Source organism: Amphiprion ocellaris, chromosome 15 (genome assembly GCF_022539595.1).
Source record: "Amphiprion ocellaris isolate individual 3 ecotype Okinawa chromosome 15, ASM2253959v1, whole genome shotgun sequence".
Classification (NCBI taxonomy): Eukaryota; Metazoa; Chordata; class Actinopteri; family Pomacentridae; genus Amphiprion; species Amphiprion ocellaris.
Genome location: NC_072780.1, coordinates 17,355,457 through 17,427,545, shown reverse-complemented (window position 1 = coordinate 17,427,545; position 72,089 = coordinate 17,355,457). Strand labels below are relative to the sequence as shown.

Genomic DNA, 72,089 nt, shown 5'->3' with positions numbered 1-72,089 from the left:
CTTTCTTTGTCTTTTTCGTCTACTTTTTGTCTTGTTTTCCTCGGCTCTGTCCTCCCATTGCACCAGCATAATCTTCCCCCAGAAACCATTCCAGGGCTCTTTTGTAAAAGCAGCACAGTACATGAATTTTACATGGGTTGCACACAACCTTCTGTCAATACTCCCACTGACCGCGGCAGGTTCACTCTTCCCGTACAGCCCAACACACACGCATACACATTCAACTGCATGGGTGGAACTACACACAACCCAGCGTGACCCTGCGAGTCCATGAGAGCACAAATACAGACTCTCACAATTCTCCTCGTAGACGAATATTGAAGCATGCGGCGTATTCAGAACACATGAAATGCCTCAGATCAAAGATGTTCTGATGGCTGCCTGATGTTTTATTGATCATAAACCATGTTAAGTATTTTTGAGGGGCGCATATTAGCAGCAAGTCTTATTTATTTCTGGTGGAGTTTGGAATGTTTTTTGTTGTTTTTTTTGCACTCAGCAGCAGCGGGTCTGACAGAGGAGATGATGCTCCTAATGTGACACATTAAAAGGAAAATCTATCCCCGAAGCAGAACTCCTACATGATACTCTTATGATTTTGGACAGTTCGGTCTACAGTTTCGGGGCGTAAACAAGTTTCCATCAAAGGCACGAACCAGAAAGGCAAGACGGTGAAAGACACATCTTTGAGAAACAAATCTAAGACCCCTTCCTCTCTCTGTGGAAAGCAGGCTTCTACCCCACGCAGTGACAGTATCCGGGCTGATTAAAGATACCAGCACATTTTCTGGTTCATAACTGCTAACTCTGTAACATAAAGCTGGATTAGACGTAAGGGCTTGGATAAATATTGCATGCTGCATGAAGTCGGGTTTCATTCGAGGCAATTTTCATGTGTTTGACATCACAGGCTGCAGCCTTGGGTTTCTGGTTTCTGGCTATATAAGAGAGCTGTTTAGAAGCATTGACTGAAGTGATGAATTAGTCATGTATGGCTTGTGCTTTGGCTTGATATTTGCCTTAAAGCAGCAAACAAATAAGCTTTGTCCAGAGGGATGGGATGTTTTAAACCTGCTAGATATTGCCGATGATGAACCAGCCGACCATGTAAATGATATGATATGAGGAAAGGATAGAAATAGACATAGAAATGGAGTCTGAGTTTCCATTCTGGTCCTCACCCTGCTGTTAGAATGTAATTAGCGGCTATACGTACCCCTGCGGACAGCCTGCTGATGGTTTTTTCTGAAAGTCTTGTTCTCTACACTGCCGTCTACTTCAAGTTTCCAATTACGTTACTGTAGAAAAACTGGGATAAAGAAAGTTAGAAAGTTGCTCCTCTTGCTCTTGCTGGGGAGGAAGAAGCGACAACTCAGAAATGGAGGATCTACTGGAGGTTAATGTTGCTGACCTGGAAACTGTAACAGGCTCAGATTTTCTCCAGGCCTGCTCATTTTTTCCCCCTTTTCTCTCTTTCCAGCAGACAAATTCAGTGATGTAGCTAAAAATCAAGACAAGTTGTTGGAGAATCGGGGTCTCCAGGGGGGGACACATGGAACAGCAGCATATCCGTAAAGACAGGAAGGTATTTGGGTACATTACATAGCTTAAAATTTGATTAAGGTTTAAGGGAGAGTTTCGCCATTTGACTGCTCTCCTAGAATCAATGCAGTCCACACCTCTTCATGCTTTCCACTGTAAACAGCGGATGACATTTATTTTCAGATAAACAGCTTCAAGTTTCCCAGTGCCCTGTAGTGTCTCGTGCGACACACAGCTCCTCACACGGCTTCAGTGCAATTTCACAGAAATTTTGTGACATTTCACCTCAGAGCTATTTTCAGCGTAGTCACAGTTTGCACCCCACAGTCTGTCCTGTCTGTGAAGACTGGTGACACTGGAGGAAACACTACAGGCTCAGAAACAAATGACTCTTAATGTAGTCTTGTATTCTATGAAATAAATGTAGAAATGGATAGGTTGCTTTACTGTATAACTGCTGTCCTGAGGGAGAAGATGCTGGTGGATGGTGGGTAAATAACACACAGGCGATGTGACCACATTGTCTGGTTTAAATGCTTTTGGGTGACTTTTCCTCTCTTAATAAAAGAATTGGGGGGGAAAAAAGCTTTCTTCTGAATGAAAACCCAAATGCTTTTTGACAAACTGGTATATTTAAACCTGTGACTGAGGAATTTGTTGGCAGTCAATTCTAGACACACTATCTGTGATTAGATAAGTTTAAGGAAAGCATGTGGTTTTACTCAATTATTGAATTAATTCATGTGTCCCATCTAGTGCTTTAAATCCGTGCTGGCTTTTGAAGTAGGTGGAATTTAGTAGTAATGCCACACAAGAGAAACCTCATCATACTAATCCATCAAATAAGCTCTTTTTTTTCTTGTTTTCCACAATTACAACACTTCAGAAAATTGGCTTTCCATTTTTTCCAGGTAAGAGATTTAACTACATTATTATTTAGTGAGTAACACTGAATATAATAGCACTAGATTTACTTTTAAGCTTTTATCTTGGTCATTATAAGTACTAGGTCAGAGGTGTCAAACATACGGCCCATGGGTCAAAACTGGCCCGTCATTAGGTCCAGTCCCATCCACAGGATGACTTTCCAAAGTGTAAAGATTACAGAGACAACGGTAACTGCAATTTTTCAGTAAAAGGAACTGTTATTTTAAATTTGTTCAATGTACTGCCACAACTTTTATGTATTTTTTGTGCATAAATGTCAGACATTTACAAGGAAGGAGAGGTCAAGATTACTACAGAGATGTGGAAATTAAAGTAAATTTAAATTAATTTCAAGATCTTTGGAAGTTGTTTTGATCATGAAGTAAAATACTATATTGTTCAGTTCTAGACACCTGAGACTAAATGTTTCGTGCCTTTGTAGATACACTATGATTTGTAAGTTATAACACAAGTAAATGATAGACTGAGGCATAATTTGTTGAAATTGCACTTATTTTTCTTAAGAAATTTCAGTTTGTTCATAATGTTTTGTAAAAAGATAGTTCATTAAATGTGAACATTTTCAGAATGTACTTATTGCACTAAAACAAAGGGGAAAATTTGGAGTTGTGGTTATTTACAGGTCATTACTCTGCCAAGGAGGCAGAGCGTCGGCGGAGTTATGTGACGATCTGCGTATGTTTGTCCATTTATCCGTCTGTCGTTAGCAACATTACTCAAAAACGGGCCAATGGATTTGGATAGAATTTTCAGGGGAAGTCCAAAATGACACAAGGAAAGAGTGTTTGCACACAGGTGACCTGCACTCATCTTTTGACCGCAAACTTCAGATAATTGCTATATATTTTTCAGACAACATATAGAACCTATTGTCAACTCACTGGACATTGAATAAATGATACTCTTTTTTTGGTTTTTGTTTTTTAATGTGTGGTAGTTATGATGCGATAGAGACTTTGGGAGTGGGAAAATGGGTGAATTAATAAAGATATTATTTTGCAGAGGTTTAATCTGTCTCATAGCTTAATTACTTTTATATGTACAAACACTGTATATAACAGGCATCATTACAAAACTGATTGTGCTGTTTGTGGTGATTTGATATTAATATTGCATAAATATGTTAAATTGTGTGGTAATATCTATGCGATGATTGCATTTTGTAGGATGTAACAAATCTAGATATTAACATATCTATGCAGTGAGGAGACTGTGAATAATTCAATCAAGAGCGATGCGTGTGGAGCTGTGTGCACATTGTAATCATGATTCATTTGATGTAAATTTGTAGACATTTTTCTCACCGACATTGGAAAGGTTAAGTCATTCAGTTTATATGTTATGTGCGACATCTCACTGCGATACGTGCTGCAAGAACAATTCAGCCGAGATGATGAGATGTGAGTTTGGATGTAAGGATTAAAGTGTTTTTCTCAACATGTGTGGCTCAAACGTATCTTCACAGTGCAATGCATGCAATTCTGGCAAGGAGGTACCATTCTCATTTTCTTGTTCAATAGTATCCTTAATGTGTTGCTAAAGTCCTGGTTTACAGATACATTTTATATAAATGTCTCCTTATGTGGATTTGTATATGTTAATGAACGTAAGAAGCTTTCTAATACCTCCAGCAGTAGAATAGGAGACAGAGCTTTCAGCTATCATCCTCCCCTGCTGGAATCAGCTCCTAGCTTATGTTCAGGAGGCAGACACCCTCTCCGGTTTTTAGATTTAGCTTCAAACTTTACTTTTTTGCTAAAGCTTGTACCAGTAGTTACGGCTGGACCCTGAACTGTCCTTAGACTGCCGAGGGACCTCCCATTATGAACTCAGCTACCTCTACTCTCCTCTCATTCACTCCCCATGCATTTATAAGCCACTATTGCATGCCATTACCTTTGTGTTTTCTCTCCCTCATAGCGATGTGAGCCCTGTCCTCTTTCTTCCTGTAGCTCTCTGCAGGTATCTCTGACTCCTCTGGTGTTTGTTTCTGATCTGCAGCTACTCTGCCCAGTGTTTACTGTTCCTGAAATACTCATTTTTTTCTTTCTCCGCTCTCATCTCACACAAATCAGTCAAGGTATATGGCCACCCTCTCTGAATCAGAGGTTTCTTCCTGTTCTTCCAGTCATCACATGCTGCCTAATGGGGAATTGTTGGTCGTTACAATATAAAGTGCCTTGAGATGACTTGTGTTATGACGCTATATAAATAAAATTGTCTTGAATTCATTTAAAGATGAACTACATTTTTTCCAGAAGCATTTGATGCTGAAATGAAAGTGAATTCCATTTTTATGAGACATCATCACCTATTCACAGGCAAAGACAAAAGGAAATCATTCATCTCTGCTCTCTGACCAAACTCTTGGTTTCATAACTGATAGAGCCTTCACTATATAGAAACTGCACTGCTGGAGCTACAGTCGAAGAAAGCATCTCTCATCTCACCAGGACATCGACAAAGCAACTTTTTACTTGTCAATGTTTCCACCTCAGTGTGGCTCAAACAGATTTTAAGCATTACACACCATTCATTAGTTTCAACACATTCTTGAACTGGGTTAAATGCGCACTAGATCATCAATACAGCGTGAATCACCTTGACAGCTAGACTCGAATTTGACACAGCTCGCTTTGTCTGCAGCACTCGTACCTCAATTACGTGTGTGAGTCGGAAGAAATCTGTCAATACCAAATACTTATTGGAGTCAAACCGTGGGGTTCCAACTCAGCGTGTGCATCCTTCAATTCCTCTGGCTGTGTGGGAGCCTGTGATATCAACAGAAGATAAACATGAGCAGAATGCAATGGTTTCATAAAAGCAAACAGCTTTCTCTGTTCATTGCTCATTATCTCAGCCTTATTCCTCTCCTTGTCTCTCTGTTTTCCCTCTATTATTGCTGGTTGTCTCCCCGATTCTCCTCTTCACGAAATCTCACAGTCTTCCCAGACGATACCGTTGATATTTATGAGAATAAATAGCTGTCCAATACCCTATCTGTGCCTTTCGTTGTCTGTCATTTCCTCAGATCGTCCTCCTTCATTTCTAACACTCCCCCCTGCGTCGCTGCCTCCCACCCTGTACTCTCTTCTTCTTCCTCTATATTGCACCTGTCTCTCAAATGCTTTAGTTATCTCCGGAGTCCTCTTTATCCTCCACCCACACCCCCCCACTGTCTATCGCTATCTTGCCTCAGTCCCTCTTTTTTTTTCTTTTATGCCTGTCTTCTCTTGACAGAGGTGTACCACAGCAGTGGTGGCTCTCAATCTCTGAATAGTGGCTTTATCATGTAGCAGTCTGCAGCTTGTGGCGGAGCTGGTTTTGGCGAGGCCTGGCGCGGCGTCCGATGCATACATACTGGATCTGTCCAATACATGCAGATGGCACCTCGCTGTCCTCCGTTGATGGCCGGGCCATCCTGTGTGTAGAAACCCTCCCTGTCTTATCTCACCCCTCCTTCCCCGCCTCACATCCTCCTAAAGACAGAGTGAGATTGCTGTACACACACAGCCCAGCACTACATCCCAAAGCTATTAGTTCCTGACAGCGTCCTCCATTCAGCCCCGTCTGCCCCTCCCGACGCACACACACACACATGCAACTCTCGGGGCTCGCCTCTCTGCACGCCACGCCGCACCCCTTTAATAGCTTTCCACGCTGCAATCTAGCCGCCCGCCCGTCGAGTCAATTGGGTGTATTATATTCGTAATTGGAGGCTATTGATTGACAGACTCCGAATGCGTCGCAGGACAAAAGCGTGGGAGCTTCCAACTATGTGCACAAAAAAAGCAAAGCACAAAGGATTTCTTTCTCTTTTTTTTTCTCTATTTTCCCAGGAATCACAAGCGCATGTTGGCGTTTCTCTCCGCTCACACAGACACCCACACACACATGCTGACAGCTGCCGAAATGAAGCTTAAAAAATAGCAGAGTCCTCGCTCCAAGGTCATCCCATCAAGAGAGGATCAGAAATTGACTGTGAGACGGGATGGATATATGTTGCAGCAGACGCAACTGTGCAGGAAAGGATGGCTTAGCACCTATCAGTATGCTCGGCTTGTAGCCTGTTACAGTATGTGCTGTGTAAAGGAATTTGCCGTTGAGCCAGACATACCTGCCTCTGTGTTTGTGTGTGTGTGTGTGTATTAGAAGTGTGTGTGTCTGTGTATGAGTGTGTGCATGTATGTATGTTCGCCAATTTTCAAAGCAGGCCTCATAAAAGTGTCATAACTTTACGTTAAATGAGTCTGACGTGTCGTCTTCTGCTCCCCACACTCCCCCCTTCTTCCCCACACTTAATCAAGATCCATCGTTCCCAGGAGTCTCGCTGTGTCTGTGAGTGTGTGACAGCATCTGTGTGTGTGTGTGTGTGTGTGTGTGTGTGTGTGTGTGTGTGTGTGTGTGTGTGTGTGTGTGTGTGTGTGTGTGTGTGTGTGTGTGTGTGCGTGTGCGTGTGTGCGCGCATGTGTTCATATTTGCGAGAATTTCACTTTGAATTAGTGCTTGTCACATCATTAATACGGCATCTTCAAATATATGCTCTCTTTTCATCAACACTTAATGGCACTTTTTCTGTGATTCCCTTCGCAAGGTCGGCCCTGGCTGGAGGTCATGTAGATAGATGACAGGGTCTGAGAAAGAGGAGGAAATATGGCTGGCTGATTGTGAAATTGCAAGGGAAATGGCCTTGGATTCACAGAGCAGACAAAAAAGACTTACTGTAGGTATTTTATGAATACTCAGAATGTGATGCTCTGCAGCTTTACCTTGCACCGTTGACCTGAGAGGTAGACAGCCGACATTAGTCTAACTGGAGGCAAATTTTAGAAATGGCTTGATTGCGAGACAAGTAAATGTGAACAGATTTGAATTTGCATCTAAATGGTGAAAATTGAAGGAAATGATTTGAGTCTTCCCAACGTTTTGGGATGAGTTTTACATAAACAAAGTACAATAGCACTCAGAGAGCGCAGTACTCCGCCAAGGCTGTTCATTCCCCCATATGGCATTGTCAGAAGGCAGCTTTTTTTTTTTTTTTTTTTTTTTAGAAATGCTGAATTTGTTCATTAGTTATTGATAAACAAACATCACAGCAGTATAGAACATGGCCATTTAATATAGATGTACCCACAAAAAATGACCATGCACTGAGCACAGGTGTGTGTTATGCATGTGTACGTTGTGTACGGATACCGAATCGCGTGACCTAAATAAGTAGCAGGCGGTGGGAATTGATGGGACTCAGAAACACCCCAACAATTTAATCAATTGTTACTTGTATTATTTCCGACAGATAAGTCCCGATAAGTCCGCAACAGTCGATTTGTAGTAGGATCGCAATCATCTGATCGTCAGCAGGCAGCTGACGTAGTGTTCGCTTGTAGTCATAGTTACAGTGACGCCGTTCTGCTATCTTGCAATTATACAGAAATCTTTAACAAATCCATGGATCCAGACTATAAGCCGCATCACTGCCAAAATCTAATCACTTGGTCCTTGTGTCATTTCTGACTTTCCCTGAAAATGTCATCCAAATCCGTTATTCTATTTTTGAGTAATGTTGCTAACAGACAGACAGACAGACAAACAGACAAATCCTTACTGATCGTCACATAACTGCGCCGCTTTCCTTGGCAAAGTAAAAAGGGCAAATACCTTGTTTCTCTGTAGAACAAATAGGGATTCAAGTTTGTGTACTCCTAAAGTATATTTCAGCCCTAACATTAAAACCACCTACCTATTTTATTGACTATAACATTGTTTAGGTTCCTCTTGTTCTGCAGAAACAGCAAGGCGCATCCCAGTGATGCTCCATTGAATTTGGGTCAGGAGAGTTTGGAGGCCGGATCAATGACCTGAATTCTTGGTCGTGTTCCTTGAACTAACCCTGAATAATTTTTGCACCGTCCCACCAGGTGAGGCTGCTGCCGTCAGGGAGTGCCTTTGCCATGGGGAGTATGCCTGATCTGCATTCATGTTCAGATAGGTGGTATGTGTCAAAGTAACATCTGCATGAATGCCAAGACCCGAGGTTTGTCAGCAGAACGTTGCATTCTAATGAGATGATCATTGTTATTCACTTGACCTGTGAGGGGTTTTAATGAGGTGCTTGAGTGGTGTATACAATATGTTGCTATAAATGTGACTAAATGTGAAATAAAACAGCTGTAGCATAGTTGACATTAAAAACCAGTAGATGATGCAAATTGACTGGCCACACTATTATCCAACTACACTGTGTTTATTGTTAAGGCAAATAGAAAAATATTGTACTTTTTATTCCACTCATTTAATCATTTTAGTTGGATAGTTATTGACCACATATGATCACATGACATATCTACGATCCACCATTATAAAGACTCTGCATATCCAGAAATTCTTTTGTATAATGAATATTTCTACTTTAGTGCAATCTCTACAGTTCTACAGTTATAACTAAGCATTACTTCCAAGTCCAAGAAATTTCGTACTACATTATTTTGTGGGTAGTATTTCCCTGGTGTGTGGAAGCCTGACCTAGATACCTCTATGTAAGAGTTTAGGTTCATGTTGGCAGCTCTGTCCTGCTCATTACTGGATCTGGATTGGATGTTTTTTGCTAAATATGTTAATCCTAAGTGCTGCAGTAAAAAGGAACTCAACTTCTGTTTTGGTTCTTTGAGATATTTCACCTCTCATCCAAGAGGCTTCCACAGTTCCCAGAATTTTGTGTTCAGGGCTACTTCTCAGAACTGAGGAAACCTCTTGAATGAGAGGTGAAAAGTCTGAAAGAATCAATAAAGAAGTGCAGCTTAGCTTTTAGGTTACTGGGATCTATTTAAAGTCATGAACAAATGAAGTGGAAATGAAAAGTGTGCCTTCTTGCATGTACACTACCAGTCAAAAGTTTGGACATATCTTCTCATTCACTGGTTTTTATTTAGTTATTTTATACATTGTAGATTAAAACTGAAGACATCAAAACTATAAAAGAATACATATGGAATTATGTTGTAAACAAAAAAGTATTAATCTTCAGTATTAATCTACAATGTAGAAAACAATACAAATAAATGAAAAGCACTGAATGACAAGATGTGTCCAAACTTTTGACTGGTAGTGTATGTCAATAAAGACATACAGTATGCCGACTGTAAGAATGGCACTGACTAGTAACGTACCACAGGCATGTAGTTCTGAAAATATCTTGGAAATGTTATACCATAACTTGCAGGTCATCTGCATCTGAAAATTTCAAGAATGTTTCAAATTTGGTTATATTTTGTAAAATCAGTAAAATATTTCTTGAGACAGTTCATATTTTGTTGAATAAAGATATTTACTACATTTAAATGAAAAAAATATTTTTCGCAATACTGTTTTGCGTGATCAGTTACATTTTTGGCAGAAATAACATTTAGATATTGTGAAGTCTAGTGGTATTTCTTAAGTATTTTGAAACCACGAAGCTCTCAATTTAAAAAGACAGACATGACAAAAAACTACTTAGGATCATCATGATAAATTTCAAGCTAAATGAGGAGTATAATGTTTGTGTTATAACATGTTTTCCCTTTGGTAAAATGTGATAATGTAAATCTGTGGCCATGTACACTACCATTCAAAAGTTTGGGGTCACCAAGACAATTTCATGTTTTCCATGAAAACTCACACTGTCATTCATGTGCTAACAAAATTACACAAGGGTTTTCTAATCATCAATTAGCCTTTCAACACCATTAACTAACACAATGTAGCATTAGAACACAGGAGTGATGGTTGCTGGAAATGTTCCTCTGTACCCCTATGGAGATATTCCATTAAAAATCAGCTGTTTCCAGTTAGAATAATCATTTACCACATTAACAATGTCTAGACTGTATTTCTGATTAATGTTATCTTCATTGGGGGAAAAAAATGCTTTTCTAACAAAAATAAAGACATTTCTAAGTGACCCCAAACTTTTGAACGGTAGTGTATAGCAAAGAAATATGTAACACACTGTTTGTGTTTATGCTCTGCACTTCTCCATACAGCTCAGAGCTGTTTCAAAGGAATATTGTCACTTCTAAAGAAAAGCCCTGTTCATTTCCAGCCAATCATTTCAGTTTTCTTCTTCATCTGTATTCAGAAAGCAGCTCCGAGGGCACGATCCAACTGGCAACAGACAGGACTGAAGAAACAGAAGAGAAGAAAAAGCCGTCCAGGTAGATAAGGTGAGAGAAATTGCTGCTGACTGTCAACACAGTAATAGGGTCAGGGGGAGGTCAAGGGTGAGGAGCCGGGGCTGCTGGGCGTCTTCAGTGGTGGGGCCGAATTAGCCAGAGGGGCCCTAAGACGTGGCCTGGCCCGCTCTGGCCCCAGTTGATCCCACTCCCACTTGGGCTGACACCTCACCAGAAATTGCTTGTGTTTGCAATTCAGCCTCTGGGAAATGGTTGCTAGTTAGCTGCTCCAGGTGAAAAAAAACAGCAGCAGAGACAAGCAAGTGAACCACTGCTCACATGAACATAAAAGGAAGGAAACAAATCAAGCTCAGTAGTTCCTTATTGTTATCTCGGAGAATCTCGGCGTGTTTTCAAAGAAAGCAAATGCTGTTGAATTTTTTTTTCCCCAGTATAAGCACAGTGCTTTGTCTCAGTGAAGCAATGCAAAGGCAAACCATAAATCTACAGAATGCTACAATATAGCATGGATTTATTTATCTATTTCTGCAGTGTTTTTATAGTAGCATATCTAAAACATGATGATTTCAACTAATAACAATTGCCTCCGCTCTGTTGGGAAAGCAAACATTTTCACTAACAGGCAAATGTTCTACAGGAATACAGCTGCTCCATGGGTACTGTAATATTTTAGCATATATTTTGCATCTATGCTACACAATTTAATCTAATTACTTTAGTAGCTTTAGCAAGAAAACAGATTTAAAATGATATCCTGTGCCTGTTTGGGTTAATACTTTGTGTCTGTGAAACCAGACCAGCACAGTTCTCAGAGATGGTCTCATTTCTCTGCAGCCAACTACACAAGGAAGAATTCCTCTGAGAATGCCATATTGAGACAAATAGTCTACATGTAGGAGCCTTTAGCTGAATAGTTTTTTACAGTCTGGCTATGTCTTCGCCTTAAAAACACAATTTCTCTCCATCAACTCCGCAAGAATGCATTGTGAATTCAAAACCATGAGAGAGCAAACCTTCAGAGTTCTCCTTTTATTCTTTTTCAATTTTCTTTTGTCTACTTTCTATTTTCTTTTGTTGTTAAGCTTGCAAGCATCTATTTTAAGGCTGAAGGACTTGTCAACAATGAATCTTTTGTTTCAAATGTCAAGATATTTTTTAATAGTTATCAAAAGATTTGGCTTCTAAGCCAGCAGCAACATTTGTGTGGCCAGTGAAGTAATTATGTGGTTGAAACTCTTTTGCAAACACTTTGAGACCTTGGTGACATTTCATGAACAGCAGTCAACTGGTGCTTGTTCAAAGGCAATCATGATGTCTTTCAGGCCCTGCCACTTTGAGAGGGACAATGCTCATGTTACATAAGTTGGAATATGTGCGTTATGTCATGCTGGTAATAATAATTCTGCAGTGGCAGTGCTGCAGGGGCATTATCATATGGGAACCAGAAAGTTTGTTTTTATTCCTGTTTTTTCCCTCTATTGCCACCAGCAAGTTGTAGTTTTCACTTATTGTCTTTAATAACAATATGTGACATATCTGGACAAGATTTGCTACAGATATATGTGGTGTTCAAACAGTGTAATGTATGGCCTGATAACGCCAATGATCCACTGACTTTTTTTATGCTACCAGGACGTTGACATTTGTGGCTTGGAGTGAAATATCTCAGCAACTGTTGGATGGAGCCTTAACATTACACATTCAACACATGAAGATGAGCTGTATTTTCTGATCAGCATGCTGGCATTGTCATTGTGAGAATGTTAACAAGCTGATGGTTCATTTAGCTCAAAGGAATGAGATGCCATTTTCAATGCTACCTACACCCCAATCTGCCTAACACAGCGTAGGTCCCCTTTATGTTGTCAAAAATGCTCTAAGCCATTGGACCAGGAACTATCAGGGTGTCCAATGTTGTCTGGCACCACGACATTGGCAGTGGATCTTTTGGGTACTCTGGGTTGTGCGGTGGGGACTCTGGGAATCAAACTTGCTCCACTGCATCCTGTGGATGCTTGATCAGAATGAGGTCTTGGAAGTTTGGAGGTCAAATCAACATCTTGGGTGATTCTCATGTTCCTCAAGATGTTCCCGATTGTTCGATGATTTTGCAATGTGGTGAGGTGTATTTTCCTGTGGCATTTGGAATTGCCATTTGCATGAGGGAGTGTGCTTGTGCTGGGGCAACTTTTATTTGGGTGTCTAAGTCTCATCAACATAGATGCCAAAATCCAAGGGTCTCCAGCAGAACATCAATATGATCAATATTATTCACTTCACCTGTCAGTGGTCATAATGCTGTGGCTGATCGATGTATGCTATGTTTATATTTAGGACTAGTTTTTCTAATTAAAATGACCATGAGTAAGGTAGTTTAACTGTTTTACTGCAATTTCATAACATGCAATGGGAATAACACTGATCAGCAATATTCTGCTGGGAAGTTTTGGGTTGTGACATTCATGTGAATATTATTTTCTCTGAACCACCTACCTGAACATTGCTGAAGACCAAGCATACCTTCACCACTACAACAACTGTTCAACAGCTGTTTGAGGAACATGAAGAAGGACTCAAAGTGTTTATCCCAATCTGACCAAGCATCCATTAGATATGCTGGAACTAGCCGACACACAAAGGAGACCTACACAATATTAGGCAGGTGTTTTAAATGTTGGAGCTGGTCAGTGGGAAGGTGGAATCCCGTATGTTTTGATATGTGCCATTTACTTTTATTGATCTTTTTGCTATTAAACATAACGGTGGTTATAGTGAGAGAGTTGACGACACTGCAGCCTGTACTTTTCCATCAAAGGCACAACATGGTTATTTTTGATATTCCAGTCGTCACAGGCGTGATCTGAGGAGTGTGTCTCAGGATTCCTTGATAATAAATACTACATTATTACAATTGGATGTGACTTTTAATCACCACTATTCTCTCCAGCTAATTTAAAAGAACATTTCACTCATAGAAATAAAATTATTATGGGAGGTTTCTCGTTGTCGTGCGTATGTAAAGCCAGTGATTGCTGTCATTTGTGGTGGCAGGGACGATTTTTGAATCCGTAAAATGTAGTTCACAGGCAATATTAATATAATTGTCCTCTATCCACTGAGTGACGGAAAGACAGGGGGGTAGACAGCCTGTTTCATCAACATTTCACATGAAAGCTGTGGATGTAATGAGATGGCGGCTGCTCTTTGAAACCTCCCAGCAGCCGCTCCCGCTTTGATCTGCACCGGGCCGTCTGCAGGAGTGATGTATTTCATCGGTGATTGCTCAACGCACACTTCACCCCTTCCTACGAACCCATCTAAAGAGGAAAACAACCTCAAGAGTCTCACCTTTCCCCCTCTACCTATTCACCACTCAGGGACTTAAGGACCGCATTGCTCCAACCACTCAAGTACCCTTGTGAAGACGAGTTTAGCCAACTAATGCACACTGTAAAAGTCTGTTGCCATTACCCTAAACTGGCTTTTGAATGTAAGCGATATGCCAACATACTTTTTTTGTGCGTGTGTGTGGGTGGCCCAGGAGTTGAGGAAATGCTCAGCTGTAACATTCGGTCAGTAAATGAGAACTTCTGAGGAAATTAAATCCTCCAGCTTCAATTGTGTGTCGTCCATTAAACAAGAAATACTCTAGAGTGCTTGTTGGGCTCTGTGTTGAGCCGCTGGGATGTAAAGTAGCAAAGGGGTTAAGTTAGAAAAAGGTTTTCTGGCACACAAACTTATCCTACATGATCTTTGTCTGTGTCCTTTCAGGTTCATCTGGGATATGCTACACTCACAATCTCATTGCTATTCTGGATCCAGACTTGACATTTCTCTCATTCGTTCCAAATGTGACCGTATCTGATCCAGCCGGTCTGTTGGAGCCACGACTATAAAGTCCAAGTCAGGTCTGTCGTTTCCTGAAATAAAATCTCCCTCTTTTCATTGTAGGCATGTGAAAAAGCAATTTTGCACATAAATGCATCCATTTATCGAATAAAAAGGCCACATGAATCACTTGATAACGTTTAGTCTTCATTAAATCTACATGCAGTCCAAATCAATGTACACGCAAAGGCCAAAAAAAAAAAAAATGGAGCAGTAGTTTTAAAGTTCAAGTTGCCTGTACTCTGATCTGTGGTATGGATCAGAGGAAGCTTGATACCGGTTTGCATCATGACCTTTCCGTCTCGCTGAAATGACAACTGACACAAAATCGTCCAGATTGTTGTGCATCTGTTGGCATTTTAATAATCAAACAACTATATCATAGACAAGGCGTGCACATCAAAGTGCTGGATGCCAACCTGCTGTACTGAGTACAAATTATACACATTCAAGGATAGTGGTGAACCATCATCTTCGAGGAACAAATGTGGTCGGTCATGTGGTCTGATGAGTCCAGATTTACCCTGTTCCAAAGTGATGGATGCATCAGGGTAAGAAGTAAGGCAGATGAAGTGATGCACCCATCATGCCTAGTGCCTACAAGCCTGTGGAGGTTATGATCTGGGGTTGGTCAGGTTCAGCAACATTATGTTCCGAAAGAATGAGGTCAGCTGAAGACCTGAATATAGTGAATGACCACGTCTTTCCATCAATGGAGTTTTGTTCCCTGATGGTATACTCATGTTTCAAGATGACGATGCCAGGATTCATGGGGCTCACATTGTGAATGAGTGGTTCAGGGAGCAGGAGACATCATTTTCACACACGGATTGGCCTCCACTGAGTCCAGACCTCAGCCCCATTGAGAATATTTGGGATGTTCTAGAGAAGACTTTGTGCAGCGGTCCGACTCTCCCATCATCAATATAAGATCTTGGTTAAAAATTAATGCAATTCTGGACAGAAATAAATGCTGTAACATTCCAGAAGCTTATCAAAACGATGCCGCAGCAAATGAGTGCTGTACTCAAAGCTAAATGTGGTCCAACAAAACATGAGTGTGCGACTTTTTTTTTTTGTTTTTTGGTATTTCCAGTATTTTTTCAGTCCTTTATTCCAACAAATAGTATTGTAGACTTCTAAACTTGACACTGTAATCATAATATATGTATACACTACCATTCAAAAGTTTGGGGTCACTCAAACAATTTCATGTTTTCCATGAAAACTCACTTTTATTCATGTGCTAACATAATTGCACAAGGGTTTTCTAATCATCAATTAGCCTTTCAACACCATTAGCTAACACAATGTAGCATTAGAACACAGGAGTGATGGTTGCTGGAAATGTTCCTCTGTACCCCTATGTAGATATTCCATTAAAAATCAGCTGTTTCCAGCTAGAATAGTCATTTACCACATTAACAATGTCTAGACTGTATTTCTGATTAATTTAATGTTTTCTTCATTGAAAGAAACTGCTTTTCTTTCAAAAATAAGGACATTTCAAAGTGACCCCAAACTTTTGAACAGTAGTGTATATGTATACGTATCGAAAGGTGGCATATAAGATGGAAATATGTGCATAAAAATGACCATTGGAATGTACAGTTGCTGCATTGTTATCAGTGTATGTATTAGTATTTGGAATGTTTGGACAAATAAACCCATGTTTGGTGTCGTCACTACTGCTTGAGTTCTTATATTCAGTGCACCAGTCATTGAAACCTAAAAAGGATTTCAAGTAACATATAATCAGTGTTCAATGCTTTAGAGAGGAATTCAGTTCAGTTTTATTTATATAGCACAAAACCACAACATAAGTCATCTCAGAGGTCTTTACATGTTAAGGTCAAGACCTTTAAATACAGAGAGACGCCCAACAATTCCCTTTGCGAAAGCAGTTAGTGACAGCAGGGAAGAATAAAAACTCATTTAGCAGTAAGAAACCTCTGACAGCAGCAGACTGAGGGAAGGTGACTATCTGCATCAGTGTTGATCATATGAAGGATTGTTTATTACAAGACGTGAAGCAGAATATTGTGCCTTTCCTACACGTGAAATTATGCTGAATTATTACTGACAAGAATTTAAAATAACAAATTGGCTAAAAATGAAAGATGCGTCAAAACACAGCAAAGTAACCAACACACCACATCCATCATCACTGACACCGTATCACTGCAGTGTTTTAGTTGACACAGCCACAGATTCAGAAGCTCATAAAACAATGCCCCCTATGACACATATACACCAACGCAAGCACAGATAATGTGTGCAAAACCTACACTGAAGTCTCTAAATTTCCTTCATCAATCTGGGGGAAAGGGGAGAAAAATCCCAGAAAGCCATTAGACTGTTTTGTACTTTCAGTGATAAAAATTTATTTTCGAATCATTTTTGTCTTTTCTACTCATAGCAGAAAATCTTCCGGAACACAAGACTTTTCTAGGGTTGTTTTTTTTTTTCTTATGTGGACAGAAGGCATGACACATTCACCGGAAAGGTATTGGTTTTGAAAAGGAAATGCATGGACGAGCGGAGTTTAATTTATTTCTCACTCAGGGCGTGTGATGTGCTTTTGATTGACCATCAGTCTGGACGATTACTGCCAAATCAAGATCAGGGTAAATTGATGTCTCCTTGCAGGGCAAAAGCAGCGTTTGTTTTGTTGTTGTTGCATACACATCAGGGATACATGCTCATCTCAAACCAGGGTGACTTTGACAGCACACCAGAGGGCTCTCCGAAGAAGGAGAGAATAGATGAGAAAATGTGATCGAGGTAAACGAGAGAAAAGCCCGCGAAGGTGGCAAAGGCCAGGAAAAGCAGGGAAATCTGTGAATAGCAAGAAACTGTACGGAGGAGTAAATATAAAGAGCTTTCCTCTGAGGCACTTCATGCAATCATCCCTGTCATATCCTGCTTTGCTTGCCTGTCACAAAAACAAGGTTAGCTGCTTTCCCGGCGTAGTGGCCCCCTTTCTGTGGCAGATACAAAATGTTTTATTAAAACCTGTCTGTTTGGAAAATGTCACGTCTTGCTGCGAAAAGAGGAACTAAAGATAGATGAAAAATAACACCGGAGGCTGACAAGCCATGAGTGACGAGAAGCTCCAGCGCAGAAATTAATTCTAAACAACAGGTTCCCACAGAAGTGACCCGCGCTCGTGAGACAGATCAGTCACCTTGATATTCTTCACAATGAACGCACCCTGCTGAATTTCCCAGCGAGGTCTTGTTGGGTTTAGATCCAATCTGCCAGTCTGTTTATGAAAGAAAGTGCCCCAGTTCCATAGAAAAACAGCAAAAGATGTCAGAGAGAGCTGTGATCTGATTGTCGATATGAGGAGCGGAAGATGAAACAGGGTTAAAATCTTGTTTGTCAAATGTCTGTGTGCAGAGGCTTTGTACTGTGTGTAGCGGCAGCTGGCTTGTTGGTGTACAAGCAAGACTGACTGCTTATGCACGATTTCCACAGGACGTTAATGTTCTCGATATATAAATTAGAAGTCTGCAAATGCTCTGAATTGACCCAGTTAAGTACCGGAGTATAGATTCGACACCTGATGTCCCAATTTCCAAATGCACCAGATGTTCGGGTGCTTTGCACTCAGGGACATGAGGAACAAGATCAAACTGGGAAGCTGTCAATTATTTCCACACAAGTCCATTTTTTTTGAGGAAGTAATCCATCTGTCAAGGAATAAAAGTTTGGTTTTGGAATATATAATGTGTTTATGTAAGAAAGTATTTAACATTTCAAAGTACCTGTTTCCCTCAGGCTGTAATTCTCTGATAATTGCCACCCAGGCCTCCTCGGGGGGCCGACAACTCACACATGCATATGTATGCGAAGGCCCTTTTGGTGCTCACACCCACCAGACCATCCACCGACACGCTGGAGAATCTCAAGAGGGAAACAACAGAGTGCAGCTGAACGCCCACAGAGTCTGCTGCAGCCGAGGCGCTGTCTGTTCAGCCAGACGGAGCAGAAAGCTGAGAGTTCCTCCAGCAGAGAGGCAACCTTGTTATCCAGTGGCCGAAAAACTAAGATCCACTGCGCTGCAGCAGCAGGCGAGTAACGTCTAGTTATCCCCCTGAGGGCTCACATACACCACACACACAAACAAAAAAAAACAAAAAACACACACGACCCCAGCTTCATCTTATTCACTGGGTCAATATATCAGGGGATTAGTATAACCCAAGAAGACAGTCCAGGGAAAGCTGGGGACCAGAGCAAGACGCATGTTCCAAGATTGGCAGACCTGGTGGGGTTAAAACAGCTGAACACACACACACACACACACACACACACACACACACACACACACAGATACACACACAGATACACACACACACTGCTTCACCAGCTGTGGTGGAGAGTGTGATGAGCAGCAGAGACAGAGGGAGCATATTATGAAGCTTTGTGGAGTAATATCAGAAAAGGGTGCCCTCTTCAATCACACAGATCCAGAGGCTAAGTCTGTCATGTAATTAGATGCTCTTTCATTCTCGCTTCCCTCTGTCTCATCTTTTTTTTTCCTTCTCACTCTTGCATACTCAATGAAACATACACGCTCCCCGTACAAAGCAGTATTTTCAAATAAAAGGCTGTACATTAATAATGAGAACCCTGCATTTGTATGAGCATTACGCTCACACATTAATGGGACCTCAGTTCCCGGTGCAGTGCGTTGGAGGGCAGTGCCCCCCTCTGTGTAACGTGACAGGCGTGACCGCTGAAATGTCACCCGGATCACAGCGGGGACGAGCGCAGACGTGGAGGGATGGGAAGAGATTTAGGGAAATCAGACGAGGATTGTGGCAGAGATGGAAAAGATACAGAAGGGTGCCGTGGAGGGGTCGTACAGAGCGGAGGGAGGGATGGAAAGAGATGGAAGGGAAGAGGTGTAGGGTCAGACAGTGGGATTATTCAGGGAGGGAGGGGGGACATGAACGGGTGAGGCAGTTTCCTGCCAGAGCAGACCAAAGGGGAGAAACGGGGTTGGGATGTGAGCAGGGTTGATATAATGATATGACGAAAGAGACGTAAAAATGGCAAAGGGTGAAAGCCGGAGAGGAAAGGTGATGCTTTCTAATCCGTATGCACGGTAATTGGCCAAGTGGGTCAATAAATTCATACTGGCCTACAAAGCAGGTGTCTCTATCTGACTGTGAGAAATGTTGGGGGTATCTGAGCCATCTAGTTTGTCTGTCCAAAAAAAAAAAAAAAGGAAGAGTTCGGCTGGGGAGGTGAACGCCAGAAAAAGCTGATTATTCCCCTCTGGGAAATATCCGGCACTCTTTTACTGGAAGAGGTGAGGAAGAAACTGCGTGTGCTCGCCTGCACTCATGCAGGGAGTCTATTTCTGAGCGTGTCGGTGTGTGTATGTGCGCAACGGGCAGCAGAGAGTGTGGCCTCTGCAGTTGCGTGATTTAGCGTAGCGAGGCCTTTTAGACTTCGGGCAGCTCCTCCATCCTTCCTACGCGGCCCTCCCCTGCAGAAATGGCCGTCTATTTCCGAGAAGACGCTGGGATAATAACAGTGGAGGTTCCGGGGAAATAGCTTTGGGTTATTTTTTTTGCTTTTGTCTCAGCGCTCTCCAGCAGGCAGGGTTTCTGGAGGCTGGCAGCCTCGTGCTTCCACTTCTTTGTGTGTCTCCCAGTGGTCTAGTTGGCCCTGCTGCACAGAGATGCACTGCTACTGCATGTGTGTGAGTGGGTGTGCAGGGATCTACTGGCTGTGTTGGGCACTGGTTGGTTACATAAAAACATGATCAATTACTCGTTACATCTTACTAATTGAAAAATTAATTAGTAATTGCTCATCAGCAAAAGTAATTACCTTCCTCACTGCATTACTTATTACTCCATACCCTCAGTACCCACATGTCATATATTCTGTATTTAACACGTGTAAAAGACAAAACAAGTCGTTGTAGTTTTGCCAGCAATTAGTAAGTTGTCACTGACAAACAACAGCTTCCTTCACCTTGACCTTAGAATGTACCTGTCATACATCATCATTACATTTAAGCATCAAAAAAATGATCTTAAATGTTGTTTGACCTCTTTTGCTATTGATTTTTTTCATTCCAACAGAATCCGAAAAGAATGAAAATGAAAATATAGAACCAAGCAACAGCTACATTTCTTTGCCCCTTAGATGCATAAGTGGGTGAAAAATGACCCGGTGAGGCCGTTTTCTTGCAATATCTTTGTAATGAAAAGCTTTTATCATTTCAAATTCCAGCTATACCTCAAAAATATCTTTTTGATGTCATTCCATTCCAAGTTTCCTTTTATACTTTACAGAAATTGTAATATTTGTATTGCTACCCCAAGCTCTTTATCACTGATAATATCATACAAGATGTGATGATATGTACATAAATTTGGTGGGACAGAAAACAGCAACAGTTAGAGGTAAAAGAGTGGGAACATGTCAACAAAATGAATGACGACATTCTTCTGTTGCTGTTCTATGTGATATTCTTCTTTTTCAATAATCAAAATGTTCAAAATCTGTTAGAAAGTGAAAAATAAACATATTTAAAACATGAAGTCATTGTTGTATGGACAAAAACATAATACAAACAATAATACAAATGATTATTCTTAACCAAAATGACCAAAAATGACATAAAAACACATTGATTCTTATACGGGTCATTTTTGACCCACTTATGGAAGAGTGTAGGGTCCAATCAGGACTGTTATTTACAAAGAATACTTGCCTGTCTATGTGGATGAAAAAGGAGATTTTTTTTTTACAAGATTAAAAAAACAAATTTAAGGTATTTCAAATCACAAACAAAGAAGGCAGCCAGAAATTTCACCTCTCCTTCCTCACTTTATACCAATTAAATGAATGGCCATCGCAGTTGTACTGATAAATATTGATTTGGTTTCTTTTTGTTTAGTTTCTGCCCAATTTTTCCCTGCTCAAATTTTCAAACAAAATGCAATATTGATATACCAGGATTGGGAAATACAGTTGCAGCTTCACAAACAGAAATGATTATTTTTTGGCATGGCCTTTTGACCTACTGTGTTGAAGTTTGGGGGAAATGCCTGTAAGACAAACATCCAGTCAATTTTCATTCTACAGAAAAGAGCCATAAGAATAATCAGTTGAAAAAAAATATAGAGATCCAACAAACCCATTTTTCATTCAGTAAAAATTGTTTAAATTTCACAACATAGTCGATTCTAGTATTCTGCAAACTGTGTATAAAGCTCATACATAAACTTTACCAGTCAATGTCCAGAACAGATTTGCAAATAAAGAGAAAGTAAGTAAGACTTAAATGGAACAGAGATCTTCATAAAACCAAGATTTAGGACCAAATTAATGGAACGTTGCATCTCTGTGAATTTATGGAACTATCTAGACAAGGAATCAAAAAAATCTAAATCACATGCAAGATTTAAAAATGCAATTAAAACCAGCATATTATTAAAATACAAGGAAATGAATTAAGAGTATCATAGTGTTTGTTATGAGAGAAAACTGATATGAGTGAGAGTGGCTGTGCAGGTCTCTCAGACATTATAGTCATTTTGTTTTTGTTGTTTGTTTTCAATGCTCATTGTAAACTGATTGTTATAAAGGGGCAGAGTACGTAAGTTTATTCTTCTTTCTGCTCCCTTTCATTCTGAAGTTGGAGACTTTTGTTCATGTACTGTATTGAAATGCTTTTTTGTTTTGTCAGTGAATAAAATAAAACTAACTAACTAGCCTTTGCCAAGTATTTTTCCTTCTCCATCCAATAGGATCCTATACCACCCTTTTCTGCATCCGTCTGCAAAGATGTTCATGTGTATCTTCAGAGAATCGGCTACAACGCTGCAAACTGTAGAGTTTTGCCAGGATACGGGGCCACATTTGCTGACAGTCTCTCCAGGGAGGCATTGATTGTGTTGCATTGGGTCCTACACATGAGAACTGCTAAATATATTTGTGTGTCAGACAAAGAAAGAGATCTATAACGAGAAATACAATGCCTGGTTCTTCCCCCAACTGTGTACAATGGATCAATCACAGAAAAATGGTGGTGTGAATGTTTGATCGGCTCTTTCAGTAAATTACAGATAATGGACATACTGCCAATCCCTTATCGGGTAAAGCTAGGATAGGAAGCATTTTTTTGCTGTTAGTGGGCAAAACTTCATTCTGATCTTTTAGCATGTTGTAAATTTAAGTGGTCTGAGAGAAAACTAGACTTGTGCACCTCTTTTAGGCTTAATTTTCAGCCTAAACTCTATCCTGGGATGACACATTTCAGCCAATCAGAAATGTCTTTGCCCAGAGCAGATAAGATAAAATAAAGGCCCACAAAGTCCACAATGAGAGTCACAGTATTGGTGCAATAGCTTAGATGGAGGACCTTCATTGAGGAGAGCAGGATTTCAATCCTGAGTTCAGGCACAAATGAATGGTGACATTTAGCTTGATTAGTTGTGCACATTTGAACCCTGAGCTTGTGTGGTGGGAATGGTTTAGCACAGAGAGAGAAGAGCTGCAGAAGGAGGGCTGTGTTTTAAAATTCTGTTTTTGTTTTAGCTTTTTTGCCATTTCCTTATTTCTGCCCACTGCAGCTTTAAGAACTATTACTACAATTCAACTGGCTTGACTACTGCTGCTCCCTCTTTTCTGGCATTAATCAGAAGTGACTCTCTTGCGCCAACTAGTTACTCTGCCAAGGAAGCAGAGCCTCGGCGGAGTTTTGTGATGATCGGCGTTGGTTTGCCTGTCTGTCTGTCTGTTAGCAACATTACTCAAAAACGGATTAACGGATTTGGATGAAATTTTCAGGGAAAGTCAGAAATGACACAAAAATCACCTGATTAGATTTTGGCAGTGATGCAGCTTATAGTCTGGATCCACAGATTTGTTAAAGATTTCCGCATCATTGCAAGACAGCGGCACAACGTCACTGTAACTATGACAAGTGAACACTACATAGGCTACCTGCTGACGATCACATGATTGTGATCCTGCTACCAATCGACTGTTGTAGACTTATCAGGACTTATCCATTGAAGATGATACAAGGAACAACTGATTAAATTGTGGGGGTGTTTCTGAGTCCCATCAGTTCCTGCTGCCCACTACATATTTAGGTTGCGTGATTTGGTACCCGTACATAATGTACACATGTATAACACCTGTGCTCAGTGCAAGGTCATTTTGTTTGTGGGTACATCTATATTAAATGGCCACATTCTATGTTGTCATGATTTCTGCCGCAAACTTTTTCAAGGTTTTAGCCATCGGAAATGATACGCCTGAGCAGCCTTGGTGGAGCACTGCGCTCTCTGAGTGCTTTTCTTGCTCTAAATGCAGCAACTTGGCTTCTTAAGTCTTTTCTATACTCCAGTGTAGACACACACAGACAGCGATGGACTCTGTTGCATACAGACACAGTAGGTCACATCTACATATCTCACGAATACACGCCTCTGCTAAGCATGTGCACTATTGCCCTATTACAATAACCAATTTTTGGACTGCATGTGAATGTGTGTGGAGGCATCTCTTGCATACTTTGGAAGATGAAAAATTAATGTCATACGGACCCCAGCACATAGAAAGTACACCAGGCCCACTGATTTCAGCAGACAACATCACATTACTGTAATCCTGGCTTCTCTTTACCAACTCTCTTCATTTTTTATCATTTGAGATTTTATTGATCACTTTTAAAGCACATCTGCCCCAAGCTAAACAGCAGAGATGGTGACTCCATATGCACCGCCTTGCAGCCTTAGATCCTCAGGTGGAGCCCTTTAAAGTCCAGACTTAAATCTAAAGGAGACCGTACTTTAGCCATCAGCACCCCTCAGCTTTGGATTGACCTGCCTGAGGACATAAAGCTCATAAAATCAGTGAGTTGCTTTAAAATTGTTTCTTCTTAAAACCCACAATTCATAGATGTTATCTGTGATGTTGCATTTTATTGCTTGTTATGAAGTTACGCGAGTTATTATATTGAAATGTTGTGTTTGGTATTTTCACATCTTTAGTCTCCTTCTGTTTGTCTTGATTTGTTTAGCCTTGCTGTCTGGCTTTGTGTTGCCTTTTGTTTATCCTGCTTTTGATTTGTCCTTCAAATCACATTGTAAACCCTTGTTTTTCAATGTGCTGTATGAAGTTATCCTCATCATAATTATTATCTGACATCTGAAAGGTGTGACTCAGTGAATGGGTGGAAGGTTTTGATGCTATCTCAGCAACAACATGAAGTTTGAACAGAGCATAAATCCAGCTTAACTCCTTATCAAGTAATGCAAAAGCACTGCGTGGCACTGTCTGCGCTGGTGTATGTATGTGGACATGCTATGTGTGTGAGCATGTTCTTTCATCTCTGCTACACGTCATTTTGCATTTATTTTCTTCACAGGTGTGATTTTCCTGTGCATTGCTAACGTGTATGTGTGCACATCGTGTGTGTGTGTGTGTGTGTGTGTGTGTACATGAACAGGAACTACCAGTGGTGCTGAGGGATTGCAGTGTTGCACAGAGTGTGAAGCAGCAGCAGGCAGTTGTTCTCTGTCACCTGGCTGCTAGACTCTGTCCTACTGAGACTAACTAGAGGTGAGACCTCTTGATGCACTGGTTTATCGAGGCCACAACTATGCAGTCTGGGTCTGACAATCTCACTAATACCGACACAGCACTGCTGGGGGAACCAGAGAGGGCACAGGAACAAACACATCTACGGTACATGCACACACACACACACACACACATAAACAAAAGCACTCGCGGTAAAAAAAGTTTATCTCAACTTCCCTTGTTAAGGATTAGGATGATTCTGTCCCTCATCCCTCCTCTCTCTCTCTTTCGGGAGCAGCGTAGCTCTGAGGCAGCACCGCAGATAGTAAATTTAGTTTAAGTCTCTGTGGAGTGAAGAGACAGAGTATTTTTCTAATACCTTGCTACCTTTCTCTGCGCTCCAAAAACATACCAAGTCAGCAGTTTTATAAATGCACCAGGGCAGGCCTTGACGACGCTCGCCTGGAATAAGAACATTCCTGTGTTGAGGGATAAGCACAGACCTTGAGTATTTTCAGGCAACGTTCGTACAGCGATAAGGGAACGGTTTGCCTTGGAATAAAGTGTTGCTTTTGTGAAACTTTACAACAATTTACAACACGTTTATTGGGATTTTTACAAAGCAGGTGGTTTAAAATCTGTCGCAAGCAACAGAAACCAAATTGCTAACCACAGAGCCTTGTGTGAGCCATGCATTGCAAACATGCTGTGTTACGTTGAACTTTTTTGTTCAATTCCAAGTAAAAGTATTTTAAATAAATAATCTCACGCAGATTGTTTTTTAAAAAAAAGATGACTGCAAGATGGCGCACAAGACGGTTCCAATCTGAACTGAGTGTGGCAGCAAAAGGAAAGCTGTAAGCATTTTAAAGCATACATGAGATTATTGAAGCACAGGAACAAGCAGACAGAAAATACATTGTGCAAAGTGGGACAAAAATTGCCTACATATACTGAAGGAAAAATTGAGGAGGCACACTGAGAACATTTGAGCTCAACTGGTTTAAAGAGAACACAGTGAACCATATGATTCACACAGTTCACTTCAAACTGATTGTGACAGTTTGTGACTTTGTCATTTCATTCTTTCTGCTCAATCATGTCTCCACTTTGATACTTCTTTTCCTACTTTATAAAGCTTTGGCGAGATGGAATAAGAAACCATATCAGCAACTAATATTGATGAAACGGATGAAGACTTAAAGGAAAAGTCTAATTAAATGAGTGCACAAACACAGCAAATATAGATACTTCCATTATGGTGCACTGCATAGTACAGAGTGGCCCTAAAGTCTGGACACATAGGAAATCTCATTAACTATATCTTTTTTTGCCTCCACAGATTCAATATGGGTAATATATTAAATATATGTTTGAATAATTGTCAAATATATATATATTGAATTCAATATATTAAAAAAAATATATCATATAAAATGTTGTTAAAAATTTAAAAATTATATTATTACTCCGGCAAGGAACGGCTGAGTTTTGTGACGATCAGTGTCTGTCTGTTGACAACATTACTCAAAGACAGACAAACTGATTTGGATTAAATTTTCAGGGAAGGTCAGAAATGACACAAGGACCACCTGATTAGATTTTGGTAGTGATGTGGCTTATAGTCTGGATCCATGGATTTCTTAAAGATTTTTGTATCATTGCGAGATAGCGGCACGGCGTCACGTCAGCTGCCTGCTGACGATCACATGAGTACAATCTTACTAAATGTCAGCTGCTGCGGACTCATTGGGTCTTCTCTGTCGGAAATAATACAAGGAACAATTGATTAAATTGTGGGGGTGTTTCCCATCAATTGCTGCCGCCTGCTACATATTTAGGTGAAGCGATTTGGTATCCGTACATAATGTACACATGCATAACACATGCCTGTGCTCAGCACAAGATCATTTTGTTTGTGGGTACATCTATATTAAATGGCCATAATCTATGGTGCCGTGATTTCTGCCATAAATTTTTTCAAGAATTCAGCTGTTGGAAATGATACAATGACTGAGCAACCTTGCCTATGTGTCCAGACTATAGGGACACCTTGTACAATTAAGCAAACAATCATGCTCTGAGGCAGTTATGAAAATGATAAACCAACCCAGAAGATAATGATTTCATGTCAAGATGGCAAGAGGAAAAAATCTGTGTGACTTTGTAAAGAGGGTTCATTGTTGGGGTACAAATGGCAGGAGCTGACTAAAGGGACATCTACATGTAGATCTATGGGACAAACGTCAGTAAATACGGTTGGAAACTGCGGTTTGCTCTTGCATTTTGTGATACATCAGAACTAACTAAAGAGCAACTTTTGTCAGGTGACTCAGAATGTCAGTGCAGGATGTGATCAGACTGTCAGCAAGAACAGACTGTTGACAATTACACAGAGAGGGATATTATTATAGGGTTGTACTGCTTAAACCCTTTATTACAAAGATGAAGACATTTTGCTGGTATGGTTTGAGTCCACCTGTCACCTCAGAAGGAAAGGTCACAACAAATCAATACAAAGTTGTTCTGAGGGATCCTTTTATCCTAAGATGAAACAGGTCTACATGGGAGTGGTCCTCAGTGTTCCATCCAAAGGGCATGAGGGGTCACTGAATGGTTTGATGAAAATGATATGACATGACCTTCGCAGTCACCAGATCTCAACCCATTTGAAGACCGTTGACAGATGTTGGAATCAAGTGTTAGACATCACGTTCCATCACCATCATTAAATCACCCAGAGAGGGAATATGTTTTTGTAAAAATTGTGTCCATCTAGTAAAGTTTGAGATACGTGGTGAATCAAGACCAACTTGCATTGAGTCTATTCTGGCAGCACACTGTGACTCAACACATTATTGTTTTTTCCTTTAATATTCCATCTGTATGTGTAGCTGACTTGTGTTAATAATGTTAAATTGGAATTCAATCATTGTCTATTCCCTGATGAAATAAATGGCTTCATCTTATCTGCGACTGCTTTTTCAAAGTCAAGCAGAGCACTTGAGTTAAAAGGAAATTCCACCAGTTTTACACATCAGGCTTAGTTAATGGAATATTTCCCCACTGATAAGAGGATTGACAGCACTGTCATGTGAGGTCAGTTAAGTTTGGATGATGGGTGCTGAAAACGGTTAGTTAACGTAGCATGAATACTGAAAGAAAGTCTTGAAAAAGGGGCAGCTCTCAGCCTGCAGCTTTATATTGTGGCTCTGACTCGTCTTCAAGTCTGAGAAACTAACGATGATGACGCCATGGCGACGTCACTAAGGCTATTTTGGTCGGCAGATAAAAAACAAGTTAGAACATAACTCTTCCCTTGCAAACTACAGTAAGGGGCTGCTGTTTGAAAGACTATAGGCAGGATGAGTGAAATGAAAAGTTGCCAAAGATGTCTGAAGCTTCTCAACTTTATGGAAGTGTAGTGGTAGACTGGTATGGCATTGTTTTATGCAGAATCATAATATCTTAAAAAAAAAAAAAAAAACACCTTGAACTTACAAGAAAAAAATGTACTCAGCATGAGGAAAAAAAACTTCCTTAGAATGACAGTAATTGCTGTTTGGTGCTTCCATCTGAGCTGACAGTGAAATGTGTAAACACTTCTTGTGTCTCCTTCCCAGAAAAGACAAGAGAACAAAAATATCTTTACTTTAATTTTATCTCCCCAACACCTCCTGAAAAAGAGACAATCTAAAGTCAACATCTGTTGAGTTATTTCTGTGTTTTGACAGTGACAGACAAAGATAGGCAGTCATTTTCTAAGAAATGTTTGAAAGTGATTTCTAAAGAGTGCATATTTTAAACTAATCTTTATTTTTATGTTTGTACCATGTCTTTACTTTGACTATCAAAAATGACTTTCATACATCTATTATTTATGCTGTAATTTTATCCTGACAAGTCATTTATTTTTCTATTGAGTCTTTTTTCCAACTGGGGATAAATCTAGTATGGAACACAGCAAGAATAATTTAGCTTATTTCCAAAGCATGTGGACAGTTTTGGGAATTCATATCTCATTTCTTTGTTATTTTTGCATTTTTAAAAGTTCCCAACAGTTCCAGAAGTTAATAAATCAAAGGCAGCTTCATGGAGAGACTTTCTGAGACAGATACAAAGCTCCTTCCATTTCTCTCCAATCAGGTTCAGAATGAAAAGGACAATAGATCTTGCTGTTTCTTTGTTTTTCATTGAATGTCCTGACAACATGCTGCAGCAGTACATGCCGTTAGATGAAAACCTCTTACACTGTGTCAGTTAAAGTAATTTGGAACAGCAAAAGCGATTTGAAATATTGCAGCGTGGTTGTGGTGGTTATAGTGCACAGCCCACAGCTGAATTAATCAAGTGGTGCCAATGTTTTTCCAAATTAATAACACTTACAATGACGAGTGAATCTTGAATTGTAATTTTTACCGATATGTCTCAGTGTTCATCAACAAAAGCACCTCTTTATAATCTCCCTGTTATACTGTTGACTCATCTGTTCCTTGTAGCGAACTCCCATCTGGATTGTTCCATGCAGCATGTTTTTTCCTTGCTCCTTAGAAAGCTGCTATATACAGATGGAGACTGCAGTAAAGGTAAAGAAAGGAAACTTTTCAATAAAGTAAGTGAAGTGCTCCAATGAGGATATAATTACAACCAATGCTGTTGTTCAGTGACAATGCAGGATACAGTATCTGGAGGTCAGACTTAACCTCCTGTCACAAAACTGCAATTATTGTTTGCTTCTTTACTAAGTGTTACCTTTCTGCTTCCTAGCCTTAACCAAAATAAGATTTGTACAACTGTTGGCAGCAAACTGTACAGTCCAAAGTTTTGTAGAGTCACTCAAGGGAATTTCTTGCCTGGCAGGAGTGTTAAAGCCAGCCTTGGCAGTATTTGTTTTGCTGTCATTGGGCAACAATTCTTTTATAACCTTTGAGTATGTTGTAATTCAAATGGTCTGAGTGGAAACTAGACTTCTTCACCTCAGGTCTTCAGAGTGTGGACATTGTTCCTGTTTTCTGTTCTACAAATGCAGATGCACAAGCATGTCTCCTCAGGTGGTGGAAAGCCCGATTTAATTGCTGAAAATCCTGCAGGAAAAGTTTCTATTCCAGTGTTTGCAGCAGCACTGCAAAGCAACTGAAGAAAAGAAAGATGGAAAAAAAGAAAGGCTAAAAGAGACTCAGCGACGCAAACTTGAGTTGTGTCCAGTAACTACTGTCCAGCTGCTCTGCATAACAGGCCAAAATAGTCTGTGTGGTCTCACCCAACTTTACTCAATGACTTTTCATCACCAAGGTTGTATCAGTTATGACTTTCTCAGTTTAATAATTCCACTCATTTCCAACTTAGTTCATTTTGCAAATATTTTAGGAAACCACCTTGGAGTCACACCTCCGTCCTGACTCTTTTGAATGAATTTGTATCGAGGGATGTATGTCATTTGAATTAGTTTTGCATTATTTGACCTTGCAGACATCGTCGGAGCACACATATACACACATTGTGTTGGACCGTGCCATATGGCTGTAAATGATCAAAGATCCTATATTTGACTTTGAGATTCCTCCAGAGGAAGGCAGCACTGCGTTTGAGAGGAATTCACATTAAAATGTCTCCAGCTGAATCTAATTGCTCCCCAGCTCCCCTCATTTCTTTAAGATGGAGCTCCTGCCATGCTGTTGGTGTGTGGGTATGTGAGTGTGAGGGGGGGAAAAAGGGAATCTGGAGAGAGGAAAGAGAGAGAGAAGCCCTGAGGAATACTGGCCCTATGGTATGGCGGATATTACATCCCTTAATAAAAGGCTGGCACACAAGGGCTGGGCAGACAAAAATGGAAAGCGAGGAAACAGAAGGAGACAGGAAAATATTTTTCACTTTTAAGATGACTTTGTCTGCTATCATTTGGAAGATAGAAAAGGCCTGTCTAATAAAATAATTAAATATAGTCTGGCAACAACATCAAACACCAAACTGAAGTAAAATGATTAATTAATTGATTACGGAATAAACTGGTGCGCAGATAAGGAAGAGAGTTTCTAATGAAAAGGACTGCTGTTATTTATCACACCAAGGGGCATCTAAAAGATTATTTTCATCTTCAATATCATAACAGGAGCTGACAAATTGAAATGATTAGTTCAATAATCTTGCAAATTAAAAAATGCCATCACCTCCTTAATGTAAACTTTGGACAGAGTAGCTGTACTTTTTCCCACTGCCATGACTTTTTTTCTAAACCAGGCCACAGGAACATCTGAGGCAAAATGTTTTCATCTGGCAATGAGATTTGATTTTAGAGGCACTCATCACCTCTCCAGGGTGCAGGTTGATGGTACTGCAGGAGCTTGATCAGTTTTTCAAATCAAATGTCTTGCATTCATATTTGTCTTTTAATAAATAAATTTTAAAAAAACAAGAGTCTTTGCAGGTCTTCACAAAAGTGTCCTGCTCAGCTGGAAAATTACAGGCGTGCTCAAAGAAAGTTATGAACCTCTGGGTGTAATAGGATGTTTGATCATCTTACATTGCATTGATTGAGATGCATATGCTCTTAAATTTGTACTTCTTGCAGAGACAGTTATTGCACAAAGTAAATCAATATTTCCATTGACTCATATGTTACAATTACATCTTCATCCAATTCCCTCCATTCATCATGCTAATGATACACCGGGTGTATAGCTGACTGTTTAGGTTCATCAGGAGGCAGATGCAAAAGCATTCACTTGAACGCCATTAAACTACGATGGTGAACATGTCTGCATGTTAGCATGGTAGCATCAGCATTTAGCTATTCATAAATGTAGCATCTCTGCTGCTAGCTTTTGCATGTGTTCATATTGGAATTAGCACTGAAAGTCCTTCCCCAGAAGCCAGTAAAACAACACAGTCTGAGGAATACATTTTTGCATTTCAAGGTCACTCAGATCCCAAAACACTGAAAAGCTATTTACAGCCCTATAAGACAAGATTTTACAACTCGGCGGCAGTTGTTTTAGCTTTAATCCAGATTATCTCCATGTAAACAGAAAAAAATGTCATCTACGGTAAAAATCAGTGCCTTTCATGATGATGTTTCATTTTGTTGTGGCAAAATTTGAGTCAAATTATGGTTTTTTGGGGGACAACTTTGCAGTTTTTGTGGGAGCCCTTTGTGTTGCCATCATTGCTGCTCTGCTTCATTCAAATGTATGAAAGAGTTGCAATATTAATGCTGTACGAAACCAATCGTAGTCTTAATTGTCTGTTTCCTCTTAAAATGCAACCCTGAACTAGTTCTAGTTTGCATAATATAGTCCAAATATGAGGGTTTTTTTTTTTTTTTTTATCATACTTAGTCATGACCTTATATATTTTTAAATGTGCAATGTAGCACTAGTTGAATGGTTGGAATACAAATGCACTGAGCCGTGAGTTTGATACCTGGCAGGGCATTGCTTGCTTCAGGTCATTCACCAAATCTCGTTCCACACATTTACTGTCGTTCTCCACTGTCTCGATGAAATAAAAGCACGAAAAAACCCTGAGACCAATCAGCCATGCATGTGTGAAGCGATAAATCCTGTCCTTCAGCTCACCTGTGTCTCCAATAACTGGAACCCAAAAGTCAGCCCTTGAGTTTTTAATCTCTGAAGCTCGCTCATACATTTCGCTGACACTTCATGATTATTAGGTAATTAGATTTTGAGAAATGATTCCAAATATCTGAAATATGTTACAAGAATGTTTTGCTTGCTGTAATCAAAACCTATTGTCAAGAATGTAATGAGGCAGAACTGCAACAAAGGTTCACACAAACAGACGCACACACATGCCGCAGATGAAAGAGAAAAAAAAAACACCGATGAGGATCCTGTTTGTCGAGCCTGCCAAGTGCTCACCCATAATTAGGTGGTGATGTAGTGGCTTTTGTTCTCTCTGATTAATTATCAGCAGCTTTCAGAGTATATGGAAACAGCCAATTAACTTTATCCAGGTTCTCATTCAATTACTCAGGTGCTACACGCGAAAGGTCAGCAGAGGTTGGGCTTGGTTTGGTCGGAGTCAAAAGTAAAGAACACGGAAAGGCACTTTTCAGGCCTGTGAAAGGGCAAGGACACAATTTTCTAATCCACTTATTATCACTCTGTGATGTTTTCTCATTTTCCACTCAATCTGCCTGTAACATCAATAACAGGCCACTTGAAAAACAAGCAGAGGCAGTACGACATTTTGCACAGTACAGGAATGCATCCAGTTAAGTGACATGCTGTCAAAGAAAATTCAGCCCTTGTTTTTTGATGTTAACTTAAAAGCGATTTGTCCGCCTTGAACCAAATTGTATTCTGTGGCCATCAATTCTACACGTCCGGCACTTCTGAAAACAACAATTAATATCGTAGAGAAAAGCAAGAACAGCACACTAGAAGACTTTTAATTTTATTCCGTTAATTTTGTGTCCTGTCAGAAACTATTACCCTGCAGAAACCTCTGATTGACTCGAGGAGAGACTCTTCGGTTTCAGCTGTGGAGTTAATTAGATAGATTTACGGCAGGAAGGTGATTGTGGCAGACCAAGATGATCAGACCGCTGTCAGGGTCAGTGGTGGTGTTATTTACGGAGAAATGTGTGAGCGCTCCGATGTCTGTCAGTGTGGCCGCATAGTGCACCAGGTCCCTCATTACCTCCTCTCTCCAATCACAGAGCGGATTTATGGCCGCCGCAGGGAGGCTGTGAAAGCCTTGTAGTGAGGTAGTTAGGTGCTCCAGCACATCCGCAGCCAAACACATCACCTTTATGGTCACTCCCTCCCCGTTCCTACAGAGCCAGCCTTGGTCGGACTCAATATGCTCAAGAGCTACCATCAAACAGCTTTAATTAAAACATCCCAGCCAAAGTGGAAGCCGAACAATTTGAGCACTATATATATATATATATATATATATATATATATATATATATATATATATATATATATATATATGTATGTATATATCTCTTGGGAACATTTTCTGCAGAGGATGCATGACAGCGAACTGAGTTGAAAGAGCTATTTTTTTAAGGATTATATGTGGCAGCAGATTCTAATGTTAATCTGAAAGAGCAGAAAGTGCAAAATTGCAAATAGAAATGGAATAGACACTGTGGAGTCTCCCTTGATAGTCGAGCACTTTGCTGCTGTGTGGGTTACTTATAGAAAGACCTAAAAATAAAGAGACATCCTCCAATACCAATGGCGAGCTGTATCACAGGTAAATAAAAGCACTTTGAGTTAATAGGGTCTTATTGATCCGCTTCGATTGGGCTGAAATTGGCTTGTAAGGTTTAGAGAGTCGAGAGGAAGTCCTCCCGAGCCACGTGTTCATCAATTACAGTGTGTACAATAATTGTGCCATATTGATCTCTTCGCTTCATCCACTCTACTGGCATCCCTGAGGATCTTCAGACGCAAGACTGTCTCTCTCCCCCTCTGTCTCTGTCTACCTCTCACTCGCTCTGTGGCATCAGACTTGTATTACACGCTGCCACCTCGGCCCACGCTGTGACTTCGCTGTGCCATTTCACTGGATAATTTGTTTCAGTTGATGAGCCATCCAGCAACCAAATGCTTCACAATGACCGGAATGCACATAAGGAAGGGTAGACGTTTTAGACCCCTGAAGAATATTAGTTGGTTTGTGCATTAAGGTTGCACCAATCGGATATTTCAGATCAGTATTGACACCAGTCCTGGCCTTGCTAAGTGGATTGCGCCATGACATGACCTATTGGCATTAAGCTGACAGTTCAGTTCTTTGTCAATGACATTATAAAATTAAACGGCTTTGCTATCAGTCACAGTTCAATAACACTACATTGCTAACACCATTTACACATGAAGCCTGATCCTTTCTTTCCATTTTTTTGCTCTATCCAGAGTAAAACAGCATTTTATTCCCACTAAAACTGAGCATTTCTAAAACAGGCTCTGGAGTGTGTAGATCTGAAAACCCAGGCTTGGTGTCATAAAGAACCAGAGCTATGAATTCTGTCATATCACTGATGAAACAGGTGGTGGCAGCAGTGCAGCACGTCATTGTTTTCTTGAAGAGGACGAAGAGCAAAGACATTCACTATGTTTAGATGCTCAAAGTAGTCCAGCGTTTGGCCTTATTCCAAAACACAATATTCCTAATAGGTTGTTTACATGGCTAATGAGAATGAATATTCCACGTATATCTCTGCTTACATGCAGCTGTGCATGCTCTCATTTTTCAAAGTTTCCCACCAGTGGCGGACTTGTTCTGCCATATAATCACAGCCTCCCTGTTTCATTCTAACATCTTGAAAAGGTCGCCATTGCAATATTTGTTCAAATTCAAAAATCTGTTGATATCCAAGCCTTTCATAATGTTTATATAAGGTGTGTTTCTCCCTTCCCCCAACCAGAAATGTGAGTTTTTCTTTTGGCTATGTTTCTCTCTCGAACACACAGCCTTGCAAACTGTTGGCTAGTTAGTTTTGGTGCAATGCCCAGAGTTGGAGCTAGAGACTGTGTGTCACAAACTGCAGTAAAAGACATGCAGTGTGAATGCAGTGCATCCAACTAATGCTTCCTAAACCTTAATAATATCACACACCCTGCTTGTTTTAATCGGAAATAACTATATTTGGAATAAGGCCTCATTCAAAATAATAAAACAAAGTATGCTATTTACATGACCATTATCGAATTTAGAATACTGTCATATTTAAAACAACAATGGAATATCAATGTGCATGTAAACATAGGTATTGATGACATAGACAATAATGCTTTGCTGACTTGATATTTGCTGGGAAAGTAGTTTCACTGCTGGTTGTTCTGTGATGAAGCCATAAGTTGCTGTAATCTGTTTGCAGTGAATAATGCATTCAAAATGCCAGGGAGCCCCTGCAGAAATGTAAATAGTATGCTGTCTTTTCTTAGCTTTACTTTAGTGTGCCCTCAGTACCTGTAACAGGAGAGGTACGTATTTTTACTATTTATGCAAATAGGAATAGGAATTTGAAAGTAAGCCAGCTTAATGTAAATGTGGTCTCGCTGTTTACTGCAACTGCAATTTCTGGCTTTATGTTACCTGTCGTACAATAAGTTTTATGACTTAATACAAGAAAATAAGCTTAAGAAAAGGAGAACGGTGAAATGAGACCTATACCGAAGAGGTACTCATATTCTTCATTTAAATAAAAGCAACATAAACGCATATAAATATCTGTAACTATATCTGCCAGATACATGTTGTGGTGTAAAAAAGTGCAATATTTTCCTCTTGATTTTGGTTATAAAGTAGTTTATCATTTAGTAAATGTACCTATTTTCATTCCCTACATTAAGACAAAACCATGCTATTTATGTAGCATGTTTCCTCACATGAAAACTTAATGTTTTCCAATACAATGGTAATGCATTAAATGATGTAACAAGAAAAAAAAAAAACATAAAATGTAATAAAAGTGCAAAAATATATTTGCAACCCTCAGCCACTTAAAACAAACAAAATCCAGGAACTCAGACATATACAGTAACTAAAACATGAAAATCCTGAGTTTTTTTTTTTTTTTTATCATTGGACATGATGAGAAAAAAGGAGCAAAGTAAATCAAAGAGCTGTTGATTGGTTCATTTCAACCTCAGGTGTAGTTGGAACTTTTGTCTCCTCCTTCTGACAGTGAGAAGAACTATACAAACACTATTGACGTGGTGATGATGCACACTTACATTGCCAGGCTCCTGTTTAGAAATAGTTACTGAAACACAAAGTAATGTCTACAGCTTCACAACAATAACTACAGGACAATAATGTAATAGCTACATACCCTACTTCAAATATTTTACAAATACCAACATGTCCAAAAGCAGTATGGCAGTCTGCCCTCAGTTCCTTCTCTTCTGTCAGTGCTTTCCGAAGAGGAAAAGCAACCAAATTCATGTTTGTCATGACTATCAATTGCTTTGCTTTTTAACCTGTAATTCTTACTATTATTATTATTATTATTATTATTATTATTATTATTATTATTATTATTATTATTATTATTATTATTATTATTATTATTACTAGCTTATTTAAAAAAGGACCATGTACAATATTAAACATAAATGTTGCCATTTGATGTATTGCACCAGAGTTAGCTTTAAGCTAATTTCCATCTGCAGTCCCTTAACAGGTCAAAGGTAATTCTTCCTCTGACCACTGAGTTTCTTTTTAACCCTTTGATGCACAAAATTGGTCAAAATTGACCCAAATCCAATGGAAAATGGGTATCTCTTGACCTACACTACACATCAAAGGGTTAATTTGGAACACTGGGAATGCTTCTTGGACACTTCCTAGGTTTTGCCACCATAAACTCCACCATACTCCTAGCTGCTTTAGTCTGCTCTGTCTCTGTCACTAAGGTTGCACTTCTCTTCACTTGCATGGCACTGATACTCTTGATCAGCATTAAATGTAACAGACATTCATTTACACTACTGTTCACATGTTTGGGGTCACCCAGACAATTTCATGTTTTCCATGAAAACTCATGCTTTAATTCATGTGTTAACAAAATTGCACAAGGGTTTTCTAATCATTAGTTAGCTTTTCTACACCATTGGCTAACACAATGTAGCATTAGAACACAGGAGTGATGGTTGCTGGAAATGTTCCTCTGTACCTCTATGGAGATATTCCATTAAAAATCAGCCGTTCCCAGCTAGAATAGTCATTTACCTAATTAACAATGTCTAGACTGTATTTCTGATTCATTTAATGTTATCTTCATTGAAAAAAAATGTTTTCTTTCAAAAATAAGGACATTTCTACGTGACCCCAAACTTTTGAACATTAGTGTATATGTAAAAGTCCTCTACTTCCGCTTTACATAAGCTTAAAACAAACTAGCTCACACAAAATGTCATCTGATCGAAGGTACAAAGCAAAATACACCTTTGTAACTTTTTTCTAATCCTAAAATTGAGAAAACAATAAAGTGATGATGGCTGTGACCATGTTTCACAATCTGACAATTTACAGAACCCTTTAGAAAACCACCTCATGATAAACTGAATGGTTGTATTGGATTGTAGCTTAAAACAAATGGATTACTGCCCCAGTGAGAGACTCAGATGTAAAGTGATATCCCACGCAATCTCCTTGTCTCAAATGAAAAGTGGCTGCCATATTTGCTCAGCGACAATGCCATTGTTAGCGATACATTTGTCTCTTTGGGTCTTTTATCCTGCGAGGTAAAAAATAATACATTAGTATTCAAAGAGTCCCCACAAATCTCCCTCTCACACACGAAGAATGATGGAATGATGCACAAGAATATTCTAAAATCACCTACTCAGCATCTCACTTATCGGCCCCGCCACCTGGTAGATGTCAGAAAGCGAGCAGGTGACAGGAAGACGGAGAGAGAGAGGGCCCCAGTCGTCAGATAAAAAGTACGGCATGGACAGCGCTGAATGGATTTTCAACACTATATTATGAAGACATATCTCCTCTTTTCCATTCACGCCCCACATGCACTGACACACTGCTCTCTCCGCACACTATCCTCCCCACGGCGTTATCTCTCTCACCCTTTATTACTCTCGCACAAAGCGTTCAGAACAGAGCCTTGCAGATGTTCTCTCCCACAGGCGGCCCGACCACATTCTCACATTTCAGCAAACTAGCCTTATTATCATATTTGGTGTAATTGAATTAGGGAGCAGTTAAATTGGCTAAATTTCCGCAATCAAATAAGCACAATCAAAACTAAACCGCTTTTGACGCTTCCTAATTGAGTTTTTACTCTGCAAAACATCCTCCTTGATGTTGTTATAGCCTCTTTGTGTGGTACATATTATTTTTGTCTGGGCAGACTGAAAGTGCAAAGGACAGATTTTTTTATGTTGCAGTATCCACCTGCAGAGATCTGAGTGCTGCTTGATGTCGGATAGACTGCCAGGAGCATGATGCCGAACAGGGCAGACATTTGCCTATGAAACCTCTCCACTGGATGAAGTATAGTCTCCCAGCAAATGAAAGGATTTCTGTCCAGAGTCCAAACAGCATCCAGCATACAAAGAGGTGCAGATCTGTAGATAGGGGTCTTTTAACTGTCATCAAAATGATCTCAGTAGAGGAAATACATTTGTCACATACTCCAAGCAAAAGCCACTTTTTAGGAAACTGCAGTTAATCAACATCTTGTTATTGTACTCGTGTTGTTGCAGTTTTCTTAATTTGCTTCTTGAAAATGCAGTGCAGTGTTTCTCAGTATTGCTGACTCAACTTAGATGAGTAATGGCCACTAATGAGGTGGCAGGAGAGGTCTTCTTGTTTGTAAATTTAGAAGCCTTTTTCTTTAATATACAGCATTTTGAATTTGGATGGGAAAAGAGGGGGTATTGATTGTACTGTTTATTATGTCTACATTAGGAAGTGATGATGAGTGGGAGACTACAGCAGAAGTGACCGTTCCCTCTGTACTTCACTTTAAAGCCCTTCAGTTATAAGCCTCGCTGTGCTCTTATGATTCCATTACAGAGGCAGTCTTTACTCTGTGGCATTGACTAATGGATAGCCTTTGCTTCTCCGTACAGTGGAGGCTGCTGTATGATGTGCTTCGGCAGGCCTAGAAATGAGAAAGGTAAAGAACTCATAAAAGAGACCCTGTGAAATCAGACTCGATGAGCCCCTGCTACAACCCTGAGGACTGGATCCGAAAGCATCTGAATGCTGAATCTGTAACACAAATTGGTCGCTTGTGTTTGTGTTATTTGAAACCAGTGGAGAGCTGCTATCCGGCAAGCGGTATCTTGTGATTCATCTCTGCGCCAGCACACCTGCTGAAAGGCTGTGAATTCTCAGCCCTTCTGGCTCGGCTGAGTGAAGCTCCATCCAGAGCCCGTGGCTGCACTGACTCCATGAACGCTGATGTTTCAAAGCTGCTAAGAAATTGTAATCATGGATAAGCATCTTAGTTGTGTTACAGCTGACTTGACCTCCCACGCCCGTTCTAATCGGGGAAAGATCCAGCCTGACAGCACTGAATGCCCCATCACTTCTGGTTTATTTGTACAACATTGCCCCCTAAAGTTTTTTTCTGGTCTATCTCCCCAGGCCTCCTTCTGGGGCCCATGTCAGAGGACAGTGCTGCATCACAATACAGTGCAGTAATTTACCACCACTTGCTCTGAGCAAATTGACCTCGGATGCACCTCACCTGTATTACTCTGTCACATTCAATTTGAGAAAAATACTGGGGAACAGTGGCTGTTCACACAGCATTTCAACACCAGAGGGAGATATGCAGATCCAAGACAAACAGAGGTATCTGAACCATGCCGGCGGGCGTGTGAAATGGCGAGAAGAGACAGAAACAGTGACATGAAAGCATGTATCCTTTTGCACTTCCCTAATAACCACTGTGGTACTCTCATAATGAGACAATGAATAAACCTAAGTAATGGCTCATTTCAACCATTTTGACCATACATAAAATATAACCCAGTACTACAATAAGGATTCTATAGTTTCTTCTCTTTTATAAATGAGTCATTTTAAAGCTCCAATGTAGAAATATCACTAAATACTAATTTTCTCATTTTGTTTCTGCGACTATTTGCGACTGCACTTTGAGGCTGCACTGACCAACATAGCATCAGGAATATCTCTCCAGACAAAGAAGATGATTGAGACCGGAGCAGTGCCGATAGAGCTACTTAACTTGGGCTGGGACTTGGACGTTCATGAACAAGTAACACACACATTTCGCGTTTTAACTTTTGGGACAAGTTGTCTTCCATTGTTCTATATGGTTACATCAAATATCCACAGGTTTGCAAAGTTTTTGTGTTTTATTTTTGTCTTCAGGCTGTGTGGGTCTTGGGTAATATTGCAGGGAATAGTGCAGTGTGCAGGGACCAATGCCTACATTTAAGAATACAATAAAATATGAGCCAATACTACATCAAGGAATATAAAGTTTACTCTCACTCATTAAAAACATCTTAAAGCTTCATGCTAAAAATGGCTGAAAGTACTACTTGTTTTGACACATTTTGTGCCACTGCAGTTTGAAGCTGCTTTGACACTGACCAAACAAAGCATCAGAATCAACCATACTGACAAAGATGGTGATCAATCTTCATAGAACTACTTGACTCAGAATTTGAGTATATCCGAGAACAAGTAACACGTAGTGTGACAATTTGAACTGGGCCACAAGCTAGAGTCATACCGTAAATAGGCCTTCAGTTTTTCTTCTGGTTACATATTTCTAATTTGACCTCACATCCATTGTTTTGTTCTTAATTGTGATTTCAGGCTTCTGACCAAATCCACCCATTAGATAAAAACCATGTCTCATCATGTCAACACAAAAACACCCATAATTTGAGAACCTGCCCTGCACTGTAATATTTTGCAATGAACAAATTTTGTTGCATGTATAATGGATAATGCTGCACACATACACAATCAAGTGCAGGATAAAGGCTTTTGTTAATAATCTGTAATATGAAAAAATGGTTCACATTAACCATTTTGACCAGTTCATCCAGTTGAGAATAAAACAAGTCAAGTCCTTATTAAAGCACATTGTTGTAATACATATAGCCTGCATTATATCCTTTACTCATGGAGGGTAAATGTGTTTCGTGGAGCTACGGCGGCCTCTGGTGGCACAAACTCGCCGTTATATTTCGACGTTTCCGTGTCCGGCAGACATATTGCTTACAGGAGCAAATTCTCGACAGCTAGAAGTGGGAAAGGATTTAAAATTAATTTACATCGTCACCACTTGATACAGTCAAACTACACAGGACACCATGGGTAAGCTATTTGACAAACCGGGAGTCCAGATATGGCTTCGGTGGGTTTAACATTCGTCTGTGTCGTCGGTAGTAATGATTATGAAATCCTCACCCTGTCACTGTTGTTTAGCTAGTTAGCTAACTCATTAGCTAGGTGGCTAGTTAGCACGTTAGCTGCGTAGAAGGGCAAGATGAGTTGCTATTTCACATTGGTTCACTTGCTGTTTTAAAACTTTCGCCACATTACCTGGTCTCGGGACAATGTTTGTTTCTGTTAAAATGTAATACATGCCGTTTGGCTATAAATCCCATCAAATAAAACAACCAGAGCCGTTTGGTAGCCAACTTGAGAAAACTTGGCTAACAGCTAACCACGTTAGCACCGCGCTATGCCGTTTAAGGAGGGGAGACACGCATAGCTCATGTCTCAAGTTAGTATCAATCGTAATATAATCTGATGATAATCATAATATCATCAGCTTTCTAATTATCGACAACTACAACATTGTAGTCGCCAGTCACTTTGACTGGCGTGTTTCTTTACACTGAGGTCTTAACAATGGGAAGGTTAGCAAGTTGTTGAAGTGCAGTGCACCGCTAGTACTATGTAATGGTTATTGTAAACGTATTGTAGCTGTTTGTTTGGTGGGTATGCCTAAAAAACTTAACAAAAGACCTCAGCAACTCAGAAGGTTCCAAGTCAATATCTTAACACAACATAATTTAAGATTTATAGTCACAGATTTGTGTTCGCGCAGCGGCTAACGCGTTTGTTAGCTTAGCTGCGTTAGCTCTGTTCGTTATCTCCATTATTCAAACCCGGTAGAATTACACAATAAGGATGTTACAAGTGCTATAACTCCCCACATTACTCTTTTTCGACAGTAAAGTTAAAATCAGCCGACTTTAGAATTTTACGTGAAAGATGCAGAACTGTGTATTTATTGCTTAACATCAGTGAGGGTGTTTGCATATGTGACTCCTAGCTCATACGCCAGAATATACATGTGACACCAGAGGTCCCCATGTTTTCCAGACCATTCCCGGACAGGATATGCTTGTTTTTCTGTTAAACCTTGATAGTATCATTGCTGGTAAGTTACATTCCCAACGACATATTTGAGAAATAGGAAGGGACACTCCTCGGTTTACAATCTGTCAGAAAGTATCTCAGTTCTTTGAACCTGTCATGGAAATGATGTACACTGAAATTTAGCTGGATCCTAAATGTGTGATCATTAAAATTATCAGGATGCCTTAGTTTTTCATACTGAAAAGAGTCCTAGACTTGGAGTGCTCCTGGTACTTGACTTGTCACCAAATTAGGCCGTTGTGATTCACTTAATCAGACTAAATGAAAGGATCAGATTGGTTCACCAAAATCCCACAAGAACTTTCACTTTATAGCCATGCAGATAGTTTCAGATTTATCAGTGGCAGCCAACTCAAACCACAGGAAATAGAAACAGGAATTCTAATCATGCTATGGTGACACAAGCTGTAAGATTTTTTTTTTAGTTCCCTAATTAAGTGAACAAACTTTTGAACAGCTCCACCATTCTGCTTTGCTCCAGAGACTCCTTGCTGTCAGCAGGGTCTCCTCTGAAATGCCAGTGTAGACATGTACTTTCAGCAGAGCTATTTCTGTGTCGTCCAGCCCAAACAGCCAACAGGCAGTGCAGTTCACACACAGCAGCTAATCTAGCTAACATGGTACAGAAATGAGAGCGTCCAGCTGCAACCTGTGCTTGTGTGCCGTCCATCCCTGTGGTTTCACCATCTGCACACATTACACACATGCATAAGGCTGGTTGTGCTGATGCCCTCAAACCATAACATGACCTCAATTTCTGACACTTGTTCTGATATTTAACCTTGTAACCCCCTGCTGTTACGATGGAGAGCTTTTGGCACACGAGGTTGGCACCATTCTGCAGTGGTGGCAGGTTTCAATGCTGTCCCCCACCTCTTTTTTCGCACCCCTGTAGCCCCTGGGTGACTCAGGGATCTGCCTGGTGCCCTGTTCTTGTGGCATGACTGCACAAATGCTGAGAATGGGTAGTCCTGTGTGGGCACCAGTTTATGCTAACTCTGCGAATTAACTCTACTGGATAAATATGTTTGTTCTGGCTGCCAGCTGACTGGTTGATGAATAGCTTAGCTGTGTGTTTGTGTATGTGTGTGTATTTTTAGGCAGTGTTGTCCACTTTTCATGAGCTTGTTTGTACAAGGTCTTTTTATATATAGACCTGCTTGTATACTGTTTCATCATCATGACCTGTTGTTAGAGATGTCTGGGAGAAAAAATGCAAACTTAGTCTGTCACACGTTCGCTTAAACTTCCCTGCTGGAGTTTACCTCATATGAGGCAAATGTATGCATTTGTTTCCTGCTTATGTCTTTAATTATAATATGTACATATACCTGTGGCCCGTCAGAGCCGTCAGCCAGTCCGGCCAAGGATAACTACAGGATGAACCGCTACAAGAACAAAGCACTGAATCCCGAAGAGATGAGGCGCCGGAGAGAGGAGGAGGGCATCCAACTCAGGAAACAGAAACGAGAACAGCAGGTACACCACAACTGTCCACCCCACTTATCAGATCCTTTGTCTCCCTGTTTGAGGTTATGTGCAACAGAAGTAGTCTAGCTTCTCTGAAACTCTGCGACCTTTCACAATTTTGTTATCGCAGCTTTTCAAGAGGAGGAATGTGGATATTCTCAATGAAGAGGAAGCCATGTTTGAGAGTCCACTGGTTGACTCTTACCTCAGCTCTCCAGTAACGGTGAGTGCCTCAATTTCAAATGATTCTCGCTCAACAATAGACAACAAGAGGATGACACAGAACACGCTATAAGTTTATTTTACATTACATTTTTGTTTTCATAGTTAATGGTTTCAGCCTCTGGCTTGCGAGTAGTGGAGTCTGCGCTGAGTGCATCAAGTGATAAGAGTGCTTGTACATGTATTCCTGCAGGAAGGAGTTATTACCAGAGACATGGTTGAGATGCTTTTCTCAGAGGACCCAGAGCTTCAGCTCGCCACAACACAAAAGTTCCGAAAACTACTTTCCAAAGGTACATGCTGGGTATTGTGCACTCAGAATGACTCTATATAACAGTAGTAATGATCACTGAGCACCTCACATACTTGACAGAAATGTCTTCATGTAGTCTGTTGCCTTTTCATTTCAGAGCCTAACCCACCAATTGACGAAGTTATAAACACACCTGGAGTAGTGGAGAGGTTTGTGGAGTTTCTGAAGAAGAGCGTCAACTGCACACTACAGGTCAGTTAATAAAGACACCACCTGCACCATTACAACATCTTCTGTGTGAGAGACTTCTACAGAAGGTTCTACAAGTGCAGTAACACTAACTTTTTCAGACAACATCAGATGCATTCCATTCAGTCCATACATAGCACACTGTGAGATTTTGTTGATGCAGGCTCTATCTGATTACAAGCAAGTCAAAGCAGTGCATTGAAAGGGTTCTGATTGGCCATCATTCTGCACACAGCAGTTACTCTGACCTCTTATGCCCAATGCCTGAATGGCATACCAGTGCAAAACGAATTGAAGTACAAATTTTCACTTGTTCAGATGACCCAGTATTACTGTAAGGAATCCAAAATTTGTTTTCATTTATTGAACATAAGTTAGAAATGCTCCATAGTGAAAATGTCTTGAAATACCTCTCGTTTCTGTCACATTTTGTGCTGCTGCAGTTTGAAGCTGCTTGGGCACTGACCAACATAGCATCAGGAACGTCCCTGCAGACAAAGACAGTGATTGAGGCTGGAGCGGTGCCCATCTTCATAGAGCTGCTTAACTCGGACTTTGAGGATGTCCAAGAACAAGTAATGCAGTTTCACATTTTGACTGGTGTGACATGTTGTGTTCATCTTGGTTGTTGTGCTTATCTATTTGTACTGCATTTTTCCATACTCCTAGATGAAATACCAATGTTTTTGTGTGTTACTTTGTCTTCAGGCTGTGTGGGCCTTGGGTAATATTGCAGGGGATAGTGCAGTGTGCAGGGACTATGTGCTGAACTGCAACATCCTTCCACCACTATTAATGTAAGTTTCATATCTTAATAAAGCCTTCAGTTTTTCAGGTTGTAACATTTTTCTCATACGATCTCTCTTTCCTCTGTTTTGTTTTATTTGGGGATTTCAGGCTTCTGACCAAATCCACTAGATTGACCATGACAAGGAATGCAGTGTGGGCTCTGTCTAATCTCTGTAGAGGAAAAAACCCACCACCTGCTTTTGAAAAGGTACCACCTTGCCTCATCATGTCAGCATAAAGACACCCATAATTGAAGAACAAGATGTAAATATTTTGTGATAGAAAAGTTTTGCTGTCAAAGCATGTGCAATAGGTAGTACTGCACGGACACACAGTCAAGTGCAGGAGAAAGGCTGTGTTTGTCAGGTATTCTCTTGGTATTTTTTGCAGCAATGCAGAACCTGGGTCTCCAGTTAACATTTGGTAATTGTCAGTGGTAAAACACAGAACTTGTATATGTATGTAAGATATTGTTATTGTCGACTCTAAGTCTTGTAGTTTGGGCAGAGGCTTATAAGTCAACAATGTTGCTTTTTGCAACTTGATCACTTACCTGCATACAGTAACATTAATCTATAGACAGGTCCTCCAGCCACTCCTGATATTTTTAAATAAAATAAATTCTATAGAGCCAAATATAAGTTCTATTACACTCATTAAAGCCACACTTTCACCAACATGAAATCCTGGTCCAAAGCTGTGTAGCACAGCCAGGTAGGCTGCCTGTCAGATGAGAAATAGATACTTGTCCCAGGTTACAGCTGCAAGATGTGATTTTTTTTGAAAATGTACAGATGTACAGATCTATGTATTTCAATATCCCTACAGTTTAATCTCAAGTAGTTTCTTAAACATTATGTATAGGCTTAGCTACATTTTCCTGGTAGTGTTTAATCAGAAAGCCATTTTTCAATGTACAGAAATGCATGAAATTTGTGCTGACTCTTTTCAGTTGACTGGAGTAATGTTCTCAAACAATAGATCCCGTGTTGAAAAACGTCTTGCTCTGTGTTTCTATTTCAACACCCCTTTAAAGAAACCAGGTGGCACCAAGCCAAGCTGCCTTTCCCCTGAACCGCTATCCTGAAAAGTTTTGACTTAATTCATTGGTAGTTTTGAATTAATGTTGTTTCTGAATGTAAATACCCGTTCTGTTTATCCGGTCCAGGTGTCACCCTGTCTGCCAGTGCTGTCCAGGCTTTTATTTAGCAGTGACCCAGACTTGCTGGCAGATGCCTGCTGGGCTCTGTCCTACCTCTCAGATGGCCCCAACGACAAGATCCAGGCTGTTATTGACTCTGGTGTCTGCCGGCGCCTTGTAGAACTACTCATGTAAGTTCAGAATTTACTCTGTGTTGTTTCTGTCGCAGTAAATTTGATCTATAAAATTTTTAACATGTCCCCTCTATTAAACCTGCTTTTCTGCAGGCACACTGACTATAAGGTGGCCTCCCCTGCCTTGAGAGCTGTCGGAAACATTGTCACTGGAGATGACATCCAAACACAGGTGAGAGTGAAGTTTGGTTCTTGGTTCTGTCATTGCCTGTTGAACACAATAAGGCCGATAATTAAAAAAAAAAAAAAAAAAAAAAAACACACACAAAAGAGCTTTAAGTTGTATTAATTGACTTCTTTCTAGAGGACAAGTGTAGTTCATTGTAAGGAAACCCTGCAGCTGCATTTACAGTCAAGGCTACATCCATGCTATGGATGCATATCTTTTGCTACGTTTAGGCCTAGTGTCCATGCTACTCCGTCATTTAAGGACATCTAAAACTAGGACTTTTGGAAATGGTGATGCATTCATCCTGGTTTATATTTTGATTGGGCCTGACTGCCCGTATATTTGTTTCTATAGGCGTTGACTGCCCTTTTTATTTTTTTTTTTACTATAGAAAGCAAATTGGACTGAATCGCAACTGTATGATCATGATATGTTTTTTGGGCATGTTTATATGCATAGATTATTCTCAGAGATGTTGCTGAAACTGTCATCTGGACAAAGGTTTTTTTTAAAACGCAGTTTTGTAATGAAAACTGTTGGATGTGTGGATGTAGTCTAAGAGTATCTTTAATTTGAGGAAACCATGATGGCTCATTTTACAAGTTTGGTTGTTGTAAACCAGGATGAGCACAATATAAGAATATTTCACCCAATGCAATAGTATAGCTCTACGCAACATTTGGCTCTGACTCTTCCAAGTTATTGGTCAGAAAAAAAAAATCATTGTTTCTTCCAGTATACTTAATGGTGAGCCTATTTATAAATGGCTTTTGTATGTTTTTTTATCCTCTGCTTTGCTGTGTATAGGTGGTGTTGAACTGCTCAGCCCTGCCCTGTCTGCTGCACCTTCTCAGCAGCGCTAAAGAGTCCATCCGCAAAGAGGCATGCTGGACCATCTCAAACATTACGGCAGGAAACAGAGCACAAATACAGGTGACGCACACAACATTTAGTAATAAATTGGAGACAGCCTGCCGTAAACCCACGTTCCCATGGAAATCAGTATCTTTGCTGGTCAAACCATAATCATCGAGTCCAGGACATGCCAAAGTCCACGTTGATACTTGAAAAAACAATAAATAAATGTATACAGTGTTTGCTGCCTTCTAGTTAAACCTTATTTCCTTGTGCAGTCAAGTGTTATTACTGTGACTACAGGTGCTTTTTTGTTTTTTTGCTGCTTGTAAAACAGATGGATAGAGATTTTATTAATATCTATGTCATCCACAATGATTCATCATATCATAATACTGAAATATTTGTCATATTTTTAGGCCTTCTGTCTTTGTGGTAGGTTTTGATCTAGAAAAAAGCATAGAATGTAGTACTGATTTGAGGTTGCACACTGCAGTTACTGTAATTAATAGATGTGTTACTTATACTTGTGGTTTTGTACTGTGACATTTTCCTCATGTAGTCCTCTCCAGCCATGGCTGCCGAAGCTCATTGGTACTATATTGTTTGGTAATATTGACATGAATGTCAAAATGAATAGCATTATAGTAATTAGATTTTTGCCAAGAACAGTGTTAATCATTGTATGTTACACACCTAGCTGCAGATTACATTTAATGTGTTAATGTCAACAGCGCACATTATTTTCATCTTTGTATGATCACTGCTGATGTCTACAACAGCAACAGCCCATGATAGACAGGCCTTTTAATACAGGGTTGAACACGTCAACCATATCCACATATTTAATGAATTCTTTCACTCTTTGTGACAGAATTCATTAATGTGATTTTTTTTATGTGATTCTATTAGTCATCTTCTATTATTCTGTCATATTCTCAGCATTTATTTATAATAATGACTGCATGCTTGATTTGAAATCGATTTCTGAAGTCCACTCGCAGAAATTGATACATCCCTCTATTCATACATCACAGCACACGAGTGTCTGCAGCACATTAGCTTGAGATAACATGAGGTTTACCCGTTGTTTAAATTTTTTACCTCTACAGCCCTGACCACCAAGTCTACAGTTTACTAAATCAAGGATGCTGTGACCATGCTGAAGCTATTTTGTGAGACTTGCCTCTATCTCTTTTCTTTCTCTCCAGACGGTAATAGATGCCAACATCTTCCCAGTACTGATCGACATTCTACAGAAAGCTGAATTCAGAACCAGGAAAGAGGCTGCCTGGGCCATCACAAACGCCACATCTGGAGGAACACCAGAACAGATCAGGTTAGTTTTCAAGTAAATGACCCATTTTATGTCATATACTCAGTAAGTAGCATGATTGATATGGATTACATTTCCGGTGGTTTATTATCTCTTATTTCAGTAAACTAATCACATCACTACCAGTTTAGAGTCATGTAAAGGTATAGTAGATAGAATTGCTTGAAGAGTTTCTAAACTACCTAGTCTCTAACCACCTGCAAATTTTCCTGACTGTAATTTTACACCATTTGTGCACAAATTAGCACAAGTCCTTTACCCACAATGGTGGATTAATATAAGTTTAAGTGCTACTACACAGTACTACTGTGTCTGTTGTGAGAAAATACAGCACATTCTCACACAACACTTGCTGAAAGTGAAGATCTCCATTGGGAAGCTGGGTAATTAGAAAAGTGAAAATTTGTCTTATGCAATGACATGCATGGGGAGATGCCATATGTGCTGAAAACTTAGATGATTAATTAATTAGATAAACCATCTGAAATAATTTCAATACATCTTTACACCTGAGTAAAACTGCGTATAGTAGATCAGTGTGAAGAAGACTGTATTTTAAGTCGAGTTGTTACCTTGTTCTGAAACATCTGAAAGCATGTTACACTGAGACAATCATCAAACATCTGTCCTGTTTGTGCTTCTGTTTGCATATAGATATCTGGTGAACTTGGGCTGCATTAAGCCACTGTGTGACTTGCTGACCGTGATGGATTCTAAGATCGTTCAGGTCGCTCTCAATGGGCTTGAAAACATCTTGAGGCTGGGTGAGCAGGAGGCCAAGCAGGAGAACAACGGCACTGGAGTTAATCCTTACTGCAGCCTCATTGAAGAAGCTTATGGTAACGTACAGAAAGTCCACACTAACACATGATAACTGAAAAAAAAAAACCACATGATACGGATTTGGTATACTCTATATCATACAAAATTACTGGAAATTGAAGTGCCATCATATGACAACAAAAGTCAGTGGTTGAAATCCATAATAAATGTAATGAAAACAAGGGTGACGCTTAGAAGATTCGAGATTAACCAACTAATGACAAGCAAGTGGTGGTCATTTTGTTAACCCTCTGAACCCCCAAACCTGCTAGCAGATTTGAAAGGCATATTATCTTTGAAAACATTACCAAAGTTACCCAGAAATTGTAAGAGAGGAAATAATTGTTGGGTTATCAACTTTCTGTCTTAAAACTATTCATCTGTAACAAGCTTTTCTGTTAAAAACATGTTTTTTTTCCCCAGTATTGGTGGCACCCACAGGTGCTACTAATACTGCAGTGTGACTCACTGGATGTAGGATGCGGCTATAAGCCTCCCATTGGCCGCTCATGTTGGACAGCTTTCTCCTCTCCTTCTTAGTTTTTGTAATCCAAAAAAAAAAATCAACTTGCACTTTCTTCTTTTATTGAGTGATTTATGACATAACTGTCAAGCAGCACCAAAGACATTTTTGAGTTGTCTTTAGTATGACCTGCTGCTTCCTTAGAGGTGCAGAATATTATATCGCAGTGAAAAATGAGCCCATGGTGAGTCAAAATGTGACAGGGTTAGAAAACAAGAAAAGCATTCAGAGTGCAAGACCTTTCATTTCCCCATATGTTATTGTCAGAAATGCATCTTTTTTTTTTAGAAATACAGAAATTGGTTATTAGTTCTTGATGATCAGAAATTGTGGCAACATACAACGTGGCCATTTAATATAGATGTATCCACAAACAAAATGACTTTGTGCTGAGCACAGGCGTGTGTTATGCATGTGTACGTTATGTATGGATACCGAATCGTGTGACCCAAATATGTAGCGGGGTTTGGGAATTGATAGGACTCGGAAACACCCCCACAATGGAATCAATTGCTCCTTGTATCATTTCCGACAGATTAGTCCACAACGATCGATTTGTAGTAGGATCGCAGTCATGTGATTGTCAAATGTCATTCAAATGTTAGTTTGTTTTTGAGTAATGTTGCTAACAGACAGACAAACCTACGCCGATCGTCACATCTCTGCCACATTTCTTGGCAAAGTAAAAAAAACTCTCAGAAAGTACTTGGGCTTCAGAGGGTTAAGAAGTACCACCAAAAAAGTAGAGCTGTTCATTATTTGAATAAGTTTATTAACTCTTAAGTATCCCGCATGATAGCGGAGCACTAATACCAAACTAAATGATTTTTAGACCCCTTTTTGTTTTTATTCATGGGTAAATGACAATTATATAAGCTAATGTTTTAAAAGTTTTCTAATTTAATCAACTATACATCAGTCTACCTTTTGCTGATCGAAACTCTTCTTCTACTTGTTTTTCCAGGTCTCGACAAGATAGAGTTCCTCCAGAGCCACGACAACCAGGAGATCTACCAGAAGGCCTTCGACCTCATCGAGCACTACTTCGGGGTAGAGGACGAGGACAGCAGTCTCGCTCCTCAGGTGGACCAGGCCAACCAGCAGTTCCTCTTCCCCCAGCAGGAGGCCCCCATGGAGGGCTTCCAGCTATAAGTCAGCAGCTCCCTCCTCTAAAATACACCACTTACCCCCCTCTATACCTTCCCATCCCTTGGAGGGCCCCTAGATGCCTGAGTCATACTACCATGCCCACTTCCCTGTTCCGCCACCACAATTGTCCCAAAAACACATACCCCCACTCTTTTGGAGGAAAGCTAAAACTGTCCGCTGTCCAGCCTAAAAATGCCCGTCTTTCTTCATTCATCCAACCAGTGGACTGACTTCTTGCGGGGCAGACTCTTGTGTTTCCCGGCCAAGGGGAGCGCGGCACACAAACTCCATTACGTTTAGAAGATGACCACCTCATAGCCCAAAGTGTGAGTCTGCCCTGGCTTAAAACGCACACACAGGCATCTTCCTGCCATTTGATAGCTCTTAGATTCTCTCATTGGCAGTAATGGTGGTTTGTTGGTAAATGTCTTTATATACACTTTAATTTCTTTTCCAATGGGACATTCCTCTTTTTAGGATTCCCCATGCATTCCCATGCAGATTCTACAGGCTGGGGTGCACGAGGTGAAATATGCCCAGCTCTTGATGTCACTCTGACTTAGTGCAATTCAAAAAAATACTTGTGATCCTTTTTAGTTTGATATTTTTCCCCCCTATCCCTTATTTATCTGCTCCTTTTTAAGTGCTTGTGATTTTTTTTTTTTTTTTTTTTTTTTTGTTTCCTTTTCTTTAATGGGATGCGCTTGGCTTGCTACCAAGAGGAACCCTGATCAGTGCGCTTAGGGCTGGCCTCCGCATATCTGCTGGTGGGGAAACAGAATATAGCGGGTTTAGATGCATAAATGTCCACCCAGAGTTGCCCTGAGTCTGATGCCCAAGCTAAGAAGTGTGATTTTTTTTTCTCTCTCTCCCTCTCTCTCTCTCTCTATCAACACTTTCTAAGGGGGGCAAATTTGTTGGGGGAGGGAATGGGTGGGAAGAAGTGTGAAACTTTAGAAAATAGAATCATCTGAACATAGGAAGGGCTCTGAATGGGGTATTGGTGAATGGGACTGGGCTTTTAGAGGATATGTTTAAAGGTTTAAAAAAAATCGAGGGTGGAATAGTTAGAGATCCAATGTTCGTCGTGTGCTGTGTTCTTAATAACAATACATTTGAATTATGAAGTGATCTAACTATTAAACAAGGCATAGTTGGGGATTTAGGGGGGAGAGGAGCCGGCGGCAGCAGCAGCAGCAAACCAAACTTATTTTTATATTTAAATACATTCAAAGGATGGCAGATGTTTAAAGTAGGGTGAAATACCTCTCGGAGTCATGGAAATTGCATAAGACGCGGCGTTTATAATTTTGTGATTTCACTGAACCCTAGTTTAAACGGGTTGCTGCTGGGTAGCTACTCCCTGTGCCCCTTTTCCCCTCCCTAGCTGTATGTGGTAGGGTTTTTGCATGGTGTTTTATTACCCTGCCTACTGTCACTGAGTATCCCTGGCCAAACACAGTAGGCGCAGACGGAGAACAGTGTGAAGGAAACACTGCAAGACATTTCTGTACGCTTGCTCGGCATCGCTCATAAACACCATTTGGGATCGAAAGCAGGAACTGGGCCGCAACGAATTGGTTTAGTGGCATTAACAGTGATAGTGTAGTGATGGTGTTCTGTATAGTGGTAGAGTTGATATATATAACCCATGGCATTCTGTATCACTATATTTTGAAGTATTGGAATGACGGCTGATAATGATATTGCATGGGTCCATTGTGATATGTATAGGTATTGATGTAAATAGCCTACTCTCTGACTGGCAAGAAAAGTCTGTGCAGCTTCTTTGTCCCCTTGTGGGTCTAATAACAACCAGAGTTTGGCTAGGGATATATCTCAGATAAGTGACAAGCCTAACTGCAACAAAAATTCAAGTATAAATCTATATTTGAATTTTGTGTATTTGCATTATATATAGATATATATATTTGCGCACACTTCATGCACACTTGCATACAACACCAGCAGACACTGTACACACACCTCACACAGATGAGTGGCTAGCAGCAAGTAAAATAGTTTCCATAATCTTTGGTGTCAAAATAGTTATTCTTTTCATTTTAGTTTGAAAGTTACTTCTTTCCAAATTGCGAAAATAGCCATTTTGGCTGTTGTATTTGTTTCTGAGCACTTATTACGTTTTCTTTATTTCTGAAAATGTCGCCCTTGGTTCCGTTTATAATTGAGACAGTTTTCTGTTTTAACTGAGACAATGAGAAGAGATGTTTCTTGAAGTTGGAAGCATCTTTTGGAAACTTTTTTGTTGTTCCTAGCCACATGACTTATGATGGTTTAATTCGGCGTGTGAACCTTGACCTGGGATCGGAGCTGGTCCCGGGTCAGCGTTCAGGCTTTGTGGATGGAGCAGAACTGTGGTCGTGTGATGTTTGACTGACAAGGCACTGTGTGAGGGAGAGGTTGATTGACTCTATGACTATGTCCCAATCAGAGTCTGGGAGCCCCTGTTCTGTGGATTACTGATGTAGCCCTAACTTAAACCTAAATTAATGAAGTTTCTCCTGGCAAAATATGACTGGATCAGTCTGCTGAACATTGTGTGTTGTTTTTTTGACTAAAAAAAATCCTTCGTCTTTCTTGAGAGCATGTATTGGATGCAGCAGTGTCTATTTATTTCCATATACTAATATTACACAAGCCGCCGACTTCCTGTGTCAGTACATAATGTCCTGGTCTGAGATGTTGGTATTACTTGCAGTGGTTCAAGCATTAATTCACAGATGAATACGTGATTTTTAGAGACTGTCTTTTTTTCATGCGTTTGAGATGTTATCCACAGAACACGCGTGCTCCCGGTAGACATAAGAGGTCAAATCATGAATAATTGAGCATCAAGAACTTACCTATACATGACCGATGTGTAGAGCAGCATTTATAACTGAAGTCTTTGATTTCACGGCCACTTCTGTGCTTGGCCTACAAATAATGCCAGAATTGCAAAGTTTAAAAAAACAAACAAAAAAAAATAAATCAGTGCATCAACCAGGAAAAAAATATTTATATTTCTGAAAACTGAAAATGCACTCCTGTTCACAAAAGTGCCAATCCGACCAACAAAGACTGGAGGTTCTTATGTATCTGTCTTTGACTTAAAGATTTTTTCTTTTTATCTTTTATTTACTTGAATGTGCACACATTTTTGTGCAAAACATTGCTGCTCTATTTTCCTTATCTTTAAAGTTACATTATTTGCCATTGTTTCTTTGGAAAAGTGGCTTTCTTTACTGTGGGCACCTAAATATGGAATTTAATTAAGGAAGTCTAATTGGGGAGGGAAAGGACTCTATTACCTGCATACAACTGATTTTTTTCCAGCTACTTTGCAGCTACAGTCCATTGCTGTAATGGTCCCCACTGTTACAGTCTTCTGATGGTTTTCACTGTGCATATAGCTAAGCTGCAAATGTTAGGAATCAAAGAGCTGATTTCATGCCGAATACAGTAGGGCGTAACATTTTTGAATTTTCCTGAGGTTACAGCCTGCAGCCAGTCCCTCTTTGTGCGAAAAGGAAGTCTGCGCTGACGGACATTGTCGTACTTAGATGAGGCACACGATGCAAATTGTGGAAACTTTAACCGACTATCATAGCAGACAATTGCAGGTACTAACCTTATTGTCAAAGTTAGTTTACCAAAGTTTTTTTCTTCCTGTAGTCTGATTGAAATGATTTACTCGTTTTGTTTTCAGTTGTTATTGGCTTGTGTTGACCCAGTCAGAATGACTGAGAGATTGCTTCAGGCCATTTAATCTCGCTTCTTTTCATTAGAAGCTGCAATAGATCAATCCCTCTCTTCTAAGATTTCTTTTCTCTCAAATGTATGTACTGTTTCAGAAAATCAGCGAAATAATCCAGAAGACTGCAATAAATATTGTTCAAAATCAGGCACCCCCGGAGGCAAAAATCCACCCACATGAACAGCCCTCGCAGGTGACACTCCTTCCACCGGGTGGAGTGAACAGAGGCAACTACTTGACATTTTTCTAAGATAAAATCTGGGATTCAGAAATAATGCAGTGATTTACATTAAAAAGTGTTATAATTTAAACTATATGTATGTTCTGATACATTGACAGGGATTCAGATGCAATTCTAATCACTTCTGAGAAGTGGAGAAAAAGCCTCATTAGAAGTTGTCACAGGAAAACTATAAAATAGGAAGCGAGGATACAAGCCTTTTCTGCTTTTTCTTGATCTTTTTCCTGATCAGGATATTCTGGGCTATATTTTTGGATAATTGTGTTTAGAGTAAAAGTTTGTCCTAGTCAGGCTGCATGATCAGGAACCTTGTTACCTGTAGGGGATTGAACAGACATCACGAAATATCTCAAATCTGACTTGTCTTCCGTCCTAGAAGCTGTTCGTGTCTTTATCAAAATCTACAGCCACGCCTGGCTTAGTCAAGTAATGTCTACGCTACAAATGTTTACAATGCTACATGTTTGTTTAAAAAAAAAAAAAAAAAAAAAAAAAAGTACTTTTCATATGCCATCACTGACCAGTCCTGATGTGTTCTCTGCTCTGGTCCTCTCATTTCTTTTACATGTATTTATTTTCTCTATTCTTGTTTATGATTTTTCATTTGCTCAAAATTACCCATCTTAAACTGTGACTTGACTTGACTTTACCGACGGTATGAATGAGTGACGAGAAACTAATACACTTCAACTGAACATGCCACACAAACATGAACATGAAAAAAATGCATACAGGAAACAGCAACAATATTAAAACAAATGTAAAGAAAATATATTGAATTTAAAATTGTTCAGTGGAAGTACTGTTCAAAACAAATAAAGTTATGTTGCAACCCTTTAATGACCGTGTTTCCTTTGTCTTGGAGTCATGCTGTGTTTCAGTTACTTACTATTACCTAAAGGTGTAAACGTCTTCACTCAGAGTAGCAGAAATATTTTTGGATTTGCATGTACATTTGAAAAAATTACAACTAATGTGAAACATTTTCCAAATTATTGACCCAAGTTATTGAGTCAGTAGCATTTAAGGGAATGTGTTTCCAGATTTGAAGCTCAAATAGCAACATAGTAACAAAAAAATATGTACTTAGATTATTTTGAGTGTTTTTCTTTGTTCAGTTTTTCTCTTAACTCATGGGACAACAATTTCCACTTTACCTAAAATTTGACATTTTACTGTAAAGTTATTCATATTGATGTCATATCATAATTTAAAGTACATTATTGACCAATACATTCCTTCTGGCTGGCAATGACACAAAAGTGCCAAACATTTACTAACAAGAAAAGCACTCAGAGAGCGCAGTACTCCACCAAGGCTGCTCAGTCGTATCATTTCCAACGGATGAAATCTTGAAAAAAATTTATTACAGAAATTACAGCACTATAGAATGTGGCCATTTAATATAGAAGTACCCACAAACAAAGTGACCTCGCGCTGAGCACAAGCAAGTGTTATGCATGTGTACGTTATGTATGGATACCAAATTGTGTGACCTAAATATGCTGCTGGAGGTGGGAATTGATGGGACTCAGAAACACCCCCACAATTTAATCAGTTGTTCCTTGTGTCATTTCCGATGGATAAGTCCTGATAAGTCCTCAATCATGTGATCGTCAGCAGGCAGCTGATGTAGTGTTCACTTGTCATAGTTACAGTGATGCCGTGCCGTTGTCTCGCAATGATACAGAAATCTTTTACAAATCCGTGGTTCCAGACTATAAGCCGCATCACTGCCAAAATCTAATCACTTGGTCCCTGTGTCATTTCTGACCTTCCCTGAAAATTTCATCTAAATCTGTTAGTCCATTTTTGAGTAATGTTGCTAACAGATGAAAGACAAATGTACATCGATTGTGTTCCTTGGCGGAATAATAATGCCATGTCCAAAATTATACAACCACGCCTGAAATCATCACATATTCAGCTTCTGTAAATGATCTTGGTCATTTTTTACCATATTCTGCAGCATTCTAATACACTATAATTTAAGGACAGCTCATCCTGGAGTTTTCTAGTCAGTTACAAGTCAATTCCAAGTCATGGCTTAAACCAAAGAGCACAGTGATCATTTTTTTAGGGTCCATCTCTGAGAAAGAATTGCACAGTTGGAGCTCCCAAGACAGAAAAAGGCTATAAAGCCATATGCAAGTGTTTTTAAATGCTATTGGCTAAAGTGCAACTCAGAATTAAAAGCTAAAATGCATTCCACACTGAGAAATCTTAAAGGTTGTGGCAGGAAGCCAAAAGTGACAATGCACTGACAAGATGGATCATGTGAGAGGCCAAGGAGATCAGAGACCAAAACCATCCTGATGAATCAGAGAAATTATGGTAGCAACATCTCAGTCAGACACCGAACAAGGAGGACTCCACTTCTCTTAAACAAAAGATCACCTGGACAGAGAAGAAAGCTTCTGATCATCAATTCTGTGTTTGGATTAGATAGAAAATTGAGTTGTTTGGATGCAAGGATGTGACTTTTGGGAATATAATGCTTTAGGAATGTTTTTCAGGTAAATTAAACAGTGTGTAACACAATGTCTTCCTGTCTTTTGTCACTTGGTCATTTATTTTCTATCCAAAAGAAATCTATAGCTCGTATAAAAATTCACTCTAAATCAAAATTTGACATTGGAATAAATAATTCTAAGCTTAACTCTTTATTTGACCTTTTGGTGCATGGCTTAACATCGTCTAGAAATTTACAAAAGCAGCCTGCAAATGTGTGCATTTTCCAGATGCTCTGTTTTAGCTAATTTGATGTCAGCTTCATTCAATCCATTTCAGTAGCAAGTGGCTGCCAAGGTGTCTTCATGATTTAAAAGTGGTTTGAACAGGTGAGAGGTGGGAAAAGCCCTTTGCATCCTTTAGAAAAACTCAATCAAGGTTATTTACAATGGCAGAGGAAATATCCTGATCAAATTACTGTAACTAGAAATTGAATTGCGGGTATGAATAATTTTGGGCCCAACTGAACACGTGTAGCATACATCGGTGGCCTTCGATGCAGTGGTGTGCTGGGGAGGGGGTTGCTTGAGCATGGTAAGAACAGACTCAACAGACTGATAAACAGAGTCAGCTCAGTCTGTGGCTGCCCCCTGGACTCCATTGAGGAGGTGGGAGAGAGGAGGGCTCTGGCCAAACTGTCTTTATCATCAGAAACACCTCCCACCCTCTGCATCATACTGTGAACCCCTTAAGAAGTGCCTTCAGCAACAGACTGTTAGGGTGGGTTATACAGAAGGAACATTTCCGCAGGTCCTGTATTCCAGCATCTGTCAGACTGTACAATGGTGCATCATAAACTTTACTGTGTACTGTTTACTGCTGCACTTTTCTTCCCCCAATTTATACATGCATCCACCTACTTATGTGCAATAACTGATACCCCATCCTCTTGTATATAGTCTTCTACATGGTATTTTAAAAAAACTGTGTATATAATGTTATCTGCAATTCTTGCATCGTGTTTTTTTCTTATTTATTCTTACACTGCCTTTTTACTTTTATATTTTTTCTTTGAAGCTGCTGTAACGGTGAACTGTCCCCACTGTGGGATCAATAAAGTTTATCCTTGTCCTTACTTCCAAAGTCCTGTAGGTGCCGACACTGCCTCCGCTGAGCTGTGAGTCGCATTTCAAATCTACACCGAAGAAGAAGAATCCAAAGTTATGACCGGAAGTGAGTTTTTTCTGTCTCACGCTGTTGATGAAACCTGCAGTAGACAGATACAGTAGCTGTTTCCTCTTTCAGTCTTCAGGTAAACATTTCCATATTACCTGTGAAGGCAGGGTGTTATTTAGAAATAAGTACACGTGTTGTCTGCTTTTCTTTGTACGTCTTTCTGCCCAGTATACACGAGCTAACGTTGGCTAACTAGTAGTCGTGCGAGCTAATTTAGCTGCAACTGGCGGTTGACGAGGGTTAGCTTGTGCTAGCTAACGTACTGGGAAATTTCTGTGGCAAGTGGGAAAGCGAAAGCTAGTGAGGACGAGGCAGGGTTTAGAGGAAATATATGGAAATTGGCCATGATAAAAGCCGATAAGCTGTAATGTTACTAACGTAAACACATGCAGCGTTTGTGTAAGGAGCAGAAACCAACTAACAACTATTTTGTAGAAGGTGTTGCAGCATTCCAGCAAGTACAGTACATATTTTGGCATTTGAACATGTTTTTTGGCCAAATTATGAAAGTCGCCGGAGTCTTTACATAGTCAAGGTGGGCCAATCTTCACGACAAATGCCAGTTTGTACAGAGGCGGTTGTCTTAATAACATTTCAGTATGACAAAACAAACATGAAACACTTGGCAACAGTAATTTTGGTTTTATTTATTTTTCGGGCTTTTTATAAAGAGAAAACAGAAGTTCTGACGTTTCATTTTTTCACCGAGTCATTTGCCTACATTTCAACAACACTGCACCAGCAGGCTTTGGTCAGGTGTCCTCTAATTATCCCATAGCATGTTAGTTTAATATTGTAATTCAGTGTCCTCGTCAGTGAGCTGAATACCACTGGTGTTTGTACTTGCAACAGATACCAGAGATGATAAAACAAGACACAGAAGAGTCTGCCACCCAGGGCGGCGAGGATGCTTCACCCACAGTAGGAGGGATGGAGTCACCTGCAGCTGCAAAAGACAGCTTGGACAGCAACAGCCCCAAAGAGTCAGAACCACAGACACCACAGACAGACACCCCTCCACAAGACCAGGAGGGAGGAAGTGAAGGTGAACTTTTAATTATTCTCAAAGCAAATTCTGGCTTGTTGGCAGGACTGTCGCTGTATCTCTGTTACATATGGACCTGCAGGGAGCAAACATCTGAACTGACTGTCTAATCATAAAATTACATTTGATCTGCTCAATACAGGAAATTTTGCCAGAAAAATTACCAATATCAGTGTTTCTGTGTTTTGCAATATTATGTACTGATGCAAAATGCATACCAAGTCAGTTAAAAGCCACCATTTTAATACGATGTCTGTTAGCACCCACATTTGCCTGTGTTGTATATTGTTTAAGATCCTTATAAAACTCTTAAAATTTGCTTCCACCAACCAAAGTAGGAAATAAATCTAGCAGTTTGCTTTACTAATTAGATATGTGATGTTTCTTTTAAGTATAATAAATTGGCATAATTAATTACTTCAATGTAAAAAAAATGAGTCGGCTGTTCTTTTAACAGAAGCATGTTTTTAATTTCTTTTTTCTGTAACAAATGTTTTTCTCACGTGTCCCACCATAAACGTCACTGTTGTGACGTTTATGGTGGGACACTTGAGAAAAACATTGACTTTTGAGGTAAAATCAATGGCTGTGCTGTGAATTAAGTGACATTTACATACAACGCAAAGTTACTGCCAAAGTCAGGCAACAATTCCTCAATAAGGAGGATTAAATGAGTTGCTTTAGCTGGTCAGTGCCTCTAAAATATCCATTGTATACATGTTACATTTTGTTCAACGCCCATACCTGCTTTTTTATTTCTTTTGGAGTTGAAGCGCTGACTTATATAATACGCTTTCTTTGTAAATGTATTTTTGTCTTGTTTGAGTTTCCAGGTTAACTCTAGTTTTGCGCTCTAATATGCGAACATTTACTCACGTTTCCTGAGCTGCATATGCGATAGTCCACAGTTTGTCAAATAAAATACGTTGAAATGAAATGGTTTAGATTAATCCACTAATCTGTAAAATAATAAAAATAGCAAAATACTTGTTGGGGACAACTGTACTGCTTTTGCCTAATTTTTTGCCTTCCCATTCCCATGTTTGGCTGAGAGAAGAAATACAGCTAGATTTTGCTTTTTCTCCACCGTCTAGGTGCAGAGGCTGCACTGTCGCAGTGTTTCACGGCTGACGATCTGAGCCGGCAGCTAGAGGACATCCTCAGCACCTACTGCCGGGTAACAATTTCAGATGATGCCAGTGCCTTGCCCAATGGTCAGTCACACAGCCCAGAGCTCAATGGCCTGACCAGTGAGAGGGAAGATGACAAGTCAGAGGAAGGCAAAATAAATGGTGGTGAAAATGGGGCAGAGAAAGAGCAGAAGAAGACTCAGGAGAAGAAAAAAGTGAAGGGTCTAGGTAAGGAGAAGTTCAGTCTTTGTGATGGAACTGAAGAGACTATATATTTATTGTGCTGCAGTTTGTAATATGTAGAAAATGTCTTGTTTAAAGTGTTCTAAAATGTAATATTTACAGAATTAGTGATCATTCCAGCTCTACTGGGACAAGCTCTCTGTTTTTAGTCGTCCAGCAGCTTTTGTCTTTTAATAGAATCCGCTGTTTTTTTGTTTCTCCTTTTTGTGTAGGTAAAGAGATTACTCTTCTTATGCAGACTCTAAACACACTGAGCACCCCTGAGGAGAAGCTCGCAGGCCTCTGCAAGAAGTATGCTGAACTGGTGAGTAGTTCATACAAAGTACATTCTTTTCACCATAAACTCTGACAGTTTACTTTTCTTGACAATAACTTGTATATAAATAGAATAAATAAGCATAGTTTTAGGTGTGTAATAGCTGTCAATGTTAACTGTTTAGTAGCTTCTACAGAAAAGATATTGTTTGTTAATGTACATTGTCTACTTAAAATATTACTTTTATCCCAAAACATGTTAGTTATAATCCCTGTTCATGGCTATATCAACATACATGTCTGTGCCTATTGACTTGAAGATGTTTAAACGCTGGCAGAAGAAGAAATGCTTTTTTTTTGGTCACCTGAGCTCTTAGTTTGGTCAGTGGAATTGGTGTACTTCAAGGCGAGGCAGTGATCTTTGTCGAACAGGTCCAGTGTCCCCTGACCTCAATATATACTCAGGTGCTGGATAGCATATTACAGCCCAGATGACCTCAGATGATCTGTTGGGGTTGCAGTTTTTATTTTGACTGAATGTGTTTATGCATGTGGATTGTAGCTGTGTGAGCAGGTGTAAACTGGTGTTTTTTTGGTTGGCAATGTCAGAGCTGATAAGTGCACGCCAGTCTACAGTGTTGTTAATGCTTGAAAGGAGAGGACGATCCAAAAACCTCCAAATAGCAATTTCATTGGCAGCTGATTATGTTTGTCCGAGGTCACATCACACTGCAGTCTTCGACAATTTGTTATAAAAACAAGGCATTTACTACTTAACAAATTAATGTGATTTAATATTTTCAAATGAGCCTGGATTGATGGAATTTATGGCCCAAATAGATCAATAAATTGTAATCTTAGAGCTTGAGTGTAATCAATAACAGCATCACATCAAATGAGAGCGTTAGGGAAATTCTACGATGTCGAGAGAGGATGAGGAGACAGACACAGATATTCTGGAGACTCAGATGGCTTAGGTTGAGAATAACGCTTACTGATATCAGGAGAAGTGATACAACAAGCAACACAGTGATGTGAGCACTGGCAGCATCATTTCTGAGAATTCTCTTCAACTTTCGGGTATATATTGAGTTGGGAGGAAGGCCATATTTAGATTACAGCCCAATGTGGAGACAACTTGTCTGCTCAGTAACATCAGACTAAACAATAACTAATCTTGACCAAGTTTTGTTTTCCTGGCAGCAGTCGTCTCTCTCATGCATCTTCTTCTGCAGCTTCTGCCGCAGAAGAAGGCCTGAATGTGCTCACAGCCTTAGTTTGGGAGAAGCAAATAGGAACAAAGTTCAGATGTAATAACCCTTGGGCTCATTTGAGGGAACACATAGGATGATTTAAGGTGACTGCAGTTGACAGATGCAACCTGCATAATATTCTAGGATGTCTTCATTTAACAGCTGCAAGGAAATACCTCAGTAAGGAGAAAGAGTAACTTTTCCTTCACAGAGAGTATGCTTGGAAGATATCCTGTCTTTTTTTTTTTTTTTTTTTTTTAAAAAGACTGTTATCAGCCACTGGCATAATTCTGATCTTCAGTTGCCAGTGAAGCACCTCGAAACACAAGTGTGTTTGTGTTTTACAGTTAGAAGAGCACCGTAACACACAGAAGCAGATGAGGGTACTGCAGAAGAAGCAAAATCAGCTGGTCCAAGAGAAAGACAACCTGAGGAATGAGCACAGTAAGGCCATCCTGGCCCGCAGCAAGCTGGAAAGCCTCTGCAGGGAGCTGCAGAGACACAACCGCACACTTAAGGTACAACACCGTCACCTTTATATAGTTTTATAAAATGTATACTCCATAATCTGCATTAAATGTCAAGTACCAGTCAAAGTGATAGCAAGGGGGAAATGAGTTGCATGTTTAAAGCTGTTGGCGAACACAACGTAAAGGTTCGTTGAGGAGACTTAACACTGTCATATTGCCTGTGCAGGAAGAAGGAATGCAAAGAACCCGGTTGGAGGAAGAGAAAAGGAAGGAGGTGACTTCTCATTTCCAGGTGACACTGAATGACATCCAGGCCCAGATGGAGCAGCACAACGAGAGAAACGCCAGCCTCCGACAGGAGAACACAGAGCTGGCTGAGAAACTCAAGAAACTGTATGAACAGTACAAACTGCGGGAAGAAGTGAGTGAGCAATTTTACCACATCTGCTTGTTTAAAGTGCGGCATGCGAGTTCTCGTTCTCATGTCATATTACCACATTTTTACTGGGTGTGTGACATGCATTTTTATTTCTGCCTTTGTGTAACCTCCGCCAGCACATAGACAAAGTGGTGAAGCACAAAGACCTGCAACAACAGCTGGTGGATGCCAAGCTGCACCAGGCACAGGAGCTGCTGAAGGAGTCAGAGGAACGCCACGACAGAGAGAAAGATTTTGTAATTATCCATTTTATACCTAAAGCCCCCCACAAGGACTGGATTTTTCCTCAGATATAACTGTTTCTCTTCCCTTGTCTGGTTCTCCCTCTTCAGCTGCTGAAAGAAGCAGTAGAGTCTCAAAGGATGTGTGAGCTGATGAAGCAGCAGGAAGTTCATCTCAAACAGCAGGTTTCCTACGAGTCTTTAATTTTCAGATTTGTAGCTCAGCATGAGATCAAATTGAAAGTGAAATGTTTTGCCATTTCTATTATCAAACCTGTGTTGTGTTGTTTTCCTAGCTGTCATTGTACACAGAGAAGTTTGAAGAATTTCAGACCACTTTGTCCAAGAGTAATGAAGTCTTCACCACTTTCAAACAGGAGATGGAGAAGGTGAGGTGTCTTTGTTACAGTGAACTTGTAAGAGAGAAAGAAGAACTATGTATACCGTTGCTGGGTTTACCTGCTGAGCTGACCGTCTTGTTTCGTTTGTGCTTACAGATGACTAAAAAGATCAAAAAGCTGGAGAAGGAGACAGCCATGTATCGCTCCAGGTGGGAGAGCAGCAACAAGGCTCTGCTGGAGATGGCTGAGGAGGTAAAACAGCTTTTGGTGTTTATGCTTGTCATGTCTCTGACTCTTGTTGCTAAGATGCAACCCACAGTGGAAGCAGCTCTCTAAAATACTCAAATCTCTCACCTAGTACTGCTGTGGCTATGAGAGACCTCAAACTCATTGTTATAACAGAGGTATGAAGAAATCTAGTTGTATCTGTGAACCCTTGAATTGCAATTTGCTGAAATGTTAGAGAATATATGTCCAATGACCTAATCTAGCTTTAATAGCGCCGGAAGTGTTAATCCATCTAAAACCAAAGACAGCAGATGTTGACCCCAGATGTCTAAGTCATGCCAAAATGTCTGCTTTTTTTTAATGCATTTAACCTGAATCTGGCAACAGCAGCGAGGCAACTAGAAGCTCTGATGCTGATGGCAAAGAAGATATTCTTGGCCAGAACAGCAGCAGCTCTCCTGCTAACAATGTTACAGCTGCAGCACCTGACAAGCCCAGGAGGGACAGACCTTCATCCAGCATTGCTATTTGAGTACTAGAGACCGTTATCTGGCTCTACAAGACTGCTACTGATAAAATTAGCTGCAAAAATACATAAAATGTACACTTAATTTCACTCAGTACATTCTTGTAGCCCTCTAACTGCGATCATAATCAAAGAAACCGTTACAGAGCACTGATTGAACATCCATCCGTCCATCCATCCATTATCTACGTACTGCTTAATCCTCATTAGGGTCGCGGGGCGAGCTGGAGTCTATCCCAACTGTCTTAGGGCGAAGGCAGGGGACACCCTGGACAGGTCACCAGTCTGTCATAGGGCTACATATAAACACAAACAATCACACTCACACCTACGGGCAATTGAGAATAATCAGTTAACTTCAGCATATTTTTGGACTGTGGGAGGAAGCTGGAGAACCCGGAGAAAACCCACGCATGCACAGGGAGAACATGCAAACTCGGGAAGGCCGGGACGCACACCAGGGATCTTCTAGCTGCAAGGCGAAAGTGCTAACCACCAAGCCACTATGCAGCCCGTGATCAAACATAATACAGATAATAAATGACAAGGAAAAAATGTTTATTATTCATTGGCATAAACAGAGCAATGGGAGGGAGAAGTTGGTGGGGAAACGTTCGACCACTGCTGCAAACCCATACCCCAAAATAGTAAGCTTAGGGGAAGCATTGGATTTTGATTGAAATCAAAATGTCACTGGGACAGAAGCATTGTATTTCTAAATTCTCCCGTGTGTCTCTTACCCATAGAGACCAAGACTGTTTGGCATTAGAGTTAAGACAGTTTTATGTTTGTATTTTAGTGAATTGCAATAACAAAACTATATATTATTTACAACTGATCTGAAAGAGGGACTAAAAATTATTTGGAAATATTGTGATAGACTGAGTTTGTCTCTTAAATTTTGTGTAAATAGATAAAACACAAAACTATCACAGCACAGTTTTCATATCTTGTGTGTGTGTGTCTCCACAGAAAGCTGTGCGGGACCGTGACTTTGATGCACTTCAGGGAAAAGTCCAGCGGCTTGAGAAGCTGCGGCGGGCACTTAAAGTTGAACGAAACGAGCTGAACAAGAAGGTCCAGAACCTCAGCGGTCAACACAGCGACACAGCAGGAGCCCCCACCTCTGACCCAGGGACTGACTCCCCCTCTCCACCACCTACAGACTGTCTGCTGGAGCCCAGCAGCTGTCCGGTCCCAGACATCTCCTCCTCCTCCTGCTCCCACTCCTGCCACTGTGACCCCGAACTGGACACAGATACCCTACTAGAAGGGGCAAACGCTCAGCCTGTTTCTGCACAGGAATGAAGCAGCGCTGCTCACACTCTCCTCCTTCCTCTCCAGCGTTAAGCCACCAAAAGATAAGCCACCAGCTGCAAGCCACTGCTCCACGGCTGGATGAAGCTGATGTTAAACACTGGTCTCGAAGCTGATCGGATAGTCACACCTTTGCGTATTTTGGGTAGGATATCTGATCGACATTTAATAGAAGGGTTAGCTTGTGTCCTCCCAGTATCCTCTGAAGGCTTTATAAAAGTGAGGATAAAGTTGTGCTTCACCTGTCAGTATATTTACATGCACACTGTAACTTAATAACTGTGACTAACCTGATTAATGTAATAGCATTTACATGGTTCGCAATAACCCAATTTCCTGCAGTAATTAGATTGTCATGACTCATTTAATAGCACGCCAGGCAGCATCTTATTATCCACACAAATTAGAAGAAGGAAACCCAGGGCTTTTTTTTGGACTCGGTCTGCCAACCCAACCCACAAGGTGTTTTTTTCTAATATATACACAATAGTCATAGATATAAGTATCGTAGAAATTTAAAAGATTTGACAAGTTATTGGGCTCTGATGTGCTTATCCCAGCCCCAACCATATCTTCACTAAGAAACGCTGTTTCCGTAATGGTTGCAATAATCAGTAATAGCCTCATTATTAGTGTGCATGTAATTGCACTGACTACCTTTGTGTGATCAAAAAGTTCAGAAACTGCATCTGTAACAATCAACACTTTACCTATTTAAATTGTAGCCTGTATCCCCGGTGAAGTAGTCACATTGTGCAGTATTACACTGCTCCCAGCTCTCCTGTAACATTTGTCTCTGGAAGATCTCTCATGTAAACATGTCAAGAACATTTGCAGTGAGGCTGAATCTCTGTGTCAAAACAATGAAATTCAACTTGAATTTCATTTTGTTGAACCTGCATGTGATCACCACACAGTACCCACATGGCATCACATCTCGGTTCAGGCTGTTTGCACTGATTGTTCTCCCTCAGACGCCTCAGAATGTTGCAGTAGAACTAGGCATTGATTCATGAAAAGTATGCTCCCAGCGCGCTCCTGACTAGATGTGTATTTCTGGTTTTGGAAGAGCAACTCTTCCACTGTCAAAACTGCCGTTTCTTCTCTTGGTGGTAGCTGCAGACCCGCCTCTCATGACCGGTGATGATCCTCCACACGAAGGTTGGATCATCCAGCTGCTGACTGACACCGAATGTGATGTTTTTGTCTTTGCTTCAATGTGCAGTGCATGCAGAAATCACAAATGTGTACCTACCAGTTGCCACATAAAATGTCCTGTTGATAGTTTGGGGTCATACAGTCTCTTGACCCGACAGTTACTAACATGCACCGGCGCCACAAACAGTCCCAGAACTTTTTGATCGCACCACCTAAATATCAGCGCTGCTTGGGGTGACACAAGCCAAACCAGTTTATTCCAAGAGGACTTATCAGAGGTTGAATGGTTTATGTGTGTGCGTGTGTTTGTGTGTGTGTTCCATCAGTCTGTGTCATTTGCACCTTGAGTCGGCGTGTTGGAAGGGGTTTCACTCATAGCTCGTGTAACTTCATGTTTTTCTGTCATTTGAAGTCTTAACAGAGATGTCAATTTATTTAGTCAGTCCCATTTGTAACATCAAAATAATATAGATTTATACATATTTTTGCAGGAAAACTTTCGTTCTTTTTTTCATACAGATTAAATGTTCAGAATTATTTACAATATTTTTTCTGAATTTTCACACATTTTTTGTTGGTGTCACACGGCTCCATTTGTGCAGCATTTTTGTTTGTGGTCTGTATTTATTGTTTTGCATAATCTGTGATATAGAAATGTATGTATCTTACAGAACATGCTGTAAAAAAAAAATATCTGCTTATTTTGTATTAATTTAGAACATTTCTAAAGGTGTTACTTTTATGACCAACTCTTCATTCTTAGTCTTTCTGAGTTCAGTTGCTTCTGGCTATTTTCTTAGTTGTTTTTCAGTTTGCCTATATCTCTGTAACAAGGACCACTTTGAGCTCATCTAACTGCATCTTTGTGCATTTGTATGTATGGTGTGTGTGTGTGATTTCTGTGTTTTTACGATTGTCTCCTCCGAGTCCTGGTAATTGCAGTAGCTTGTAATCAGGTTTTAACAAGAGAATGTTCAAGGACCTCTATGCAACGCTTGTGTCTTGGTTTTTATTCTGTGGCAGTCTGAACTGACAAGCACTTAGCTGAGAATGTATATTCATTTTTTCCACTGTCCTGCATGGATGTACTGTAAAAACAAACATATCTCGCAGCAGAACTCTATTTCATTTTAAGTTTAGACCATGTTTGTTGGCTGACATTGAACGTCATCTTCTCTCTGATGCTTTTAGAAGGTGCAACGACTGAGCCGAGTGGGAATACCGAGGGGAAGAGTAGAGCAAATGTTACTGAACTTCTGAATTGTAGTTTCACTACCAAACATGTCCATTTTTCTTCAGACATTCTTTTGCTCTACTCAAAATGTAGCATCAGTAACACAGTATCACCTGGTTGAATCTGTCATCTTCAGCTGAAATAAAATGGCAAACCTCATTTCTTCCAATTTCCCACAGGACACATTCATTGTTCCCCAAGTCCTGCATTGGATAGGGAGGTTCATCAGCCATGAGAAGGAACCAAAGATGTTTCCTTTTTTTGTCTTTTGCAGTACTTTTATCTGACCCTGTATATTTTGTTTCTTGTTAAATAAAAGATGTAACGGTGTGTATTTTAGTTGATGGCTTTGCTTCTTTAAAAAGGACTTCATATTTCACTGCATGTTTCAATACGAGAAAGACTTGTAGCGAATGATCTATGATGGAGATTCTTAAATTTGTGTGCATTAGGGCATTTAGATAGCTCAACTGGTTGAGTGGGCGACTTATGACCCGGGCTACACTAAAAAAAATTGTTATTTTTGCAGTAAAGCGCCGACAGCTGTAGTTGCCAGAACACTACCGTAAAATTACAGTTAAATATTTTCTAGATTTATGGTAAAGAAATGTACTGATATTGTTGATTTTACAGTTAAAACACATGCTTCATTCCATATTTTACTGTAAAAAAATGTTTTGACCTTTAAAAACTTGAAAATTTACATGAAGTATATAAAATAAAGTTTGTGAAACTTTTTTAAATATTACATAAATATTTCCATCATCAGCACAACAGTTTGTGTATTTAACATTAAATATATGTGTTTTTTGCAAAAATTGTGTTTATAGCTGTCATAAATATTAAAGCATATGTATGTTACTAACACAAAAGTGCATAAATTTGACAGGCACAAACTGTAAAAGGTTTTCTTTGAAAAAAAAAATCATGAATTTTGGCGCAAAAAAACGCCTTACTATACTGTCGACAAAAAAAAATGCGATTTTTCAACATGTTGTAAAAACGTGCCATATGATGAAATAATGTAAAGGCTGGAATATACTTTCTGCACGAACGAGCCACGCGGAAATCAGCCGCAAGGAAATCCGTGCGAGTGAACGTGTGTGCATTTATACTCTCGCGTCTGCTCCCAAACTGCAGGGGGCAGTGTATCACAAACACATGTCTACTTGGTCTACTCTGGTACTAAACTAGAGAAGAAGAAGTTTGCCATTGTTTACACCACTTAAAACATTGCATTTTACCGAATAAAAGGATTTCAGCAGTTAGTTTTAATTTTACACCATGAATAGTTCATAACCCTGTTACCACGGTTATCTCTGTGTGATGAATCGTTTAAGTGCACGTATTTCTAGACTTCAGCAACAAGTAGGTCCTGGCCCTCCGCCATGTTTTTCCGCGCGGCTCCGTCCGCGTTGGTTAGAAAAATGTGAAGATGCGCGGAGTGGAAATTTTCGGCACGGAAAGACCGCTCGAAGGGGCGTGGGTGCAAAAATGACATAATTTTTCCACACGGAGCTGCATGGACCTCGTGGACGCGGTAAGCATCAAACAAGCTTAAAGGAGGCTGTTAAAAACACTATGGTAAGGTTTTCTTTGAAAAAAAAATCATCATGAATTTTAGTGCAAAAAAACGCCTTACTATACTATGTCGGAAAAAAAATGCAATTTTTCAACACGTTGTAAAAACATGCCATATGAAGAAATAATGTACAGGAGGCCATGAAAAACACTCCAGAAAGTTTTTTTTTGAAAAAAAAATCATCATGAATTTTGTCGCAAAAAAAACGCCTTACTATACTATGTCGAAAAAAAAAATGAGATTTTTCAACACGTTGTAAAAACATGCCATATGAAGAAATTATGTACAGGATGCCATGAAAAACACTCCAGAAAGTTTTTTTTTGAAAAAAAAATCATCATGAATTTTGCCGCAAAAAAAACGCCTTACTATACTATGTCGAAAAAAAATGCAATTTTTCAACATGTTGTAGAAATGTGCCATATGAAGAAATAATGTACAGGAGGCCGTGAAAAACACTCCAGAAAGGTTTTCTTTGAAAAAAAAAATCATCATGAATTTTGGCGCAAAAAAAACGCCTTACTATACTATGTCGAAAAAAAAATGCTATTTTTCAGCATGTTGTAGAAATGTGCCATATGAAGAAATAATGTACAGGAGGCCATGAAAAACAGCCCAGAAAGGTTTTCTTTGAAAAAAAAAATCATCATGAATTTTGGGGCAAAAAAAACGCCTTACTATACTATGTCGAAAAAAAATGCAATTTTTCAACATGTTGTAGAAATGTGCCATATGAAGAAATAATGTACAGGAGGCCGTGAAAAACAGTGCAGAAAGGTTTTCTTTGAAAAA

General features: G+C 39.9%; 2 protein-coding genes and 1 long non-coding RNA gene across 3 annotated transcripts; all 3 read left to right on the top strand.

The window, feature by feature from the left end:
* The first annotated feature begins 10,295 nt into the window (after positions 1 to 10,295).
* LOC129350731 (uncharacterized) lies at positions 10,296 to 16,237 on the top strand. Its single transcript, XR_008604218.1, has 2 exons — positions 10,296 to 10,691; positions 14,433 to 16,237. It is a non-coding gene; the product is annotated as an uncharacterized LOC129350731 (long non-coding RNA).
* Positions 16,238 to 41,795: 25,558 nt separating this feature from the next.
* kpna6 (karyopherin alpha 6 (importin alpha 7)) lies at positions 41,796 to 57,008 on the top strand. The gene is made up of 14 exons (XM_023263835.3): positions 41,796 to 41,924; positions 44,344 to 44,477; positions 44,599 to 44,691; positions 44,884 to 44,983; positions 45,101 to 45,195; positions 45,636 to 45,767; positions 45,901 to 45,989; positions 46,090 to 46,189; positions 47,150 to 47,313; positions 47,410 to 47,488; positions 48,293 to 48,418; positions 49,552 to 49,679; positions 50,331 to 50,515; positions 51,986 to 57,008. Exons 1-14 carry the CDS (start codon positions 41,921 to 41,923, stop codon positions 52,171 to 52,173), a joined length of 1,617 nt encoding a protein of 538 aa, XP_023119603.1. The 5' UTR covers positions 41,796 to 41,920; the 3' UTR covers positions 52,174 to 57,008.
* Positions 57,009 to 59,802: 2,794 nt separating this feature from the next.
* On the top strand, positions 59,803 to 70,045 carry txlna (taxilin alpha). The gene is made up of 11 exons (XM_023263844.3): positions 59,803 to 59,931; positions 60,708 to 60,900; positions 61,995 to 62,258; positions 62,486 to 62,577; positions 64,129 to 64,299; positions 64,478 to 64,672; positions 64,807 to 64,926; positions 65,023 to 65,097; positions 65,208 to 65,300; positions 65,409 to 65,504; positions 66,979 to 70,045. The coding sequence occupies exons 2-11, from the start codon at positions 60,717 to 60,719 to the stop codon at positions 67,312 to 67,314; spliced, it is 1,626 nt and encodes a 541-aa protein (XP_023119612.1). The 5' UTR covers positions 59,803 to 59,931; positions 60,708 to 60,716; the 3' UTR covers positions 67,315 to 70,045.
* The last annotated feature ends 2,044 nt before the right edge of the window (positions 70,046 to 72,089 follow it).

Coding starts and splice junctions, on each gene's coding strand:
- kpna6 (XM_023263835.3), top strand. Junction 45,768..45,900: donor TTGAGGATGTCCAAGAACAA/GTAATGCAGTTT, acceptor CTTTGTCTTCAG/GCTGTGTGGGCCTTGGGTAA. Junction 46,190..47,149: donor CACCACCTGCTTTTGAAAAG/GTACCACCTTGC, acceptor TATCCGGTCCAG/GTGTCACCCTGTCTGCCAGT.
- txlna (XM_023263844.3), top strand. CDS start 60,717: ATGATAAAACAAGACACAGAAGAGTCTGCCACCCAGGGCGGCGAGGAT. Junction 64,300..64,477: donor GACACAACCGCACACTTAAG/GTACAACACCGT, acceptor TTGCCTGTGCAG/GAAGAAGGAATGCAAAGAAC. Junction 64,673..64,806: donor AGTACAAACTGCGGGAAGAA/GTGAGTGAGCAA, acceptor AACCTCCGCCAG/CACATAGACAAAGTGGTGAA.